Raw genomic sequence first — 71,365 nt, forward strand, 5'->3', positions numbered from 1 at the left:
GGCTGGTCTAGGTTTAACAGTAGTGCTAAAGTTGGAGTTTTTAATCAGAAAAATCTCATGAACAAAGTAAAAGGGAATAGAGGGGAATGGAGGTTTTTTCTTAAAATATTATTTGTCTTGGATAAAGTATTGAAAAATTTCAATGCTCTTAGTCACAGCATGAAATAAAATATACTACATAAAATTCTACTGAATTGTTAATAATGACTGTATTACATTTCAGATCTGAGCTAATGAAAGTTTAAACATTTAAACACAGAAATGTTTATTAGTTTAATAGGCCCCAAAACAGATAAAGTGGTTTAGAACCACAGGGAAAGCTCAGGCTTCCTGTGTTAGATTGGGAAAAATTTGAAAGGTGCTTCATAATGAAGGAAGTCAGACTCCATTTGCAGGAATGACTTTAGAATTTGTTCTGTTAATTTTCACTGAGAATCTACCATGTGTGCCTCTGAAAATATCCTTTTTGAATCTGTCCCTAAATAGCTGAGGGAAGTAAAAAAATTTCATAACTGTCTTTAAGTTATTCCGTTGCTTTGGATATTTTTGCTGGTTTTATTCAGAGGCTGACCTAATCTCTTAGGCCTCTTCACTTCCATTATTCAACAGTGAAATTTATGGGTCCTCATACACACTGCTTAATTCAGGACTAGATCTCTCACCCAACTCATGCAAAATAACACTTTGGTCTGTAAATAATCTCAGTGAGCTCAGCAAGTGAACACAGTACTCACAACAAACTAGTTTCACAATTATTCTCTAAAATCTCCACAGTACATATATTGGAATATGGATTAAAACAACTGTAATATTGTTAATGTAGGAAGCCAATGTAATACATTACAAAAGGGCAATTTATTTTTGGGATATTGTTGCCTCGAAAGTGAGAGGTTGTTTTAAAAATAGAGACTGCCACAAAAGAATAGGTGAAATGAGAGAGAGGAAAAGAAGGAAGCAAAGCAAGAGGCTGAAAGCTGCAATGGAAAGGAGCATGCAGAGAGACTAAGCCAGAAGCTGTAGGTGAGAGAAGAGCTTTGCTGGCATTTAGGATGGGGCTCTTGAACGTGTGGCTGACAATTAATAATTGCAATAGAGGTGAAAGGAGGATTTGATCCCAGTGGAGTATGTGCACATTCCTCCTGCCTTAGCTATGGTTTAAATTTTCATTTCATATGATATGACCAGCACTGAAAGATAAAACATTCTAGCACTGATTTATAACTTAGAATAAGATTTGCTCAGTATCAGCAAAGTAAGAGAATGCTTTGAAGGAAAAGTAATTATCTTGAGCTGGGCTGCAATAGAAAATATGTTGCACTGTAGGTCTTAGGTTCACTTCAATCTTTAGTTTCTGTTATCATGGAAAAGCCATCAGCCAACAGAGAGCTGGAAAACCCCAGGTGACATCAAGCTAGATTGTTCCACCCAGTCCTCACCAACCCAGCCCTGCACTGACACCTGGATTCTGCTCCCACATCTCACCACTGAGCTGCTGGGGAATCTCAGTCAAAACCTTCCACTGAATCATCTGAACAAGTGCTATAATGATTTCTTTCCTGTATCTTTGAGTTTTACAGAAGAAAAGCCCTTCAGGAGAATCAAAACCTGCTATCCTCCAGCTAGGTAAGTGCATCCAATCAGTACTTTCATGGTACTATTCACCACTGTTTCTGAGGCTCACATACTGAATTAAGGCCAAGTATCACTCAAATGTCACCTTACCCAGAAAAGCAAACGAAAATCTGCATTTCTTTCAATATATTCAGGTAATCAAGTTTTTTCTTTCCCTCCTGCTTCTCCTCTTTCTAATTTGTTTTTCGTATTGTTTGTTCCTGATGCTGATGGAATGCTGCATTTCAGAAATACACTATATTTTTTTCTAAGTGTGTTTTTGGTCATAATCACTTTCTCTCCAAGGAAACGCAACCTCTTCTGCCTTCTTCTGAATAAATCCTACTGCTCTATATAACGATTTAATGCAGAGTGGAATAAAAGCAGCAGAAGCATGAGTTTACAATGCCTTTTCCTTACTAAGTTGTTGTTTTTTCCATGATCCATCACCACAAAAATAATACATCCTTTGGAAAGATCACAGTGCCACCGCCTTCTCTGTTACACTTGCAAAAATCAGAAATAATCTTTAGTTTAAAATCAGATTAACTTTTTCTGGGAAAGCAGAATCCAGCCTTTTTATATCCCACTGTTTTCTCCAGCTATTAGTTTATTATGTAGTCTGTCAATGTTAGTAACTTCTGCTAAGAGTGAAATTATTGACTAAATCCAGCTGGAGGAATATTCACAGCAAGTTCCTGAGGAGTGCAAATCACAAGAAAATAATCCATGATTTTGGAATTAAAGTTATTAAAGAGCAGAGAAGGAAGCACAGCCCTAGTCCCTCTAGTGTGCAGTGGCCAGTTATTGAGAGTAATTAGCAAGAAGGTGGCTGCAGATATTATAAAGGCAATGTCTAATCTAATTACTTCAGCAGTAACAGTTTGCAATTGTGCACCTGACATAACTCCTTTCACTGCAGCCAACTGACTGATCACATGGGGTTATTGGACAAAATTAGTTGCTTCTCCATCTGGGAGACAGTCACAGGCTGCAAGTCCTGCTGACTGCTCCAGAAGATTTATTCAGTGAATTTTCTCTCTAGTTTGACTGCAGATCTTCAAGGTGCACAGCTCAGTCTGACTGATCAAAGTAAAAGGTGGCAGCAATCTCCTGAAAAAACCCCAAAGCCAGAATGTCAGACTACCCACAGTGATGTAGACAGAAGCATAAATAAAAGGCAAAAAATATCTCAGAAAGTTGCAGGGAGTTGGAGAAGCGCCCTGTGAGCACACATATGACAACCTGTCCATCCCAGAAACAAGGGGATCTGAGGGGAGAGCAGGAGTTTCAGCTGCTGTTGTTGCACTTGCATGAGTAGCACAAGACAAAACACCTCCATCAACAAGAGGGAGATTTTCTTAAATTGGTTTCCAAGGCCAGAAACTGAAAATTCAGATGCCATTCAAACTTTTGAGGAGACATTTCAGTACAGGAGTACGGTGAATTGATTGGAGTTTTGCATAAATTTGAATCTTCCATACTTTTGTATGTGCTTCACCTTTTTTTTTTTAAATTTAAAATCATTGTATTTAAAAATCCTCAGACATTACTGCTTTAGACCTATTAACATCTAAAGACAATTCCCTATTCAACTCTAACTTCATGATGCCTTTAATAAAGTGAAATAAGCCAGATTTGATGTCAGTTGAATGCTGACTTTGGATGGGTTGTACTAGTGCCATAAAAAAAGTATGTGACAGATGAGAAGGCACTTTTTCTGTGCTGCACCTGAAAGCATTTGTGTTCCTTTCAGCAATTTATAGTACTGCTCTATGGACTGGCGTGTCTGTGAGAAAAAGAGTGGGATATGTGTTAATGTAATCATTCTAAATGTGAAGTGTTAATAAAATGTAGATATACAGAAATTGGAGCTTCTATAAACGGACAAAATAGGCATTCCAACTATTGAACTGGAAGATAAAATGCATTAGAAGGAAAATCAGAATGACCCTAGAGATTTCAGCCCATAATGACATCCTGCCTTTTCAGTGCCCAAGGGTTTGCAAAACTCTCCTTTGGCCTTGACAACAGAAGAGGAAGCACCACTGTGTGTTCATGAGAGCTTTCAGGGGGGCACTTATGCACACTGCTGTACTGATGTGAAAAAATAGCTATTGCTGCCTCATGAGGTTGGAAAGAATCAGAAAGCACAAGAAGAAAGATGAAGAAGAGCAAGATACTGCATTTATTTGAAAGTAATGCTGGCATTAATAGTGACAGCACTATGAAGAGGTTAAAAACCAGAAATGTCTGCCCTGTTTCTGGGTAAAAATGAGAGCATTTATCCCAGTTAAAGCTCTCACATCAGTTTTGAACTGGTTTGCTAATCCAATAGATAATGTAGCGAAACCAATTTAGCTCAATGAGGTTTCTGCTGTTGGGACAACAAAACACTTAATACGATTGCTCTGATTTTAAATACTCCCAGTCATTACCCTGGAAAAGCACTTCTCGTTAGGAGGAAAACAGCACCCTGTGTATTTGTCTCTGAAGCAGAACAGATAGCAAAAAGCTTATTGAAAGTTTCTGAGAATATTTTTGTTTAAGAAAAAAAACTGAAGCAACTCCCTCCTGCCCTGTTTATTGCAGCAGCTTAAACCACTTGCCGTGGTTGAAAGCCTGTTTGATATTAAAATAACATTGTGTGCAATATATGTTACAAACATAAAGAGCTGATTCTTCCTAATGAATACTGAATACAAATTTGGCAATGAATATGTGTTTTTGGATGGATTTGGTAGATAGATGAGAAAGGCAGTGTGTCTTAATTTAATTAATTTGAGGATCTAAGCCCCTCATTACATAATGCATCAGGGATCTGCTCTCTCCTTATACCAGCTTTGTGCCACAGCTATTTCTTTTACTAAGTCCTGCACAGTAAAAACAAATCTGAGAAGACAGCCAAGCCCAGACTGTCAGAAAATATAGCAGGAACAGAACTAATCAGATGTTATTGGGAGTTCACTGTTCCATGAAAAGATTGGTCCAAAAAAGTGAATCCAAATATTCTGCTTTCTGAGACACTGGAAACCTCTGAAAACTTATCCTGTCTTTAATTCTTGCAATACTTCTATTTCACTTGATCCTCAGTTCTCTTTCCATTTTTTATCCTTTTGGAAAGGGGAAGAGGATTTTCTTTCTCTTTGGCACAAGAACATATTAGGTAAAACTAATATAATCTTAGTGTCCAGGTATGAAAAACAGGGAGACTGAAAATCTCAATTGACAAACCTTTGTACCTTCCAATGATTATTACATAAAAGGCAAGAAACTCAACCCTGTGATAATTAAGCAGCACATTCCCACACAAACACACTCCCACACAAACACACTCTTTCCTCCCTGTTTCACTCTCTTGCACTGCACACTACTAACCCCATATATGCAATAAAGAGAAAAAGATAGTTTGAGTCATGCCTCAAATTCACCACACTCTTAAAGAAACTCTTCTTCCTAATTTTGGCCCAAACATCTCTAACATAGTTGCTGGGTAACATAAGTTACTATCAAATCCAGGTTGCATTAGTTGCTTATTGGGTAAGTAATCTCAAGAAGAGCAGCACAAATATCACAAAACTCAATTTTCATTCATGGGGTTACCAAGTGGAGTAGGGAGAACATTTTTCTTTGCACAGTAGTAAACAATTGGCCAGCTTTGGCCAGTTGGAACAGGCAGAGCTGGAAGTAGCAAAACAATATATAGGCCATTGAGCTATTCCAGTATTACAATTACTACAGCCTTAAGATTAAATAAAGACTGAGTGATGAAATACAGAGTAATCTGTAAAACATCTGGTATAATGTTCCATCCAGACTGTTCTTCCCTTATTGCTGTATTTCTTCCAGCTTTAAACAAATACAAAATAACTATTTCTGTACATCTTTAACTACAATTTTTACAGACATATTTAAGATTATCCTACCCTCATCTTTTTGGGTGAAACTTTTACATATACAAGCTTGTATGTGCAATATAGGAATTACAGGAGATTCTACATTTTCTTTATGTACAGTATTGTAAAATCAAACAGGTTGTTTAAATATCCTGAAAAAGTAAATACAGAAGCACAAAGGTTTGGGTTTAGTTGCTTTTAAAGATGTGTAGTTTGGGCTACTCATAGAATTCTTTCTCCTCCTGGCTAATGAGGTGTCAACAAGAGAGTCAGCTTCTGGTTGCTTCTGTCTTACATAAGACAGACAAGTAAGGGTGGTGTTGGCTTAAAATAGCCTTGAAACATTATTCATTTTGTCTATTTTAACACAGGCTAGAAAAACACTAATATTCAAGCCAGCAAGAAAATCTACAAAGAATTGCCATGGTGATTTCTGATATTATGTAGAATATTTGCTTTACTCTAGATTATGCTCAAATATATTAATGCTCTTCTTCTTATTTTTATCCAAACTTTGTGGTATCTGGCCCAAATCCATTCCCACTGCACCCAAGGATATCACTGCCAGTTATATCAATGGAAACAATATCTAGTCTCTTCCTTGGCAAAAGAAGAGAGTAAGTAGGCTGGAGAGCAGACTGCACATGCTGCTGGTTTGATCTGCTAAAGAGACATTCTATGGGGAGGCATTTTTATTCTAAAGTGATAGAGAACTGGTATTGGAACTTCAGCAGGCAGCCAGCTATCCCCAGCCACCCCGGGCCACAGGCCCCTGAACAAGAACGCCGGCCCCTTTCCCTGGGAAACAAAACTCACCAGGCCAGGTTCCTGATGTCACTTTGCACTTGGCACTGTCAAGCCAGCCCCAGCTGCCTGTGGTGGCACCTTGCGTCTGGGAGGCATCCTGCGACGTTCGGGATTTCAGCAGGCAGCCGGCCACTCCGGGCCAGTGGGCCCTGAACACCAACGCCAGCCCTTTTCTCTTGTAAACAAAACTCAGCAGCCCAGGTTCCTGATGTCACTTTGCAGGAGGCACTTGGCACTGTCAAGCCAGCCCCAGGTGCCGGTGGTGGCACCTTGGGTCTGGGAGGCATTCTGTGATCGAGAACTGGTTACTCACACTTCACATGCACTTGGAGATATGAGCTGTCTCTCTCAATTTCTTTGTTTAGTTCATCGTGTGAAAGTATCATTCTAATCTCTACTAAATCTTTAAAATCTTGGAAACTTGAAAGGTCCTAATATAGCTGAAGATCTTGAGTCATGAATTGAAGTACTAACTGGTTACCTGTCTTCTGCCGAGGTGAAATTAGTACCAATTGCCCCTTTTTTGCAATAGTTGTCTTGAAGAAGTAGCTGCCATAATGATGTTTTTCATTGGAGCGTTTGGGAAGGAGGAGTTTTCTGGTCAGCCTTGTCAGAATTGGACAAGTCCCTTGTGTCTCAAGGGTGGCTCAAGGTGTACTTTAGACTAATGCAATCATCAACCCAAAGATTTTTTTTTTCTTCCTTTTAAACTGATTTAAGAGTTTTCAACTCTCTGGTGCACTAAATAAAGATGTACGACTTGTAAGCACAGTCTGCACAACCGTGATTCCCAGCGAGTTGCCTGGGAATCTCTTGCCATCTGCTGGAAACGCGTGGATGTACAGCCTGAAAGGAATTTACATCAGTGCCAGGAAATAATGGGGAATATTCGGAGAACTCATAACTTTGAGTCAAAAAGACAATTCATATCAGACTCCCAGGCTGCAGCAGTTGGACTACCATCATTAGATTCTTGAATAAATCACATTTTCGCTGATACGGTTAATTTGTGGCATAATTGGATGCTGAGGTTGATTGTAGAATTTCAGAAATTAAATATCTGAAAAAAACCAAACCATTTTTTAGTTTTCTCTTTCTCAAACAGATTGCTTCAGATCACTGCTCTTAAAAGATCTGATATGAAAAAATTCTAATGGTGATTTTTAAAAGAACTAAAATTTTAGATATCTCATTTACACCTGGAATAAAAAAAAATAAAAATAAAAAAATCTGTAGGAACCTGCCAGCTCTTCAAATCTACATGTAGGTGACAGAAATATTGCAACTTTTAAGTTGAAGATGGCTTGGCAGAAGAAAAAAGTGCCTGCCACCTGGAAAAATACAGGGGAAAAAAGGAATACACTCGGGATTTACAGCTTGTGTTTCAAACCAGTTACAACCTTGTCAGCTAATGCACAGAGCAAAGCCAAGGTCCTCTCCAAAAACTGCCATCTGCCCAGAAGTGGAAGCATCTATTGAGAAATTCAACTGTTTAAACAGTCTTGTAATATAAGAAAATAGAAACCAACCCAAAACAAGACTTCTAAAACAACAGCATGGATAGTAAGTGAACAACTATAAAATTTCTCTGCAAGATGTTAAAATATTATACTTGAGATTTTTTTTCATCAAACACTAAAAATATACCTGAGCTTTTCTCCTTGGTAAGTTGTGCTACAAGAAAAAACAGCAATAAACCACACAAAACTTCAGATCACAGTTCTGAAGAACCTTTTATCTCCCAATCCAACAGCTCAGGGAGCTGAAGCATTTAATTGACATGGAGATCAAAGACTACCTTGACCTGAAAGAATTATGTTTGTAGACCTACCTTACATAATGTTCTCCATTTCAAGCAGAGAAATTTGGAACACATGAAGATTTAAGGACCCACTTTGAAACCAAATCGAGAGTTCCCAATAAGATAAAATTAGCAGTGGACAAACAAATAATTCAACTAAAGACTGATAAATGAAGCCATGGGGTGCAGTTCCTCAGTGTCAGAGAAAACATCTCAACGGATGGGAACATATTTTCCCATTTTACTGCTAATGAACTAGTGCCAAGTATTATTTGTTTGTATTTTGGAAGATTGTAGAACACCAAAAGAAGCCTCAGAGCTACACTGCTACCAACTATCCAACTCACAAATCCCAAAAGCTCCACAAAGGTGCTGAGGAAGTGCTAAATGTGCATGAAAAAACTTGAGGTAGGTGTACACATGAAATAGCAGAAGACTAAGGACCGATTTTTTTTTCCATTTCAAAATACAAATCATGACCACTCAACACCAGGTAGCTAAAAAAAAAAACCAAAAAACAAAAAACAAAAAAAAAAAACAAACCAAACCAAAACAAACAAACAAAAAAACCAAAAAAAACCAACAAAAAAAACCCACACAACAACCAAAAACCACCAAAAAACCTTATAGCTGTGTTCCCTGTTTTATTTTATTTTTCAGCTTTGTTGGGTCATGTTGCTCAATGGTGGATATAAATACAAAAAGAAAAGCCCCAAAGCAACCCTTTTGCTTGGATAGCTTATTTGCCTGGAAAAGTTTTAAAGTACACAAGGAAACCAGCTGTTTGGGCAGGATGAGCAGCATTTCCACTAGAGGACTCTCTGAGTTCTCCAGCTTTTTGTGAGGAAAAAGCAGGAGATCCTGATTAATTCATAGTTTGGAAGCAAAATATCAAAGCATCATTAAGGAAAAACATCCAAACCCAACTTTACAAAGCATTAAACACGTCACAGACTGCCTCTTGTGGAACTCTGGTTGCTCCACCACTAATATATTGTTTTTTTCTCTCATCTGGCCCGTCTGATATTATTCCTCTTTACTATCTCAGCTGTGATTTTCCTGCTTTAGCCAGTTTGAGTGGCCCCTCCCCAGGTTGGATGTTGGATTGACACTCACGGGACATCACTGCTGGGGCTTCCTGTTGAGATTTCCTGGGAAGCAGCTCTGGCAGCTCTGGGGAAGGCAGACAGAACCTGTCCTGGCACATCTGTCCCTTCAGCACCTTTATCCCTTCAGCACATGTCCCCTCCAATTCTGTTCCCTCACATCTGTCCCCTGTCCCCTCAGGACCTCTCCTCTGCCCCCACATCAGTTCTCCACCCATCCCCTCATGCCACTTCCCTCAGCTTGTGTCCCTGGTTCCCTCACACCAGTCCTCACACAGGATACATCAGTCTCCTGTCACACCTGTCCCCTTCACACCAGTCTCCTGTCACACCTGTCCCCTCAATACTGTCCCCTCACACATCCCATGCCCTCACACCTGTCCCCTCAACGCTGTCCCCTCAGCACTGTCCCCTTCACCTGTGCCCTAAACACAGTCCCCTCATACCTGTCTCCTGAGCAATCTCCTCAGCATTATCCCCTCACACTACTCCCCTGTCCACTCACACCAGTCCCCTCTCACCAGTCCCCTCAGCACAGTCCCCTCAACAAAGTCCCCTCACACTAATTCCCTCACACCTGTCCCCTCAGCACAGTCCTCTCACACCAATTCCCTCACACCTGTCCCCTTACACCTGTCCCCTCACACCAATTCCCTCTCACCTGTCCCCTCACACTAATTCCCTCACACCAGTCCCCTCAGCACAGTCCCCTCACACCAATTCCCTCTCACCTGTCCCCTCACACCAATTCCCTCACACCTGTCCCCTCAGCACAGTCCCCTCACACCAATTCCCTCTCACCTGTCCCCTCAGCGCTGCCCCCTCACACCTGTGCCCCCCCCCCCCCGCTCCCCCAGCCGCCTCTCCCTGCCGCGCCGCGCTCCCATTGGCTGCAGGTGTTCCCCGCCGCCCCCCCCGCCCGCTCTGGTTGGCCGGGACGCTCCGGCTCCCCAGGTAACGGTTCCCGCTCTGCTATTGGCGGGGGGGAGGCGGGACTCGGGAGGGGATTGGCTCTCCATTGGCTGCGGCTCCCGCCCTCAGACCGCCATGTTGCCGCGGGCGCGGGGCGCTGAGCCTGGACAGCGGCTGAGGGGCGCCGGGGCCACCTGGGGCGGGACTTGAGGGGGCACCTGAGGGACAGCGCGGCTCCTCCGCCCGGCCGCCGCCGCCACCGCTCCCCGCCGGGGCACCGCCGGCAGCGAGGCAAAGTCCGCTTCGAAACTTCCTTGCGGGACTTTGAGCAACTTGAGGCCGCGGAGGTGTAGCCGGGCACGGCTCAGGGAGCGGCCGCTGCGCGCCGCGGGGCCCCTCTGTGTGGGGTGGGACCGCCGCGGTCGGAGCAGGTAGGAGTCCGGATGGTCCCGGTGGATACCGCTCCGTCCGGGGAACTGCCGGCGCCAGCTTGTCCCGAGCGACGGTGTCGCGTTCCGGCCGCTCCCCGCAGGCCGGGGCTGAGGGGGGACCCGGGGGGGCCGCGTGTTCCCCTGAGCCCTCCGGGAGGGTCGGGCCGAGGGTTCGGGAGTGTCCGCTCCCCCGGTACCTGTGGCCCGGCTTGCCCGGACAGCGGGGTTCGGGAGGTGTCTGGATACACACATTCGTGGGTGATGTGGTAGTTTGGAATAAACAGGATGTTTTGTCAGCCTCCAGTCATGAAGGTATGCTAAATTGCCCCTCGGAGCTCCTCTGCTGCTTCTCTTGGGTAAATTTGTAACTGGTAGTAATTGACTACAATGTTTTATTTACAGAAAAACTATTTTTAGTAGCTTGATTCTTTGGGAGAAAAGAGTAAGATGCTGTGTTGATGAATAAGTAAAAACTTCCGTGGAGTATTTCAGCCAGGAGGGAGCTGTTAGATGATTTTTAAGAAAACATCCTCGAATACTTGGGATATTTCTGTAAAGCTAAATTGTACAGGGTATTTTTAACCAGTCTTATTTAATTTCTGTGCAGGTCAATGATCTTACACATTTTCCTTTTGATTTTTGTGCTGTTCTATGTAAAGCTATTTGTGTTTCTAAAATTTGACTCAACTCATTTGTTTAGCAGTGTGTGTATATTCATCAATATTCTGGTTTTTTTATCTGTGCAGCTGGATTGAGAATCATCTGGAGCAGAAACACATTTCACATGTGAAGCTCTTCAGAATCTGTTATCTGTCTTGAATCAACTTATTTCTGCATACTTGTAATTTTATATAGCTGCTAAATACAGACCATGCCTAGCAGAATGGGCTCAAAAATTGATCTGAACAAAGACTTCATCAGAGTTAAAACACACTACAGTGGGTAAGTCAGTGTGTCCTTTCCTCTGTGTTGTGACCTGTCTATTTTTGAAGTGTATTGAGCAGGAGTTAGTGGTCTGACCTAGTGATAAAATAACCAGGGCTTTGGTGGATTTGTAATTAATGTCAGATCAGGCAGGTAAACTTCTGAGCTATTAAAATACCAGTCAGACTCCTGCAGCATGCTGATCAAGAAGAAAAGTTAATTTATTCTTCTCTCAGAAGGGAAAATGTGCATAACTGACAAACCCACAGTTATTGTGGGTTGATGGATTATTGATTCCCATGGTCACAGCCAGGTTAGATCCATCTCCTGCACCCAGATGCAGTTATTACATTTTATCCTGTCTATAATCAGGATGTCATGGTCCCTTATGACTTCACTCAGTTGACAGTAGAAACAGGAAGGTTTTATTGCAGCAACATGAAATTTGAGTTTTCAGGTATGTTTAATCTCATTGGCTTGCTGCCACTCTGAGGACCTTGTGAAATAGTGTTGCTTTAGTTTCTCCTGTCTTCCTTCAAGGCCTGAGTTTAAGGCATTTGAGGAATTAAATATTTGGCCCAAGTAGATCCTTAAAGTTGATTGGAAGAATTTAGACTGAGCTTGTTGGTATTTAATAAGTGACTTGAGTGATCTTTTCTGATGTTTTACTGCTAAATAAGTAAATGTAGCTACCAGTGTGCATGTGCTTACATTATGGTGTAGAAAAATGCTGTTTTAAATTAAATGTGATGTAGTTATGAAAGTCATGTCACAAATTTTATTTAAAACAAAATGCTTTCGTTTTAAACTTACCTACTTATCAATGCCATGTGGTTTGAGGTCCTGAGTTTAGAGTTCTAGAGCAGTTGAATTACTGTGGTAATGCAAGGGGAGAGCTGCCTCAGCTCTGTGGAGGAAGGCACTACAAGCACCAGTAGAACTGGGTGTAAGTAATTGGGGTGGCTTGCTGGCAGGTAGTGTTGATATAAAGTGAAAGGAGTGTGTGGAACTTGTCTGTGCACAGCTGGGAGAGTGATAATAATTGTGTCAATGTTAGAAGTCAAGTAATTATTATTACCATGTTTTACAATAAACTGCTGTAGTTTTTCCTGCAGCACTACATTCAGTCTTTTGCATGAGCTGTGAAGTCTGTAGAAATCAGTTTATGAACAGGAGTTCCAAGCTCTATGAGTTTTGTTTTGTTCTGCTGATCAAATTGTGTGAGGTAAAACTGACTCTTTTTGGCATTGTAGCTTCTATAACTGATCATCTCAGTATCTCCACTCAGCTTTTGAGCAAGTTTGACAGACTTCAGGAAATCATTGATGCTGGGCAACTTCAGAATTAGGGACTAACTGCTGAAATTAAAATAATAGTACAGATGCCATGTTGAAATGCCTGTTAGAAATCTGATCATGAGGAAGTTTAAAACATGTGAGTGTTGAGTGTATCTCTGGAGGCTGAGTATCTCAGGTATTCCTGTTTCTGGGTGTGACAGAGTTCCTAACATAGCACACTAGAAATCACTGCCAGGGTAGATTACAAAAGAAAAACTAAGTAACTGCAATAATGAACCAAGAATTACACAACTTGTCTCTCTAGTTTATACCTGGTTACTTGAAATCACTGGCACAGAGCAGTGGTGCAGTCTGCTTTGCTGTGTGCTACCTTGGCTCTGAGAGATGACATGTTTGATCTGTCACTGGAATTATTTCTCTTGCTGCAACTGCTCGTACAGAACTTACTGATCATTAGCTTTTCTTATTACTGGGTAGTGTCCAGTTTCAAATATATTTTTTAAAAGTGTCCCATGGGATTGTTTAGTGGCAAACAAGGAACGGTTTTTACTTCCCTGTGCCCTGACTACCTGATGTGGCTGTAGAGATGTTAAGATTAAATACAGTCAATCTCAAAGGCATGTGGACATCATGGATATGAAATTCATTAGTGTACTTATAGAATTACATCTGTTATAATAATTTTAATAATTCAAGGCTGATTAGTAGTTGCCAGTTTCATTTGGAGTTTACAGTGTGTGTAGTAGTGTTGTCTTACAGTGTATTTTCAGTTTTAGAATATTATTTAGATACTTGTGCAAGTGTGATTGTCCAAGGTTACCACAGCTCTACAGCTGCCTGATTCCACGAGTGGCTCGTGGTGGCAGTGCATTAAATAATGAGCTGCATTTGTTGGTGCCCTTGTCTTGGGGCAAGGCATTGCACCAGCCCTCAAACATGGCTGTGAGAACCAGTTTGGTCTCTTACTTTCATAAATGCATAAAACATGACTTCTTTGACAGGGAAATGTTCTTAAACTCAACCTCACCTGACAGCTCTCAGTGTAGTGGATGATATGGATGTACAGGTTGGCAGGCAGCATATGTATTTCTTTTGCTGTTGCTGTTATGAAGAATTATTAAGTTGCTGTTCTTTGAGAGTGCTACAAAGTATAGATTAAAGATACACTTGAAAAGGTAGCAGGGCTTTAATCTGAATTTGAAACAGTCCAGTTCTTTAAGGTGATTGTTTTAGAGCTTTGCTTATAGTAATTTTTCTCAGCAAAGGCAAAATGGCAAGTTATTAATGCATATCATTTAAACTGTAAGTTGTGGCATTTAAGTTTCTTATTTCAGTGTAGTACTGTTCAGCTGCTGACTGAAAGACATAAGTAGGCAGAATATATTGTATAACATTTTTTCTAAAATGACTTGTCACATAGTATGGAAATAGGAAAATCATCTCAGTCATGTTGGACAGCTTCTGATATATTTGCTGTATTGCACTAAGAGGGGAAAGAATTACACGTGCCAGTAGCCATTAGCTATCAAACAGTTTCCTAATTGTCCTCTGGAAGGTTTTGACAGCAGTGGAATTCTTTAAATTCATCTCCTGTTTCTTTTTGCACTTGTTTATTAATTGATTTCCCAGAGTCAGTTATTTGGAAAATATTTTAAAAGTAGTAGAAAGTCTTGTTTGTTGAATCAGATTTTGTTTTGTGTAATCTTTTTTCATTTTTCAGTATTTGACCTGCTTTGACAGGACTTGTGGACTTCCATTATATCAAAAGTTATTGTCACAAATTCCTGAGATAATGTATAGTTTACATAGAGAGTTCAGTATTGGGTTCATGTTCTCTAAACACTACAAAGGTAGAGTGCAAGATGCAGAATTTGAGTAAGATTTTACCTGAATTTTCCTGTAATTACATGTTTTGAAAATTCACCTAATCAAAGCTTCATCTCAAACAATATAGGGGATGTGAGATAAAGCCTCTGTTTTAAAGGATTTTACAATAATTGAGGGTTTTTTTATCTCCTGATGGAAGAAGCACTTGGATTTAAAAAAAAAAAATTATTATGAAAGCTTCTGGTTTGTTTTTTAACAACACTTCAAGCACTGATAATTATAATAAGGGAGCTTGGCTCACCCGAGTAAACATGCATTAAAGACAGGTAATTAACACATTTATTTCCTTCATACTGAAGTATTTTTAAGTTAAGCACTGTGAGGTGTAATCCTGCTGGCACAGTGGGAATGTTTTATATGAGGAATGCTCATGCTGTATGATTCTGCAGCTTGCTGTCCATAGGTGGAACTGTTGGAATATGCAGATATTTTCTGATAAAAGCTGATGTTTTCATCTTCTGCAGGGACATCCTGATAACAAACTTGGATGCATCAATGAGCTATGCTGAACTCTGTGATGAAGTGCATGAGATGTGTAACTTGGAACAGGAGCAGCCAATTACCCTCAAGTGGATTGATGATGAAGGTATTGGACTGAAATACTTCTCAGGGTTTGTTGTTCACTGTGGTACAGAGAAGGGGCATTGAGGAACTTGGATAAACAAATACACTGTGGAGTTTTTTTGTTTCTAAATACCTAACTACAGAACCCTGTCACAGAGCAAGGAGCTTGGAGAAATGAGAATTAAGACCTCAGGGTTGATTGTAGTAGCACCTGAATTCACTTCTACTGAAGCACCTTGCCAATGTCAGGGCCTGCAGAACTAGAACTGAATACAGAAAGGTGGAAAAATACCAGACTGGTTTAGCTAATAGTTTTAATGGTGTGTTTTGGTTTTTTAAATAGCTCTCTTAGCTGATAGAGTTGTTTGAGTAAATGGAATTTCAAAGTACTGACCTTGGAAGGAGGTAGCTGGTAGTCAAAGACTACTCAGCCCTTTTTAAGACACCAAGGACAAGTATTAATACTTCCAAATTTTACTCTATGTTTTAAATATAAGAAGGACAGAGACAACTGTACCAACCTCAGTTTAATGATAGTGTAATAAGAAGTAACCTGATCAGAAGGACATGGAAGATAATTACATTGCCTGTGCTTAGCTGGTTGAACTGCTAATAAAGGAAGATTATTGCAGGGAAGAAGAAAACCCCCTGAGTTTTGAGTTGGAGGATTCTAAGACATGAGTTCTGTTAAGTGTTTCTTGGTTGGGCTCTCTGTTGCATTGGCTTTTTGAAGCTTACTTAAATTAAAAAGAATTTATTTAGTCTCTGTTCTAGTAAGTATTTTCCTCTAGTCTTGGTTAAATACCTGTACAACCTTTTTCTGATTCCTGGGTCTGAGTGGTTGAGTTTCAGCCAATCTGCTGTGTTGGCTGTTACTGATCCTCCTGGGTTTTGTGAGTTATCCTATTTCTGCATGTGAGTGTTTCCACTTATTGCCACATGGAATTTAAGTTCATTTGACTGATTGCACAAACAGATGTTCTCTTTGAACTAACTAAAAGCAAACAATTGCCGATGGCTTAATGAATAAACAAAACCTACCAAGAGATGAAGAAAATAGATTTTCTGTTGGGCTTTTATAGTGTTTCTTTGTTTTTGACAAGATCCAAAAGGTTTGAACTATGAATAGCTCACTCATGAGAAAATCCTGTAAACATATAAGGAATATGGATTGTTGATTTGCAGTACAAATAATTCTTTTGTCTTTCATGTTGCATTATTACTGCATTTACAGATCATCAACAGCAGTAGCCTTCAAAGAGAGGTAGCTGGGCCCTGGATTCATAATTTTACAAAATAAGAACATTTTTTAAAAATAAGAAATTAAAGTTTAAATGTGGCTTGACACTGGTGTCATCACTTGGCCTGGATATCATCAGGTCACCTGTCACCCAAGGTGTGCTGCAGGAAGGTGGCTGTTCCACAAAGGGACAGGGGTTCAGAGTGACACCCTTGCTTCTTTGCTTGCTCTCAGTGCATTGTGACGTACTGTACTTCACGTGTGACTGGTTAAGTGGATTTATGGATTAATTATCCAGTTTTAACAAAAATAACTCTCCCAAGGTAATGCTGCTAATGTGACCACAAGCAGACATCAAGAAAATGGGGGGGATCTTTAGGCATATTGACTGTTGACTTTTATTTTCTTGTTATCCTATAGGATAGTTCTGTCTACTCAATTTTGTTGAAATTGGAAGGAATAATTGTGTTGTTCCATTTTGGCTTTGATCAAAATGCCAACTTAATATCAAGTGATTGAAAGAAAGGCAATACCTGAAGCTGGTACATTTTTTACTAATTGAAATTCTTCAGTGGTAAATTTGCCTGTCTGTTGCTTTTTTTGTTAGGTGACCCCTGTACCATCTCATCTCAGATGGAGCTGGAGGAAGCATTCCGTTTGTATTGCCAGAACAGAGATGAAGGACTGATCATTCATGGCAAGTATTGCACAGTTCAGGAACCCCTGTGTGCCTGATAATCCCAGCAGCTGCTTAAGTGGGAGCTTGGAGTGACTCCTTGCCTGTCCAATATCCTTTGTGTAGCTGCTGCCCTGGAGTTTGATGCTGAGGAAGGAACTGGAGCTCAAAGCTGAAACTGTGCAGGAGGCTTTGAGTTCAGCACTGCACAGATTTGTTCATGCCTTACTCCAGTATAAGCTCCTGAAAGCCTAGAACCAAATTTTGATTGCATAATTTCTCATGTAGAATTATTTAAAAGCTTCCAAAAACTGTTTGTGTGTAAGTACATTCAAGAATCAAGGAAAAAGTACTACTGAGAATCTTTTACCTTAAAAATCTAATGTTTTTGTTTTAGTTTTCCCAAGTACTCCAGAGAAACCCGGCATGCCTTGTCCAGGAGAAGATCGTGAGTACTAAAATGTTCTCCAATTCTAGCTAAATTTTTTTTTTGGTCACATGGAAAAGAAATATATTAAAGGATTTTCATGATCTAGTGCTACATACGTGTGTTTCTATTTTGTTTTCTTTAAAAAATGCAAAATGTTTTACATTTTGTCAACAGACACATTGCATAAATCAGTGTTGTAGCAGTGTTTTACTGTTTGTGAGTATTAATGCTGGTTTTTGTTGTTGATACTTTTGAAGGAAGAGACAACAGGATTTTAGATGTCTATTTGAATGTAGACCTTGGCTTTTTTTGTGGTTCTTTTGGTTTTTTAACTTTCAGGGAAAAGAAATGATGTGCTCAAGAGGGAGATAGAGCCATTTTTATAAAAAGGTTATTAATCTCTTTAAAAATAATCCTGTGAGAGGTAGATAAACCTCCAGAGGAAGGACACATAATTGATATGGTTTACCTGTATTTATAATAACCTGAACTGCACAGGGATAAAAGGATTAAATAGCTGTATAGTCAGCTCTCATTACAGAGGGGTGGCATCAGGACTTTAGTTCATATCTTGGTAAATGTTATGGAAAGGAATGGGAATAATTGGGTGCCAAAGGTACCAGATGATGCTTGGCTGCTCACAGGAGTATAAAGAAGAGCTAACTGAGGAATTTGAAGGACCTTTGCTCTTCTCTTTGAGAAATATGAGAGGAGATAAAACTAATTGCTGATAAGAGCAAGTAATACATACTAGGAGAAAAGTACTTGGTTGATCAGGATTTACACTGCCAGACTGGCTAAAGATGAGTAGTGCAGTGGTAATAGTTGTGAATGCTATTTTTAATCAGAGGAATTATGCTAACAAGTTATCTATTGAGAACTTCTATGAGGGTGGAGAGAGGTGAAATAAATACCAAAAAGTTAGAGTTCAAATATGATTTTCTACATTTTACTACATCTAACTACAGTAGATGAAAGGTTAACTGTAAACACCAGGTAAGTTTTCATGTTGACTAGGTTATCAAAATTGTCTTTTAGAAAGGAAAAAAATAAAGTAATTGTACAACATTAATTCCTCTAATTTTCTGAACAAGGACAGCAGATAAAGGCTCTTCTACTATGATTAGAAGAGTTAAAGAAATTATCCCTGAGACACCTAATTTAATGAACTCATTAAAGGTGTAGATATTCTAATAGGAAAGTTTTTTGTGTTAATTTGTTCGAAGTTTTAGTTCTCTCAAGCCACGAGATGAGCTGCAGAAAGCACAGCTGAGTGTGGCTCAGCTGACCTGGTTATTGTGTCTGTAGGGTATTTCTCCCTCTTTGGTTTTACAGGTCACGTTGAATCACACTCAGATTGTTTAAAAATCCTGTTTAGTTAGATGTGCTTGATAAGGGATCTCTGGTCAGGTTTCTCATGGTTTCATGAATTAATTTCATGCACATTACCTCTTTGCATCTGTGGGGCCTGCATGGAAATTGGGCCTTGTGGCCAAGGTATAACTAATTTTTGCAACAGACCTATTAAGATGTATTTAAATTGTAATTTAGCATAGACTAATACATTGAGTGTTGTTGCTTGTTAGCCACAGGCCCACAGCAAACATCTGCATTGCACTTGGGACTGTAAGGAAATGTTACTGGTGTTGGTGATACAATTTATTTAAGGGACTATTGATTTTGTCAGGACTGAAATACTTGCTTTGCTTTAGAAAATATTAATCCTGTTTCAATTTCTTACGTTGTTACAGTCTTTATCACTGTAGTTATGTTCATAGGAAAGCCCTTTAAAAGTGAGAATATTATGTAATATATGGATATGTTTTCTGGAGTATCATGTTTGCACTATAAAGGAGCTTATGAGTTTGCCTCAGGTTTTTTCCAGAGACAAATAAACAGTGAAGTAGTTGGTCTATCCAAAATGAGCTTCTACTTAAATTAGCAGTTCTAAGTGTGGATTGCTGGTTTGTTACAGAACTACAGACAGTTTGAAATGGAGTTTTTAAATAAAACTATTCAATTGTGAAATAATTGCATTTGCAATCTGTTGCTCAGATGTCTCCATGTTAGGTCATGGAGTGGCTCTTTCCAATAGTTTGTGGTCTTCTGAAGTGCAAATCTCTATTTCTGTAGGATTGTAGGGCTTTTCTTTCCAGCTCCTTCAGAACAATAATACTTCGGAAGAAGAGTGCAGGAATACAGACTGGAGGGTTTGCATTTATTATGTTTAATGATAGAGTTGCTACCTATCCTCACCTTTGTTAAACTGATACAGTTTTGAGATTGTACCAGCCAGCAAAGCTTGAAATAAAAGCCTGTAATCCATTAATGAAATAAACCACATGCCTTATATTTCAATTCCATTTGCATGACTTAAGGGAAGTTATTTCTGTGCTTGAAGAACCTTTGTTCTTATATTGATGTGGTGCTGTCTGTGAGACAGAATTTGCACAGTCTCCAGCATCTGCATTTGTATTGTCTCTGTATTCCTTTGCTCCTGAATTTCTGTGCTTGTTGTTGGAGCCAGCCCCAGCTCCCAGTGTAAGTGCCCAGCTGTGGTTACAAGCAGCCCCTGTCCCTGAGCTGGCTGTGCTGGCAGTGCTGCTGTGAGGTGACAGCGTTGCTGAAACGTCTCCCATCCCTTCCCAGACACTGAATGTGACCCCTCCCGGGCGTTCCCAGCATCTGCTGGACTGGAGCCTTGGGTGCTCGATCTGTGTTTCCTGATAAAGATGGCAGACTTTTAGACCAGTCTTGCATTTCACTTTTACTTTTTCAGTAGATGAGCAGTTCTTTCAGAATGGAATAAACAAGGTTGTTTCAGAGGCATTTGGTGTGTTCTCTCCTGTGCCTCAAGGTGCCAGCGCTCCTGACAGCGTGTGTGGATCCCAGCAGCTGATTGGCAGCTTTATAACTTAGTTATTGGAGTCTGAGCTTATTTACCCTGACAGATCTTGATCTGATTTATCACTCTTGGTGCTGCAGTGCATTGTGTAACACAGCACGTCCAGCTGAACAATTCCCATCGATTTGTAGGACTTCCCTAACGGAATTGCCGGCTTTATCAGAGAAATACTTGTTTTGGTGACTTCAGCTCCTTGACATCCATGCCATGTTTTAGTTGTGCCTCAGCTGCTAGCTACAGCCTCTCAAGGGAGCCAGTACCACCCGTGCCTGGATACATGAGGCAGAGATGTGAAAGGGAGAGACGGGGGTAACCAGTCTTCCATTAAATATTTGCTCTTAATGTTCGAGCTGATCCTGCCTATTGTCCTTGGTGTCTAATGGTATTCACACAGCGGCATCCGTGGAATAAAGGGAAAATGTTTCATTTCATACCTACTACATTGTAAAGAATTCCATGCTGAAGAGGCTAAAGAATAAAACCCAGTGAGTAATGCATGCTTTTTCTGTAGATTTTGTGTCATCATTGTGGTTGCTGTTGTGAGCGGCGGGCACTGACGCGGGCTGTGTGTACGTGTGCTGCAGGAGAGAAGAGAACTCAGCATTTTGGTTATGGTACAGTCGCTGTGCCTGCCACCCTCCTTTGCAGCCATGGATTGTTACAAATGCAGAGATTCCTGCTGCCTCTGTGCGTAGGGATGTGGCTGAGAGACCTCCTGGAAATACTGATAAAATTGCATTGAAAGGACTCCTGGGGAATGTATTTTAGGAGGAGAGGAACGGAAGAGTGAGTGATGCTGCTGCTGCTAATATTGGAGATTAATGAAGGAAATGTATCCCAAAAACCCTGACGGTATGTGCTCGGGGCCTGTTTATTGTAGGATTGCTGATGTAAAGGCTAACCATTTAGGGGCATCATTTTCTGAGGCCTTTTTGTTGAATTCTGCTTAGTGGCTTGTCATAGATGGCTGTTTTTAATTGTGAAATACTTGTTTTGAATTAAGGGTCACTTAGTTTCTAATATTGTCGGAATGAACTGTGCTAGTTCACTTCTGCTTTACAAATAGATCTGTCTATTTAATATTAAAATTCATCTTGGGTTTGGATAGCTAGTGCCAGCAAATTTTAGGGTTGTTTTGCTCTTTGCTTCGTTCAATAGGAGAATGCAGACTAGGAAACCTTTAAATTAATTAACAGAAGAGAATGAATATGTTTTAAATGTTTTAGCACGTACTACGTTAGTGTGATAGTTTTTATTATCTAATATTTCTGGCTCATTTTGCTGCCTTATTTTTCTGGTAATGATTACAGTGTGTTGTGCATGTCTCCTGTGCTCTTTGTTTATCTGCTCAGTATTTTAGCATTAGGTGTTTGGACTTCATTTTCCCCCCAAGCCATCTTTCTTGAAAATTTCATCACAGGCTTGAGTAAAGGTATTGTAGTAACCTAATTGTTGTTGTGGGCTCTTTATTTTAGGTATAGATATTTGATTTTGCTTTACGTCCTGCCTGGTACTGTGAAATAGCTTTAGAAGGCTTCTTGCTGGAGTAGTGTGGCCTGTAAATATTTTTCTAGCTCATAAGGCAGGTTTTTCCCTTCATTTGTTACTGTATTGGCAGCAGTGATTAGGTTATTCAGAGCACGTGAACCAATTTAATCCCCCAATGAAGAAAAGAACTATTGCCACCATAGAGACTGTTCTGAAGACATAGATTGGATTGCACTGGATAATTAGGCAATTTTGAAACTGCTAGTAACCCTCTCCTGGATTTTAGTAATTGAACTGGGGGGGAGGGAGGGACTGTACTATTTTAATTTAAGATATTTTTGCTTAGGATTTAAAAATAGCTGTGTCATAGTTTCTCAGGAATACCTGAAATCTCTTCCTCTGTCTTAACTGCACCACATTTGTATCAGATGTGACATATTTGAAAAAGAGACAGATTGTGAGGCAGCATAAGTTACTGAGAACAGAATTGTAGTTAAAGGTCTGGTTTGCTTATAATAATTTCATGATTAATAATTCTAAATAATCTTAACAGTTTTCTTAGCTATGAAATGTCCATTGAAGAATAAAGGGCTGGACCTTGCTTTTATAATTCAGGCATAAAATTATAAAGCAGAAGTCTGATTGTGGGATTTGAGATCTGCTCTTAATTAAAGGTGCTGGGTGTCATAGCAGATGTTTGTGTTACAATTTATAAACCATAGACTAAAACTACAATGGACTAGGGACTGCATGTGCTGATTTTTAAGGTGTCATAGCAAATAATCTGTGTTCTTTTTTCTTTATTCCACTTCCCCTCTCCTAGCTGTTACTCAGAATGTAGTATATTAAATGCAGAAAGGGTGTCACCTGGTTTCAGAAAGCTTCTCTTTGATGTAATGTCTAGTTCCTCTCCCTGTGTTATATCTCATATCTTCTTATAATTTGATAAATCCACTCTTGATATTCAGGCACTTGGGTAACTAAATGGGCAAGGAGGTGGTGAAGCTTTTTGATTTTGCTGGAATTAGTGAATATTTGTGAGCTTGCTAAACCCCAGTTAGGCCTGTGTGTTTCAGTTTTGGAAGAGCTGTTTAATTTGTAACCTCCTCATTTATACAGCCGAGGTTAATGATATATTATTATACTTGGGTTCTGTGTAATACTTTTGGAAATTAGTTTCTCTATGCAAGTTCTGTTTTTTTATGTTGAACTGAGCCACAGAATTCACAGCAGAGGCCTGCAGGGCAGGTACATGGGCTCTTCAGCATTGATTCCTGGATTTTGGAGTTGCTGTGAGAAACCAGATTGTGTGTGAGATTCCATTTGGAGTGGGGGGCACCAGGAGCAAACCTTGGGAGGCTCTGATAGCAGTTGTAGCCTCTGAGGGCTTGCAGTAGTACAAGTCTGGGGGATAAATAAAGCAAAAAGCAGCACATTTGAGGCTTGCTGACAGGGTGGCTCCCAGGAGAGGCACAGGAGAGCCCTGAGCACTGGCAGGCAGAGAAGGGTGAGCAGACTGTGCAGTTCATCCTGAAACCACATGGGGAAGGAGCTGCCATGGCAGTGGCAAAAGGAAAAACTGATCTCAGTATTGACCAGAAAATGCCTCATTTGTAACTCGAGTTCCATTGCTATTTCTTCTGCATCTGTTAGGGCTTGTCCTTGAATTGTTAGCTGGGGGCAGGTTTAAAAGGAAACCAGAAGCTATTTCAAGGCAGTACTCCAGGATTTTCATATGGCCTTTATTTTTACAATAAATTACTACTGCTGCTAATGCTGTTCTATACTTGTTCCAATAATTTAGGTTCTCATCTAGTGCTCTTCAGTAAAGCAGTGCAGGTGCCCTGTGACTGGCACAAGACTCCCTGTTCTTTACTTTGTTAACTCTGATACAAAGTTACCTAAGTTTAATTTCAATTTCATTCCAAGCACATGTTCTGGAAACTTTTGGTAGTTCTGTGATGATCAGCTTTGTGTGCAGTAGAGCACAAAGTAGAATTGTAATTGTAATTGTAGTAATACAAGTAGAATTGTCTTGGTAACTCTGAAATGAGGGGGAAATGGATGGGTGGGACAGGTCACAGCCAGTGGGATGTTTCAGTGCAAGAAGACAAGACTAGGACTTCAACTTAGAGAAAGACAATTGATCAAATATGCTAAAATTAATTTAAAAATCACATTTGGCATAGGATAAGATAAATTAGTTAACTGTTTTCTAAAGGACAAGAGGCCAGGGAAATCGGACTCTTCAAGCAAAATCTTCTACAATGTTTTCTCAGGGATTTGTCACTAGCTAGCTTTTTGGTTTTCCTTTGACCTTTTCAATAGACATGTCATAATTTGCTTTTTAAGATAAAAAAGACTAGGTGAAAACTAGATCTGACCAAGTTTTAACTGATGACACTTGAACCATGTGGATTCAGTTCCTTCTGATTGCTGTCTCACTCAGTTACAAGAACTGGATTTCCCTTTCAGTTACCCACAAGTATGAACTGCATGTGCTCAAAAGATGAAAATTTTCTTGAAAATGTGAGCTGTCAGCTCTAGGGTAAGACTCCCAGCAAGTCTTAAATCATGCAGGCTGCTGATGAGGTACAGCAGAACCAAATTCCTGCAGCAAACTTCATAGGTTGCTCCTCACTTTTTTGGTTGCTTTCTTCAGTGATTCCAGGGTGTACAAAAGACAGAGACTTTCTGTTATTAGGCTTTTATTTCTAGTAGAAAATATTGCTTCATGGATGTACTAAGACATAGAAGTTTGTTTAAGAACAAAACAGTGGCCTGAAAGTGGATGCAGATGCTACAGATTGCTTAAATGTTCAGAACTTCATTTTGCTGTACTTCAGTCCTAAGTTAGCTAAATTAAAGAATTAAATAATTTAAATAAGTACTGGCTCAGTACTCTTTCAGCTTGATCAAACATTTTATTGCAGGTCCTGAATGATGCTAATAGAACGTTAAATTCACTTTTCATTTTTGTAAATCTTCTAATGAAAGTGATTTTTATTTTGGGAAAATTAATGATGCAATCATCAAAAGAAGCCTTTGGACTTACTATTAACCATGCAAGGGAAGTTTGGTTTTGGGGTTTGTGTGACCAATGACTTTGTAACCAGAAGAGCCAACTGCACATCATGAAAGGCTGTGAATTGAAAATTGCTTAGAGGGTCCAGTTAGAGAAGGGAAAATATGAACCTTTTTTTCTTGCCTAAACAAAAATGTTCATCACCTTCAGAAGCATGGACTCACCACCAGTTGTCTTCTGACCCTTCTCATAATATTCTTTCAAATTAGAGCAGCATTTTATCCTGTGTCTGGGACAGCCTTGCAGACAGCAGAAGTGTCAGCACAAGAGGCTGAGGAGGGAAGGACATCAGCAGGTTGTGGTCACTGATGTGCTCAGAACCAGGACATGGTCACTGCTGGGGCAGCAGCCACTGACTGGATTTAGTGACCATTTCTTGAGTAACACTTGGTATATTTTGTTATTTTCAAGTACATCTGATAAATTGCACATAAAATCAGACTTGTGAGTCAGAGACTCGCTCCAAATGAGCTGTTAGCACTGCTGTGTTTGTGGCATTGTCTTTGGAGGTGTGACTTTGTCACCTTGCAGTGCCACGGAGCCATTTTAGCAGCAGGATTTGAAGGTGAGCACCCAAGAGCTCAGGCATGAGGGAGCACTGGGGGTGTGCAGTGCAGGTGGGACCCAGCTGCCCCTTCTGGGGCAATGGGGAAGGATGTTCACCCAGCTGTGCTGCAATAAATGCTGCTGCTCTGTGGGACATTTGTTTCCTTGTTGGTTCTCCACTGATCCTGTACTTCCTTGGTCATTGCTGCTGTCTTAACTGTGTTTTTTCTTCACAGACTTCATAGTTAATTTTAGTGTCTGTTGGAAAAGAAAAGGATGGGGAGATGGTTTCCCAAGTGCTAATCAGCTTTAAATTAAAATTTAAAAAGCTATCTTCTGGCCATTTAATATTTTGCAATAACTGCAAGGGGTCAAAGCACTTAATACCTCCATATTGTTAAGGATACTCTTTTCATTTTCCAACTTCAATTGTATGCAGCAGCTTATTCATAATAAAAAGAAGGGCCACTTAACATCCAGTGCATGTCTTAAAAATGCTTTCTGAAGCACGTAAATTGTTTCAATGTTAGGAAATTAAATAACAGATGTCGAGCAATGTACTATCAAAGTGTGCTTTGGAATTTAGTGTTCCAAAAAATGTGTTCTACCTTTATATGTAATTTCTTTACCAAGTCCAGTCTATCTGAAATGCCAGTATCAATTTCCCCCTTGTAATTCATGAGTTGGTTTTGAAAGAATGCTCACTTGTGTGCTCAGCACAACATTAAAAGAACAAAACAAAAACTGGGCATTCTGGTAGTGTCCAGCTGGCAGGCTGGGTAATTGGCCTGTAAACAAGTTGTATTAATCTCTGAGAAGTGATTTGCAGCAATAGCAAATTACCTCTGTGCTCAGGATAGGAGCAGATTTTATTAGGGCTGGATCACATAAAAGCCAGCTTTGGAATTGCATTTGGAAATCCAAATGAAGAGGGAATAATTTTTGTGGCCATCTTCACTGCCCTTCATTGGTGGAAACCAACTGTGTTGTCATTTGGAAAGGAATTGTGCCTCCTTGTGTTTTCCCCTGCTTTTCTAAGTTACATTTTTCAGCACAAAGTTCTCATCCTTTCTGTGGAGTTCTACAGATCTTGTTATGGTATTGGGGGGTATCCTGTGTAGATAAATTAATTTGGAATTAATGCTGAACACTAGACATTGCTTGTCAATTTATGTCCACAGTTAAATTTTGTGTGTTCACATTTTTCCTTAGAACTTTTTTCTACGATATTTTTTAAAAGATGAGGAAAGAAGCCCAAACCCAGTCCTGGAAAATGTCATTGGAAAGCCAATATCAGATCTCTGTGCAGGGTTTCCTGTGCATCACTGTTGGTGATGTAGTTGCACAGTTTGACAACAGAGGGAAGAATTGCACAGCAGCAACTGGCAGTTGTTCCCCACTGCTTTTTAGGTAGAGGCAGCTGGTTTATTTTATTTTGAGTACTTTTATTTCCCTGGTACTCTTACTTTGAAAAAGGCTGGGTTTTTTTTCTTTCTATTTTCCAATCTTGGAAGTACATAAAGTTCTGCACCTTCATTCTACTTAAAATATATATTTGTGTTCCCCAATGAAAAATTGTTATCCCTGCTAAGAGCTTAAAATATACTTGATTTTTTTAATCTAAACGTTTTCAGATACAAAATGAGGGTTTGAAAGAATTTTTTTTTGGTTAGGTAATGTCTTTTGTTTAATATTAATCATCAGAAAAGATTACTTTGTTTAATTAGGAGTATATCATCTCCATCAGACTGCAAGCAGCCAACTCGAACTCCTTAATGAGTTAACTGAAGTGTGCTGTGAAATAAATTACAAAATAGCCCTTTTCAATAAGCTCAGTAATTAAATAGTCAGACTTCTGTGGTGGCATTCCTCCTTCTAGGTAGCTGGGATCAATCCTGTAAAAACTTGGTTTAGTTCTTGGATACCAGGAATCACAGAATCCATTCCTTGTTTTATTCTGAAGTGTTCTAGAAACATGTCCCTGAAAATGTTGTTTGGGTTCATTTTGCCATGTGAAGGGATGAGATGCAAAGTCAGATGAGAGCTTTGTTCACACAGCACTGACAATAAATTGTTCCTTAACTCAAGGTATGCACTTATTGCCATTTTATGAATCTGATTATTGTTCAAGGTGGTTTCTTTGATCTGGTAGAGCTCTGGCTGGGACTTGTAGCTGATAATGCTTCAAAATAACAATGATCTTGAAAACCCAAACTGCTTTTTATAGCCTGGCACTATCCTTGGGGGAGTTTCTGGGAAGGATGTCCCCTTTCATAAGGTTCCTGGCTGCTCAGTTTTCCAGGGGTCGAGGTCTCTGGCAGCACAACCATGTGGTGCATCAGCCACTTGTCCCAGTTTTGGATCCTCAGTGAACAAGAGTGTTTCATTCTGTCATAGAAATTTAATCCTAATGTCTAGTAATAATAGAATGTGTGCTATAAAGGTGTGTCTTGCAGGGATGGCTGTTTTCTCATTTTTTACCTTGGCCCCTTTTGGAGCCAGGGAATAGGAAATATGGATTGATTTGCCTCAGCCCCTGCACTGAACCATGGCAGTCCTGGGGATCAGTTGTAGGGGTTCCCACTTTTTAAAGCTGGTCTATATGAAGCTCAGTTTTTGTTAGTCTGTTTCCTCATAAGTACATGATATAAAACCCTGCCTTTGATTTAATATTTATCATTAATTAGGGAGGTGACTTGCTCCTCTATTTACAGACTTCATCAGCACAAGCTGCTCGTTAACTTATCATTCACTTAATATTCCTCATGTCAGTGATAAGCTAATGTTCAGATCACAGATGTATTACGTTGCCTCCATATGGTGCTTTGTCTGATGAATTAATTAACTATTTTGGAAAAAAAATTCCTTGTGGAGATTTTTTCCTCTTGGTGAAAAGTCACCCTAGAAATGATGGAAGGGTTTTCCATTGGTGTTTGTGGCTGAACATATTTTAGTTAAAAACCTTGCAGTCATTTGCTAGGTTCTCATTTTAATGTTCTTTGCACTTGAGAAAAGTTTGCTTTAAGGTTGACGTTTGGCAGGTTTGGAAAAGTTGTTTGAGTCAAATGGCCATATCCAGTCTGCATGTCTGTTCCAGTAGTTCTGTCTTTGCCACTTTGGGTGTGCAGTCCTTTAGCTGCTTTGAGAAGCTGGTTGGTTTTCTTTTTCCAAATTGTTAACAATTAGTTTAATAGTGCAGTATCTGTTTCAAATGCTTGCACAGTAAACATTTGCACATGCAAATAGAGTAGGTATGAATGTTTGGGGATTTGGCACTGTGGATGTGGAATCACAGAAACTTCAATGCTTCCTTTGGAAGGACAAAAATAGAGGATCTAAAATCAGACCAGTATTGCAGCCAGTGTTCACACATTGCGTGTCAGTAGCCTGTGAGTTTTGGCTTGCTCAATATAATGCTAAAATAATTTCTTGACAAAGAAACTTTTTACTACTTGCATTATCATTTGACACAGAAAATATCTGTGTTTTTCTATTAAAAAAAGTCTTCATCTTTGATGAAGTGTGAATGTTTGAAACTTGAAAGTAACATTAAAGATGAAAATTAAGATGCTTTTGCTTTAGTTCCTGGGGATTATAAATGTACAGTCTGCTTTATTCTGACAAAGTATCAATTAGAAATCAGGTCTGTCAGAGTCTTTATACATCCATGTTCCTCACAGAACCCACCTGTACCAGCTGTGGGAAGCTGTGACCCTGGTGGTGTGCAGGGCTTGGCTGTGTCACCCTTACGGCTGTGAGCAGCTCTAAAAGGGACCCCTGTGGCACAACACTTAATATGAAATATCAAACTCTCTAATTAGCCATTCACACAGAAGCTGCTCATCTGCATGTAAACAGCCACAAGAAAAGTAACTTGGATTAGACACTGGGTTTGGCTTAAGCAGATTAAATGATTTCTTGTTATGTTTAGAATATATTAAAAATAATCGTGGACTTGCACTTGACCTGCCTGAACAAAAGAAATATTTACTGTCAAGGTAAAAATGAAGTCAAATGATGTAACTCTGCAGACTTATAACATGTTGAATGTGGCATGGGTGAGGTGTTATCAGTACCAAACACGTCTCACGCTATCAGTATCGTACCAGCCATCCTTTGTGCGTGTCCGTGGAAGGTGCCAGGGCAGAGCAGCAGCGCCATTTCCCCGAGGAGCTGCTCCTTTAACAGCTCTGTCCCTCTCACCTGAGCCAGAGCAGGCACGGAGCTGTAACGGGATTATGATCATGTGAGGGAAAAGAGACAGGGCTGGAGGGAAGGGAGAGGCAGCGGTGAAAGCACATCCTGCCCCAGCCGTCACTCACGGCTGCCTTAAAAAAATCCAAATCCCCAGGGATTGTGGCTGTGCGTTGATATTTAGGAAAGCAAGATTGTTCTGAGTCACAACTTGCTTACCCTGCCGTGTGTGGTGCTGCTGGGCTGCCATGCTGCTGCCTTACACCTTTCTGGTTTCTTCCCTAGAATCCATCTACCGCCGGGGAGCCCGAAGATGGAGGAAGCTGTACCGAGTGAATGGGCATTTGTTTCAAGCCAAACGTTTTAACAGAGTGAGTACTGTTGCATGAAACGTTGGGGTTTGCTCATGTTCTGTGCTCATTGTTTGCCTCAGTCTGTGCTTTTTCTGTGTTGGAGTGTTGGAAAGAAAGGAAAAGCAGGATGCTTGTTGGTGTGACATTTTGGGCTCTGCGGTGTTATTCGAGTCATAACGAGCAGGCGAAACTTGGCGGTGTTTGAATTTGAGTTAATACAGGATTGGTGGAAATTATTTATTTTTGAAGTCTAAAATACTGTTTTTGTGACTGTTTAAGCTGATACATCCTTGGAGCAGCTTCTCCTCTCTCCATTCCTGTGATTTTGGTTGCTTGTTAGCAAAATCTTTTACCTTCAGAACACTTTGCCATCCATAAAAGTTACAGCTGCTGATGTGGGCTTTAACTGTTTAGTATCTGAGGTACTACACAATCTAAGAATTTAAAAAAAAATATTTTTTTTGAGCTAAAATACAGCTGCATTTGGAGAGCTTGATTTAATCCACATAAGCAAGTGAATGTGGCTTTAAGGCTGAGACACCTCCTTCACTTATCCCATTATGCCTAAGTATTGCAGCATATATACAAATGTACTTGGGAGAATTCCACACAAAACTGAGTGCACTCGGAAGAGTTAACTCTTTCATTCAGCAGGGATGTTTTTTCTAAAATTTCCCACCCCAAAAGTGCACTGAAAGAAGGAAAAACCCCTTAAAACTCAGCATTTTATCACTAAATGTATTATGGTAATGTCTGTATTACTGAATTCAATACCAAATTTCAGTGTTGATGGAATTTTTAAGGCTGGAGTGTTGCCTTAAAGATTTTTTTCCTTAAGGAAACCTTTTGTAACTTTTTCAGATCATTCAGATAAATGAACAGATGCAAAAATTTAAACTTTAATCTTGTTGAACATAACATAAAGGTCAACTCTGATATGGCTTTGACTGCATGTGAGAGCTGTGAAAGGGTTACCTGAATTTCTGATGGAACTGGGGACCTGCCCCTACTTCCAGGGCCTGACAGGTTTTATTTAGTCTTAATACTACTGCTGCAAAACCTATAAAAGGATACTGAAGGAAGTCTGGTGGGCCAGGAATTTTGGAAGAGGTGGCAATAGATGTCCCAGGCTTCCTCTCATCAGGCAGTTTTTGGGTTGTTTTTCTTTCCTCTGGGCAGTGCAGTTTGGGTTTCTCCTGACGAAGAGGACTGGCTGCACAGATGAAGGAGAATGAATTCAGTCTTGTTTTCTAAAACTACCAAAATACAGCAAGAACAATATAAAATGCTTGTTTGAAGAAATGCTCCATTCTTTGATCATTAGTTTTTGACTATTCCAGCACTGCTAGCAGGGATTTTCAGGAGCTGAGGAGTTTTGGGCAGGGGTGTGTGTGACTCACTGCTGGTGACCGCAGTGTAACGGGCAGTGCCTGGGAGGAGCAGGCTGGCACTGGGGCTTTGGGAGGTCTGGCTGAGCTGGGCTGGAAGCAGCAGGGCTCCTGTGCAGCTGCAGGGTGATGGGCAATGCCTCAGCCTGCTGCAGGAATGACTGGAGAGCTTTGGCAGCCAGGGGTTCGGGAGTGGGTTTTGTGTTGTCAATCCCCAGGCCTGGGTGACTCCTTGGTGTATAAGGATCTCAGATTGTAGTTTGACCATAGCAACATACACTGGAACAATGATTTAAAAACCTCTCCTGTTAAAGTCAGCAGCAGGATGTCTGGATTCTTCATTTACCCTCATTTTGATTTAACTCACATGCTCTTTTCTTACATATATAAAAACACCGTAGATTTTTGATGCTCAGTGCAACACAGAAGCTTGATATCAGACATGATTAATGGGTTTTAATTATGCAAAGTTTCTCCCACTGTTAAAGTGTATAGGTGTAGATGTAGAACACTTTTTATACATTGTCTGCTTAACATTTGGTGCCAGTGTTCTCCAGCACAGTCAGTTTGGGTGTTTCTTATACATAATTATGTACTACAAACTTCTGGCAGTTTTGTTTGGGTGACCTCTGTCAAAACCTGAGATTCTAAATAGACTTATTCTCTAACAATAATTTGCTAATGTCACACTGTAATGTGTTCCATATGCTTGAGGTATTTGTTTTCCTAACATTCATTAAAAAAAAACCCCTCTATTTAGCTGAATTCTGGGTGTGAAGTGTAACCTTCAGCTATTATTGTAATTCTGGACATTCTAAAATTATTACTGAACATCTGTTAGGTGACTGGGATGGGCTCTTGCTGCTAGAGAACTGCTGACTTCCAGCAGGGATTGCTCCTGGAACTGATGATGTGCATTGTGGCTTGCAGAGAGCTTACTGTGGCCAGTGCAGTGAAAGGATATGGGGGCTCGCAAGGCAAGGCTACAAGTGTATCAACTGCAAGCTGTTGGTCCATAAACGTTGTCACATCCTTGTCCCACTGACCTGCAAAAGGCATATGGTGAGTGTGTGCTCTGGGCAGGGCTGAGGGGTGCCACTCTGGCCTGTGCTGCTGTTGGTAGATGTGTCCTGAGTAAGGAAATGTGGCCATGGCTGTGGATCTGTAACACCTGGGAGTGTTTGGGTTTCAGTTTCTGTGGAGGGCAAGCCTTTGGATTGTGAGCAGAGAGAAAGTGAGAAAGAAGGCTTGTGATATGACTTCACTGTGCTCAGGCTTGAATTTGGCTTCTCCAATAGACACTGACGACCTCAGAAGTTATTCCTTTTAGCCTGTGGGAATGTTTTAAGAGCTAAGGCACTGATATAATTTCTGCACTGCTCTTTTCAGAAAGACTTATTGCTTTCCTGTTCCTGCCACCTCAGTTTCTCCAGTACTGTTCTCTTCCTCTCCATGGCCCTCAGCCCATTGCCAATGCTGGTGTCTTTCCTAGGCTTTAAACATCAAAACACTTAAACATCTGTGTATCTCAATTTTACCCCTTTCCTGTATTCATCCCCAGTATTTCACTGGTGGTTGTATCATTTTTTGTGACTTAAAACTTAAACCAGTATTTTTCTTTGCTGGTGTTGTATGTGATTTGCCTTCACGTTACCAATTCTTTGCCAATTACTTTCTTCATGCCTGTTGTACTTCCTGGAATAGTCCTGCTTGTCTGGGGGTTGAGCCCAGGGTCCAAATGCAATATAAAATACCTGTTATTGTGGCCTTCACTAATTTATGCATAATGAGAAAAAAATTCATGTTTTTATTAAGCAGGAAAGGAATATGCCAGTGCTCTAAATGGAGTGTGTAACATCATGCTGAAGTGTTTACTTGGTTGTAGTTCCATGTGAAACACTCAAGAGGTCTTTAAGTAGAATAAAATTTTGAACTTTGCTGTAAAATACCCCACTCTTATTTTTAGAAGACAGCCAAGCATCTGTTGTAGCTGCAGAGAATGGCTAATTGAGGTTTTGCTAGGCTGCTTTTACAACGCATTACAAAATGTTAATATTTGGACATGTAGTCTCCAAAATCCAGTTTTCCTTGTGGAAGAGGGGAGGATCTCATGGAGTTTCAGGCAGGGCACCCCCAGGGCTGCATGCCCAGTGGGGTTTGTTTGTGTGGCTGTGTTTGGCAGGATTCGGTCATGCCTTCCCAGGAACCTCGCTTAGATGACAAAAACGATGAGGCTGATCTCCCTTCAGAAGACACTGATGGAAGTGAGTGCTTTGCTGCTTTAGAATCCCTCTTGCCCTCATTTTTTCCTCTTCCTGTTTACAAAAGTGGAAAAATATGGTCAACTGGTCAATGTGGACCAGTAATGCTTAAAGCAACCTGGTCAAAATATGGTCAGTATGGACCAGTAATGTTTAAAGCAACCTGGTCAAAATATGGTCAGTATGGACGAGTAATGTTTAAAGCAACCTGGCCATAAGCTACTAAATATCTTTCTGTTTATTGATTTTTAAAACTATTTCAATGAGGGCCTTTGTAACCACACTACTTTGATTTCTTTTCCAGTTCCCTACATTCCTTCAAACCGGAAACATGACACCATTAAAGATGACTCTGAGGTATGTTCTTAAAATATTTTTGCAATTTGTATTTATGTATTCCAAATCACAGAATGAACTAGGTTGGAAAAGACCTTTGAGATCATCAAGTCCAACCTAATAATTCAACTTTTTATAAAATAGCTGATTATTTGTTTTGGCCTTTCTGCTGCCCTTTTCAAGAGTCTGAGGTTTTTTTCTGAACATGTATAATTTTTTTAAAGCATTTTTATTGGATATTTTTCAGATTTCTTCTGTGTTAAGCTGTTGCCATTCCACTCATGATCCAAGATACCTTTTAACATTTTTGTTTTCTCACTTCCATTTGTTGGAATAACAGTGATTTAGCAGAGGGTTTGACTTTTATGGTCCTTACAACAAATGGTGGCTTTGCCATTGCCTTGTCTGCTGTCCCTAATGGATGCTCACCCTTTGTCACCTCAGGCTATTGTTGTGGAACTTGGTTCAGTCTGGTGACCCATTAACTACCCAGCTCTCTGAGAGGGTTCATATAAATAATACCTAAGCATTTCTACACAGCTCCTGTGGAAACACAAGTAGAATAATGTACACTTAAACTCTTTTTTCAGGTCTTTTGTAGAGGATCTGACTCAATCTCTGCACATCAACAATGTTATTCCTTTAGAGCAGTCTGAAAAATCTGAATATGCTTCAATTATAAAGGGCTTAGACATTTCTTTTAAGAATGCTTCTGGCATGTTTAAAATAAATAGGATGCACTCTGCACAGCACTGGTAGTTGTTCTGATGTTCCCCTCTAGCAAGGCTGCACCTTTGTCCTTTGCCTCCACTACAATGCTTGTCACTACCATTCCTTTCACACTTGAGCAGCTCCTGCTCCTGGGTGACTGACTGCCTTATTTTCAGTCATGTAGCTACAGATTTTTATCTCAAATTCAGAAATGGAAGGGTAAAAATTAGAAGCACATCGAAGAATTTTAATTGCTCACTTTGGCTGTGGTCAGTGCTCAGGTTTGTGTTGAAATTTGGGAGATGCTGTTTGCTCAGCTGTCCTGAATGACACTGCTCTGATTGTGCCACCTTGCCTTTGAGCTGTACTGAAATGATTTAAGGTATCCCCCAGAAAGGAGTTGGTGTTCTGGGGGCTTTGTCTAGAATCTTTAAGCTTAGAGCAATCTCTTCTAATAGCAGTCAATCCTAGATCAAGATTCTTTATATAAACACTTTCCACAGTTCTGCAGAATGCTGATCTGTCTGCAAGTACAGTAGTGTGAGGTCAGATAAAAATAGGCCACAGAAGTGTGTCAAAGCCTTGGGTATATTGGTAAAACCTGAAAGTCCAAGTACCTGCTGCATTCATGTGGTTCAGCTGCTCCATCTTCAGTCCCATGTTTTCACATCTAATTCCAGCAAATAGCCAAGATAAAATTTCTCTTTCTTAAATAATGAATTTAAAAATAACATTCTTCATAGTGGAATATTTCCTGCAAATGTCCAGACTTAAGAAATTGAGATCTGCTTCTCTGTATTCCCAGGAACCTGTTAGAAATCTTAATTTTCATTAAAATGATAGTGAGCTGAACACAGACAGTTGTTGCCTAAACAGAAACCAAGACAGGTATATTCATTAGCAAATTAGTGTGTCCTTATTAATCTTATTTTTAGATAGCCTTTATTAATTTGTGCTGTATCTGTCAGAATATGAGCAATGCTCCTCACTTTGTACAAAGGATACAATGTGCATGCCTTGAGGTTCAGGAATTTGGATAAACCTCATTTCTCAAGGCACTGCCTTCTGCTTTCTAGCAGGGAATATGAAAATGATTAGTTGGATGAACTGCTGCCTAGAAAAAAACCAGTAACTTTTAGTTAGAGCAAATGCAATGGAAACCAAACATTTCTAAACAAATGTGTTCCAATCAGCATCCAGCCCTGGGTGCCAGTGCCAAGCAAAGTCAGCAAATTCTGTCCAGTGCTTAAAGATCTCTCTGCTTTAATAGTTACTTGCTATGGAAATGTCTTCAGTTTCTAGCATCTGTTTCTTTTTATACAGGATCTCAAACCAGTCATTGATGGAATGGATGGAATTAAGATTTCTCAGGGGCTTGGACTCCAGGACTTTGATTTAATCCGAGTCATTGGCCGTGGAAGTTATGCCAAAGTTCTTCTGGTTCGGTTAAAAAAGAATGATCAGATCTATGCTATGAAAGTAGTGAAAAAAGAACTGGTTCATGATGATGAGGTAAAAGTCTGTGTTAATTGCATTCTTTTACATACTATAAAAACTTATTATGCTTTAACAAAAACCATTCAACTAAGCAAGAAGCTCATGTTTCAGACAGCTTCTCTGGCAGAGAAGTTTTTCTGACTTTTGAGCTCATTTGTCATCAACTCTGCATGAAGCTCCAGGATGAAATCTGACAGAAATGTCCCTTATTTTAATAACAACTAACAATTACTAATAGTCTTGGTAGAAATCATGTATTAAACATTCCAACCTGGATGTACTAATCTGTAAGTGATGAGATAAATGGGGTGGAATTTGTCACTTAATTTTGAAAGGAAGCAAATGTGTTTTCCAAGGCAAAAGCATTGTCTGTGTGTCAGAAAAGGAGCTGAAACTTTGTTCTTATACTCATGCTGGCAGAGCCTATGTGCAAGTGACTCAGTATTCTGAAATATTTCTTCCATGAGTTCAAAAATTATGCTACTGCCATTTGAGATCCCTGTGTTTTTGTCTGCCACAGAAATCTGCTGCATTTCTCCATTATTTTCAAAATCCTGTAGATTTTTTTTAATACAAGGTCTCAAATGCACTAGTTGGGGGGAAAATTGAAAATTAAAAAGGGAAATGTTTTTTTCATCTTTTTCCTATAATGCACTTTATTGAAAGTAGGGTGTTTGTGCAAAAACCATCAAAACACTATTTTAAGTGCTCTTTGTCTTGGTAGTTTCAATCAGTTGCTCTGTCATCTGACATTATTCCAGAGGCTGGGCTTAGTTCTAAAATCCTTTGGCTCTCTCATTTATTTGATGTTTCCTTTTTATGAAGCAAGATGAGGCTGTTGTGTGGTTTATTTACTGTTTTCCTTTTTTAACATGTGTTTTTCCAAGAAGGTGGGAGCCAAAGCCAAGTCCTGTTTAATGAGTTGTGCAGCTGTTTGAGAAGCAGAGGTAGATGAGGAAAGGCTTTCTGGAATTGTGGCTCTCATAATTACATAGAAGACAGAGCTAATTGGTTTTTCTTTTCTCTAAGATAAGCCATATAATGAAATTCTGGGAATTGATAGGAAATTCACTGAATTCTGTGAGTGCATGTGATATTACAAGTAATGGAAATTTCACCTTAGAAGTGTTCCACAAAGAAAAAAATCAATTACATAGCAAGTATCAGCATGTTTAAATCACCTGGTGCTTACCAGGGTATGGCTGCTAGTGGAGAGGAATCAAATACCTGGGCTTCTGTTCAGTTTTGCTAAGCTTAGTTTTGTTAAGTGGAGCACTGGTATAATCCTAATGCCAAGAGCACTAATGAAGAGTTAATTTAAAGACTCTCTTTAAGAGAAGCTCATTTAGTTAAACCAAGAAGAAGTGGACATATTTAGTGCTTTATCCAAAATTGGGTTTTTGGCTCTGGATTTTGGTCTGGACTCAGGTTTACCCCTCCAAGGTGATGTATCTTCACAAGGGTCCACACACAAAACCTAACAGGTTTATTTAATTGGATGGTGACAGTTCTTGGTTTCCTCTGAGACTTCAGTGTCAGCATCCATCCCTGACAGGAAGGTCTCATTTCAGTCTCCATTTGTTGTCTCCAGATTGGTTGGGAAGCTGGGAGTATCTGTGGTAAATGGAGAATTTTTAGAACAATTACAGTTCTGCTATATTGGCAGGGTCCTGAGTGTTTGCAGGGTGGCACATGATCAGTGCATTGTATGAAGGGTGAATATCTGCTGCTAAACCAGCTGTCTGTGATGTTTAAATTGTGTGTGGTTCTATGAAATAAAGCTTAAATGCTTTGTTATCCCAGCTTTGAATCTTGCAGCACTGTGCCAGTATCATGCAAACTGTTTTTATGATGTGGTTTTGCACTGGGGATTCAGGACTTCTTCCTGTTGAAGGATTAAAGGTACCTGTGATGCTTTTAATGATTTTGGCTGGACCAACTAAGCAGGTTTTGGTAGTATCATTGAATTAAACTTGAATTTCAGATGAGGAGATGAAGTTCAGTTCACTTAAACCTTTTAAAAGCTGGAGATTCACATTGTTTGTGTTACTGGCATGAGCTGCTTCAGCAGCTTTGGGATCATTTATCTAAGAACTGAATTTATTTCCATGCAGCAGTGTGAGCAGTTTATCAAATATTGCAGATGTATGTTATTAACAATGGCTTAGATTTTGTGCAGGCCTTCCTTAATTGCTTAAATAACTTCTGAATTTATAACTGAATGACAATGTTTTATAATTTCCTCCAGATTTTAAGGGGTCCTTGCCTTTCTGAAGAGCAATGTAACAATGCCAGTGTGTGCAAGGCAGCACTGTGATGGTCACAGGTGTTTTTGTGGGAATACCCACAGTGGTTATCCAGCAGGAGTTCTGATTGTTCAATTACTCTATTTCAGGATATTGATTGGGTACAGACAGAGAAACATGTGTTTGAACAGGCATCCAGTAACCCATTCCTAGTTGGTTTACATTCATGCTTTCAAACAACAAGTCGGTAAGAAAGATCTGAAATTCTTTGTTTTCTTTTTTCCTTGATCATTGTGCTAAACTGCTTCCCCTAAAGCAAATGTAACCACTGCCATCACACAGCCAGGAGTTTTTGGAAGGAAGTATTAGCATTGTCAGGGGTTCAGTGCTGCAACAAAGTCAGTTCTGGGGAGTAGAGGTGTGGAGAAAAGTGTGGTGTTCTGGGTCAGACCTGAAGGGAGAGGAGGAGCTGTCCTGCCTTCCTGAGCACAGCCCTGTGAAATGGGGAGCACAGAGCTTCCCAACAGCTTACAGCAGCTTCTGCTGAGGAGGCCAGATCAGCTCTCAGCACTTCACTGTTCCTAAAGAGCCTGAGAGCTGGGCTGCCCATAATAACCTTTTAATAATAATATAAACCCCTACCTGCACAGTGCTGTTGTTACCTGGGAGGCTTAAAGCCTTTAGCACATATCAAAGCACTGTGTGATTTTTGAGAAAGTGCTTATTTAACTCAGAAATACTAATTCTTTGTCCCTGTGTGCACAATCCAAACTGGATTATTTGCTGCTTATTTTGCAATTGTATTATGAAGAAAACAAGAACTTTCATGTCCCTGCCTGTGTTCCTGGGGAATTGGGATGTGGTTTGGGATATTTTTTGTGTTTTCACAGGCACCTGTTTGCTGTTACACTTTTATAATGCCTCATGCCATATATCTCATAATCAGAAAATTGTCATTTATCCAACTCACTTGCAGTGTAGAGTGCAAAGTTTTAAAGTCTTCATGGATTATCCAGTCATTTATCCTTAAGAATAATAATCTGTTTATTGCAATGTGTATTGTCAAGTTTTAAAATACAAAGCCATGCATTGGATCTTTTCTTCAGTCCCCAAAATTTCACCTCCCCAATGGTTAGAGCCAGAGGAAATCTTCCTAGCAGAGAAAACAGAGATGAAGGAGGTAAAGGAGCTGTGTCTGTTCTGAAGGTACATGGACCAAAGAGTGTTTGGAAGCAAGGAGAAAGAAATGAAGAATGATCTCTGGAGGTCACTGAGTGAGGATGTGACCAAAACAAACTCATCAGAAAAAATAAATAAGCATTTACACAACTGACAAACTGTTGGGAAAGGCTCTTAAGTTAAGCCAACATTCCCAAACACTTTCTCACCAAACACAAAGTAGAACTGTACACCTGATACAAAAATTCAAGTGGTCAGGCAGGGTGAGGGGTTGAGAAGGAGGGTTCTTGTAACTACTGAAACCCAGGAAAAGGCTGAGTCAGCAGCAGGATCCTGTGCATTCCTCTTTGGCAGCTACACTGACAGAGCTGAGGAGCAGAAATAGGAAAAAAACCCCATGCTGCACATAATCCAAGCTTTCTGTGTTCCTGGTGTATCTTTGAGTCCTGCTTTTGCAGCCCAGCTGCTTCTTCCAGTGACACTCTAGTTTTTTGTTGGTAACTTCAGCCATTTGCCATGGATATAACCATAATGTCATGAATTCACAATTTGATTATGGCTGTAATGTTATAAAATCATAATTATGACCTCATTTACATCAAGCAGGAAAAGCACAAAACTGATTCCAAGTGAATAAATTCATCAACATCAGATTGTGTTAAGTGGTCCAAAGAAAATGAGTTGTAATAGAACAAGTTGTGACAAGGGTACTAATGGGGGGAAAGTTGCAAGAAATGTTCTTTCTCTTGAATACAGCTTTAAATAAGTATTTAACACAAATGTGTACCTAAATGTGAGGCTAATTGATGTAGCTGTTCATAGTTCAGATACTGATGATGCTTGTTTCATTATTGTAATAAAATATGGCCCTGGACTTGCCCAGAATTGCCAGATAAGTGTCTTCCAACAGTCTGAAACCTCCATCCTGCAAACCTGGTGGTGTTTCAGTAAATCCTTCTAAACCCAGCAAGGCCTGCCACTTCTGACACTCCTGAATATGACTTGGCAAGGAACTTGCAATTTCAAGTTCTGAATGGTGATAAAACACTGGGGACTTCTAAAGAGGATAGGAAAGCTGGAAACAAAAAACACCAGGAGTGCTGTAATAAAATACTCATGGCATTGTTATGTATTTTGTTTGCTGCTTATTTAATTTCAGTTTAGCATTTATCTTCTTGTGAGGAGGCCACTCAGAGTCCTGCCAGCTGGATTTTGTCCAATAGATTTTCCTGGTTTAAGTTTTAACACTTTTTAAGTGTTTCAAATGAAGAATCCTTTTCCAAAGAACAATCAAATCACCAGCTAGAGTGATCTGAGAGGCTGGAGCATGTGTTCTCCAAAAGGAATGTTTTCCAGTGTGTGGATGTGTGGAAAGGAGCTTTCAGCTCATGGAAAATGAGGTGTACAAGGAAATGCTGCTCCCTGGGCCAGCCCAACCTGCCCCAGCAGCTCTGTTCCTGTCCTGAGCTCTCTCTGACCTTGGCAGCATTGCCTGGATCATATTTTCCCAAGGATGAAAGCTTTCCTGCAGACTGCAACAGAATCCTTCTGTCTGCCCAGTTCCACCTGGATCTCTGTCCCCTGCTGACCTTTCCCTGGTTTGGAGCAGCCTGGTTCAAACATTGATTCTCCAGAGGAACAAATGAGCCCAGAGCTTCCATCTGGTGCCTGTGTTGTGTACAGTGTCACACTTGTTTAATTCATATCATTATATATTAATATAATTAATAATTGTAATTAATTTATACATACAGATAAAGGTGGCAGCATTTAAATAATGGGAGTGTTCCTGCATAATATACATAAAATAAGTGCTTTTTTCCCCCTCTTAAATAGTTTTGTATCTATAAGAAATCTAGAACTCTGAATCAAGAGTGGAACTGAAAATGGCTCAGACGGGAAGAATAAAACCAGCTTTCCTAGAGAGTTTCCTTGGAGTGCATTAACTGTGTTCTGTAATTTCAGATTGTTCCTTGTCATAGAGTATGTGAATGGGGGAGACCTCATGTTCCACATGCAACGGCAGAGGAAACTTCCTGAGGAACATGCAAGGTATCCCTGGCACAGGGCACGTGTTTGCTTCTGTTCTGGTGCTTTTTGCACTTGGATTCTTAAGTTTGGGATGTCCTGACTGGGAAGAAATGTAAAATTTATTTTTTTTTTTTGAAGAACATGAATATTTTTAGAGAGCAAAACTATATTGGAATATAGTTCCAATAGTAGCAGTTATTCCAATTCACTCCTCTTTATTGCTTCATATTTAGGTGATGCCTCTTTGATCTGTTGATGGAACATGTAAAATTCTGCCTAATTTGCTCTGATGTTGAAATAATACAGTGTTGGTGGGAGAAGATTAAAAATCCAGTTTGCATGTACCTGTACTACACAAAGGCTCACTGTCACTCTGAATAAGAGGAAAATAAACATCTTCCATCTTGCTATGTGGAGTTTTCAGAAAAAAAAAATCTGTGGAATAAAGAATAAATATTTTCTTAACTAGTAGAATAAAAAACCCCTCATTTTTATATAGGGAATGGTCTTATAAGAGGTCAGTGTCCTTATCAGTAAATGTAGCTTGGGTTTTTTATGCTATTGATGCATAAAATGATGTTTTAAGAAGAGATATTTAAGTTACTCCAGCTTTTGTACCATCTTAATGCTAATATGAACTTTCTCCTTAATTTCAGGTTTTATGCTGCTGAAATTTGTATTGCTCTAAACTTCCTACATGAAAGAGGCATCATCTACAGAGATTTAAAACTGGACAATGTTCTCTTAGATGCAGAGGGTCATATCAAATTGACAGATTATGGCATGTGCAAGGTAGGATTGTGCTGACCTTTCTTCTGTCACTCTTAGAGAACACTAAGAAAATTAATTTTTATATTAACATTGGTGTTACTGAGCCCAGAATTTGGTTGTGGAATTGGAAGTTAATTCTAAAAAATCTTAACTGAATAGAACCACATTTGGAACTGAATTGTTATAGAAGTTTGGTTTTTTTTTTCCCCAATATCTATTTGAAAAGGACTTCCAAATTGTTTAATTGATTTTTTTAATGTATCTGTAATTAGTAAACAAAATATTATTACATACATGTTGTAACTCAGTTTTAATCAACTTTGCTGAAGAAGAGCTGTGGAGTCCTAGGCCATTTTGAGCACTATGAGTATTTATTTTGTGAAAGGAAGCTCTTTAAACTCCCTGAGTAACTTGGGGGTTTGAGTCTAATTAAAGGAAATATCCAGAAAAGGAGGTCAGCTTTTAATTTATGAAATGATTTCTGCATGTAGGAAGGTTTGGGCCCAGGTGACACTACAAGCACTTTCTGTGGGACACCAAATTACATTGCACCAGAGATCCTCAGAGGAGAAGAATATGGTAAGTCATGCCTAAACAAGCTATAGTCAAAATAAATATAGCTGTAGTTTGGTTCAAATACCATTAATTTTTTGACTTGCACATTTCTGTGTTGATATATAATAAAACTTGAGTGCTTGTTGTACAGTTTGGTTTTTTTTTTTCCTTAAATAAAGGGGTTTTTCCCCTTCCTATCACTCATTTCAGCTTCTTTTAAATCATACTTGGCCTGAAAAATATTTATGAAATAATCCTATAGGAAAATATTTAAACTGCAGCTTTGCTGCCTGCAGACAGTTCCCCTACATTTGTCATCCCAGCTGAGAAAACTCAGGCTCACCCAGTGATGGTGTAAATCATGTCAGGGCTTTCAGTAAGTCCTGGGGTGACTTGATGATGCTGGTATCCCCATTTGCCTGTTTAGCCCAGAAATCAGTTTAATGGGCATTTTGTGATGCCCATTTGCCTGTTTAGCCCAGAAATCAGTTTAATGGGCATTTTGTGATGCCCATTTGCTTGTTTAGCCCTGAAATCAGTTTAATGGGCATTTTGTGATGCCCATTTGCCTCTTTAGCCCAGAAATCAGTTTAGTGGGCATTTTGTGATGCCCATTTGCCTGTTTATCCCAGAAATCAGTTTAATGGGCATTTTGTGATGCCCATTTGCTTGTTTAGCCCAGAAATCAATTTTCTACTTTTCTCCAAGGAAATATTTTCCTGGACTGGTTGAGGGAAGAACCACTTGAATCTGCTTTCTAGAGGAACCCCTTTGGAGGTTCTCTCCCAGATTTGCCCTAAACCAGGACACAGGGCTAAGACCAGGCCATCAGTGTTGCTTTGTGTGAGAGAGAAGATGAAATTGCAAGGAGTGCTGGCTGAGCAAGCTGCGTGTCCCCTTGCAGGGTTCAGTGTGGACTGGTGGGCACTGGGGGTGCTGATGTTCGAGATGATGGCCGGGAGGTCCCCGTTCGACATCATCACTGACAATCCAGACATGAACACTGAAGATTACCTCTTCCAAGGTACAGCCTTTGGGGTGCTTTTTGGGGGGATATAATCCAAATGGGCAGGTTGTATGGCAGAGCTGGGGTTTTCTTTCCCAGTGTTACCCTGCAATGCTGCCAACTCCACAGCAGGCAAAGCTTCTCTAAAGCAGCTCCTGCAGTTCTGTAACAGAGCCTGTCATGTTCTTCTTGAAGGGCCTGATATAAAATAAATTTCTGTTTAAAATCACACTTTTCCATATACTGAGAACTGGAAGTTTTATTTTCTGTTTACACAACAAATAATAGCAAAAGGTAATGAAGGTAACATGTCCCTTAGGAAATCTTGCAATGTCAGTAGAACAATGCTTTGAGTTCCTGCAGCTCTTTTTGTTTGCATCATTTAAAAAAAAATACTTTATCTTCCATTTTCTAACTGGTACCATACTGAAATAATAAATGTTTGTATTGAATTCATGGCCAATGTCACAAAACCCAATATTGCTGTTTTTAAACCTGTCACAGTTATTCTGGAGAAGCCAATCCGGATTCCAAGGTTTCTTTCTGTCAAGGCTTCCCATGTGTTAAAAGGATTTTTAAACAAGGTAAGTAACATTCTCTTATTTTTAGCATCTGAAAGCTGGAAGTCAGAGCTTCCTGTTGAAAGTGATACAGTTAAGAAGTTAATCTGCTTACTGTTAAGAAAATCTATAAAACCTTGGTATCCTCTGTGTTAAAAACCCCACTGAGTTTCAAAATTACTGAGGGAATTCCTCAGCATAGGCTTCATGTTCAACTAGGTGCAGGCTTTTAAAAAATAACTGTAGCTTTGTTCATCAACTCTTTTCTGTAATACTTATTACTCATTTAATTAAGCTGATTGAAATCTGAAGAACCATTATCACGCATGGAAAAAAGAAGGATATGAATTATTTTAAGAAGCTGTAAAAGATAATTTAAAAATGAAGTTTCAAGCAAATTTTGTTTAAAAAAAAAAAGGGAAAAAGGTTAAGCATCCCTTGCTAGCCATAGTGTGTTTATCCCAGCAGAGTTTGCACAGTCATGGGAATGCTGGAGTCATCTCTGTGGGCTTTTGGCAAACGTGGGCTGTAAGTGGCTTGCAGTGTGTAATTCCAGTGTCTGTGTTTTCCACAGGATCCCAAAGAAAGGCTTGGCTGTCAGCCCCAGACAGGATTTGCTGATATCAAGTCTCACACGTTTTTCCGCAGCATAGACTGGGATCTGGTAAAAATCACTCCTTGTGTTTCTGGGGGTTCCAAAGGAACCGTTCATTCATTTATTAGTTGTGTGCACATCAACAACCCTGTTGCAAACAGGCAAAATGAATTCTAGAAATGTCAAAGCAGTGGTCCTAGTACATCAAATCCAGCTGAATTTAGCAATTCTGGGACTCCTAAAAGCAGTAGGATTGTTCAGGTGGGTGTCAGGGTTCAGTGACCTGAGGAGGGTGAGCAGGATCAGTCCCTTTTGTTGGGGATGTGGCAGGAGAGCAGTGGGGTTGTTTGTAAAGGGGCTCTGATTACAGTTTGCAGGTTTTCTTTAGTACTGCTGAGGTGAGGGAGGTTTTCTGTTCATGGTGAAGAAGATGACTTGCATCTCAGTGTGTTTGCAAGCAAATATTGTATCAAAATTGGGGTTTTAAATCTTCTGCTACTTGGTAATTGTGTTACAGTCTGTCTCCAGTGCAGAACCATCCCAGAAATGCCATTATAACAGTTACTGACACTGGTTTTTAATTCTTCTGCTACTTGGTAATTGTATTACCTTCTGTCTCCAGTGCAGAACCATCCCAGAAATGCCATAATAACATTTATTGACACTTGAGCAATAAAGCTGTAAAGTCTGGAGCACCTCCCTGCCAGCATTACATTTTTAATAGGTAGTTAACAATTGAAAAGTGTGTCTGTAGTATTTCCATAGTCTGGGAAGGCTGCAGGAAGTGTAGGAAGAGGCAGCACTAACATGAAAGAGTTCAGATGAGAGAAAGCTGCACAGTTTCATTTTCCCTTTGAAGCTGCTGCTCTGAATTTCATTGTGACATTCTTCAGAGAACACAGTGCAGAAGGAATTGGTGCTTTAAAAGTCCTGGTGTTTATAAAATTATCCCAGTAATGAGGGCTGTCCTTAATTTTGTCAGACATTCCTTGTTTGGAGTTCTCCCTTCAACCTTAGTGGTGGTTTTTTTTGGGTTTGGTTTGGGGTTTTTTTCTATCTTGTGGTGCCCCAGTGCAGCTCACCAGGGGTGTGGAGCAGAACATCATGTCCTGCAGTTTGTTCTGCTTTGCAGGTTTTTTTTTTTTGAGAGAAAGAAAAAGACAAACTGGGAAAAAGACAACTGTTGGATTTGTATTTTGTTTATTTGTAGGAAAAAAATCTTCATCGAAACTGGTACTTTATGGTCAACATTTATGCTGATTGAATTTTTACATTTTCTAACATATTTTTATGGCTGAAAGCTTTAATATTAAATCCCTATTTAAAAAAAAATTGGGAAGATTGAGGTGATCTGTTTTGTGATATGATTAGGACAGTACTGCTCAGGAGGATCAACGTCAGAGAAATTTGAAGTGAAATTTCTAATAAGTTTTGGCAAACGTACTCAGGAAAAAATGAGAAAATACTTGGAAAGCTTTTTTAGTTATTAGAGTCTCCTACTCACCACCTGCCTTTCAAAGAAAACATTTGGACTTAAAAGCTTTTCCAAATCTTTTCAAGTTGTAACATAAGGAAACGAGTCTAACACCAACTTTAAAACTTGTTCTGTGTGCAGCTTGAGCTAAATGGAAAAATAAATACAGGGAAAGAGAGCACACAGCCCAGGAACATTTTTCCTGGTGTTAGTCATCCCAAGTGTGTGGCACAGCCCAGAACACTTGAGATTGCTCACTCTGGTGTAGGATGGCTCAGCAGCACCCAGGGCAGTTCTTTTTTGGATTGTTTTGGGATATTCACTCTGTTCTTATCTCAGTGCCTGTTTCATGGTGTTTAACCATTACATGCTGGGGTGAGAACTACAAAGCCACAGCTCCTGTTTGCAGTGAGGGATTTTCTAGAGCTGCACCACCTGGTTTTTCACTCATTTTCTCAAGTTAAAGGCTGCAAGTTCTCTCTATGGCTGGTTGAAGAGGGATTTTATACTGTGCTGAGTATAGCAAAGGAGGAAGTCTGATGTTTAACCCCTTGTGCAATAATGCCTGGCTGTTGGATGTGAGTGTGTGGCAACAGCTCACAGGGACAGTCCTGCCACCCTGCTTCAGTTTTGAAATATTCATTTTGCTGATTCCTTCATGTTGCCATTCTTGTTTGGGAGGAGCTGATTATTCCTTCCCTATGACTTTGATTTCATGGTGCTTTCCCAGACCTGACCATTGATGGGATGTTGATGTATTAATGCACCACCCTGTGACAGTTTCACAATTTCCTCATATCTCCATCTGTACTTCCTGTGCTCTTGTCTGACACCTGAAATCCAAGATTTTTCTGGGATTTATTCCCTGTTTTGTTTGCTCTGTACCAAGCATCATGAGAGATTCTGGCCTTAAAATCAGGTTTTTATCTGAGGTTGGTAATACAAGTGATCATTTTGATCAGTGGTCACTACTGCTCACTCTCATCACAGTTACCTTTCCTAAGTTAGATTATGGAGATTTGTAGCCCAGACAGTTTTTTACTTGAATATAAGTGTCAGAATGAGAATGTTGGTGTCTGTGCTACTATGAATTGGACTATGTGACAGATTGCACACAAGTACAGGAAGAAAAGTAGGTCAATTTCTCAGGAACAAAAGTAAATATATTGTGCTAACTGCTGTATTGCAGCACTGTGGGAATCCTGAATCTAATCTACCAATTTGGAGAAAACCTAAAAGGCTGAATTATTTGTGTATTTTTATTTTCAAATGCAGAGCAGTAATGGTATTGCTGCCTGGTTTGTAGGGTGTACTACTTGGTATTTTGATGTTCCTTTCCAATAGCATTTTCAGCAGTTGGATTGGAGTTTCCTGAGGGATGCTGTAACTCCTGCACACAGTAATTTTTTCCTTTCCCCACATGTTGGGTAGCTGGAGAAGAAGCAGACGACGCCCCCGTTCCAGCCGCAGATCACGGACGATTACGGCTTGGACAACTTCGACACGCAGTTCACCAGCGAGCCCGTGCAGCTCACCCCAGATGATGAGTATGTGCTGCTCTGCCCCAGTCCAGCTGCATTTCTAGGGATTAATTCATACTTTATCTGAAAATCACTAAGACTCTGTGTGTTGGTGTGGTTAGTTTTTTCTTTTCACAAAGGGGATGGGACTGCTGGGGTATGTTCCTTGAGCTTTTAGTGCAGCATCAGCCTCATTACGTGGCTGAGGCAGTAGGAAGATGGCAAAAGCTCATGTACAGGCAGCTGCAGCCAAAGATTTCTTTCACTGAATGACCAGGTTGGAAGAGACCTTAAAGATCATCAAGTCCAACCCAGCCCCAACACCTCAGCTAAACCCTGGCACCCAGTGCCACATCCAGGCTTTGTTAAACACACCCAGGGATGGTGACTGCACCACCTCCCTGGGCAGCCATTCCAGAACTTTATCACCTTTCTGTAAAAAACTTTTTCCTAATATCCAACCAGTATTTCCCTTGGTGCAGCTTTAAAGCATTTTAAAGACTTTTTAGCCAATAGCATATTGCTAAAGCTTACAGCCAGTTGTTTTAGCCAATTACATGTACACCTGCTTCACACAGTGTTTGCTTGTCTTCTATTTACAATACACAATACACCATCATTAAGCTTAAAACCTTTTACTATCTTGCTTCTAGAAATCTTCTTACCTTTACTATTTCCCACAACTATGTTCTTGCCATTAGAACTTAGTCATGTTACAGTAAATTTGAAATTCTTTGTGTCTTGCATAACTTATGTGATGGAAGACTGCCCAGTGTTCTGATAAACTAAACACTGCTCTCATTTATTTTTCAGAGATATAATAAAGCGAATAGATCAGTCAGAATTTGAAGGATTTGAATATATTAATCCATTGTTGCTGTCAACAGAAGAAACAGTATGAAGGAATGACCTCGTTGGGGACAGTATGAATGACATTAATTTATCCTTAACTACAGTATATGCATGCGAGGCTGGGGACTGGTCACTCTGGATGGAGACCAATGATCTAAAAACAAATTTGCTGCTGAAAATCAAAGAAGAGAATTATGATTTTGGTGGGTGTCCTCTGCCACTTAGTGATTCTTAAGTTCTGGGCACTGACACAACTGGCTTCATTAATGAAGGAATTTGCATTTTGTGCCTGTTTCATGAAGGATTGAAACGTTCATTGCATCCCTGCAAAAGGAGATCATGAGAAACTTTGAGATCCACACACTTTCTACAAACATTTGATGCAGTGAGCTCCCAGTTGAAGAGTATTACAGTGTAACATCCTGAAGAATAAAATATATTACAGTGGTGTTGAAGCTTATTTTTGATGCCTTTTTTCACAAGTGGTACCTGTCTAAACATCTCAGATATATTTAAAAGGAGTTGTGTTTTATTAGCAATCAAAACATAAATTTGGGTACAAGATTTAAGTGCCTAAATGGATAAACTGCATTGAAGGATTATTGCATATTTGGGACGTTCTTACACCTGGTAAGTTCTGCTTGTTAATATTAAGTAAAATTCCATCTGAAACATACAGTTCACAGCTGCAGCCTGATGTTTAGTTGCATTTTTACAGAATTTGGAATGCAGAGTGACTCAGTGAGATCAATTCCAAATTAGAATTTACGGTATCAATTACAGAATCTGTTGTCTTAAACTCCAAATTTACCAAAATGTAGAGATTGAAGAAAACTAAATTTGCACACAAAGGATTTCTGAACATACTTAAGCAGTGCCTACACCTACAATGATATTGTGTTGTATATTAGATTTTTGAAAAGTATTTTTATCAACAATACAAATATTCAGATGTAGAGCAAGAGCATAGTAAAGCATAGCCTTAAAGTAGTAAATCTAGAATAACCATAAGATAAAATCCACTTTCCTGATAAAGCACACCTCCTGCTTATGATAAACTGTCTGCTTACAGTTGCTCAGTGTGCATTAATAACTAATCATTCTGCAGCAGAGAATGGGATCTTTCAGCGAGACGATTTGCATCAAAGCAGTACAATTCTTTTAAAAGCAGAAAAACAAATACCTAAGAAATTGGAAGAAGCAAAAGACAACTGTGGAATCCCTTCTGGTGGGAGCTGGGGGTGCCAGGGGCAGGGGAGGACTCTGGCAAAGGCAGGCTGGAGGGGCCCTGGGCCCCCTGGGCCAGCAGAGGCTCTGCTGCCTCGGGCTGGGCTCCAGGGCTGCTGTGGGAAGGGAAAGCAAACCCTGTGCTGGCATCTCACCTGAGCGGGTGGAAAACACAGGAGAAATTGTGACACTTTCACTTTCTTTACATTAACCTATGGTTTTCTCAGGGTACAGCATTGCATTAGGTGCTGAACATGACATCTTTGGGATTCACATCCAAGTCATGAGGTGCTAGGACCAGACTGCCAAAACATTGTTTGAAATAGTCAATTAATCATTGATTAACAATCTAGGTTTTGTATCCCCTCCTTAGCCACAATTATGCAGACCTGTGGTTGTTTAGTTCTATGAATCCCATTCAGGTTTCAGTTGTGGGTTTCTCTGTTGGACTGTAGCTTTTCATATTCAGCAAAATGTGTTTTAATCAACACTAAATAATTTAACTAGTCGAAAGTACTTGCCTCAAATGCCTGGACTTTAGATACTTTATTATCTACTAAAGGCAACATTACCTTTTAAATGTAATCTGACATTTTTTTAATTGCTCCTTTTTCCCCTTTTCCCTCTTATTTTATTTCCCCTAAATAATTTGCTTTTCAGTGTTTTGAACTCCCCTGGTACTAAAGCTAATCAGTAGTGATCAGAGTGACTGCAGGCAGCTCATGAATGGAACTGTGACAGGTTAAGCTGTCCTTTGACATGCCAGGGCATGGAACTTTAAACTGGAAATATTAGAAATGTGGGTTGGGTTTTTTTTTAACCTTTTTTCCAGGTTTCAGAACATTTTGGGAGGGAGGGAAGGAAGAATAGAAAGACACATTTTGCTAATCAAACATTGTAAAGACTATTTGATTTTTATTTAAGAATTTACAGGCATTTACAATGTTGCTGTGTTGCCAAATAGTTTGCTGGGTACAAGTTTGGTTGCTCATGTGCAAGTGTTTGAATAATGTTCTGTTCATGATGAAGGGGAAATTTTTTATATAAAGTACTTGTTTTATAAATAAAAGAAAATGAAGGATGTAATTAAATGTGTGGTTTGGAAAAAAAAAATCCTAATATATTACAAATGGATCTGGTAATGATATATAGTTGTCTTATTTGAAATAGTAAACGAAAATTCTAGCTAATTTAATGATTGTAAAACAGTAAATATGTTCTTGTAGTTTTGTATAATTAATTAGTTGGGATCTTTGCTGACCAGTTTTAATTGTGCAGAAGATGGTATACTAATCCATAACAGCTGAGATCATTTATATTCTTGCACATCTATTAAAGACTTTAATGAAAAAGTTAATAGACTGTTATTATTTATCAGTGAAATGGGCTGTGTCCAACCTCTGCAACAGACCCCACTGTAAATTAAACCTCTAGGAGCCTCCCTGTATTTCTGTACTGTACTCTGTTAATTCTGGATCTGGATCCCAGCTCAGCTGCAGGTTTTGAGGTCCAGGGCCCAGGGATATAAACCAGAGCAGGTTGGTGATCTCATCCCTTGGTTTGTAGTTACTGAGCTGTCACTAAATGTCATTTATTGTCATTGCCAGGCTTAGCAAGTGTTCCCCTGCTCCCCTTGAGAATGACCAGAGAGCAGCTGAGCTCCTGAGCCCTCCCAGCCCCAGCAGGCTCTGGCTGTCCCTGCTCTGAGCCCTTGGTGGTGGCTGGGGGGGATGTGTGCAGCTGGTACCAAAATCAGCTCTTTTGGCTGTGTTAACTCTCACTTTGCACTCTGCATTGTGACACTGCAGCCTAATTAGCCCAGTCATATTAATCACCTGCTCAACACTGATACTGACTGAGAAACCTGCGCTGTAATGTTTTGAATTTAGCTAAGGGTTCCTTCAGAAACATAAAACCCCCACACCCTTTACTTGGCCTGGGATGTGTTTTCTCTTAAATAGCTACACTCCCAGGATCAATTGTACAATTATATTTTCTTACTTAGGTATTAAAACAACAAAAAAAGCCAAATCAAAGTACTTTTTAACTGAGTTTATTTTCATAGATTATCTGTTTAGAAAAAAAATAATAGAGTAAGTAACAGTTGTCTTTTGCTCAGCTGCTTTCTTCTGTTCTGAGAGATTCAGAACTCTGGTGCATCAGACAAAGCTTGAGGGATTTCCAGTAGTGCATTTCTTCAGGAGTACCAAGCCTGATTTCCCTGGGGGTCTCTGGGACATCCCAGAGCACCATTTTCAGAACTAGAATTACTTTACATGCATTTGAGAGGCTTTAAAATAAAACAAAAACAAATAGGCAGGTGGCACTTATCCTTCTGTTGAGTTACTGGTTTAAGTCAGAGACAAGGATGTGCTTCCTTGACACATTTTTCCTTTTCCTTTGAGAAAGCTTCATCCTTGGCCTGGTTCCTGTGCTCTCCTCTGGATTTACCACATGACATCATCTGCACTTTCAGACAAGCACCTTGCCAGGTGCCCATCGATGTCCAGCTGGGAGAGTCTGCAAACACAGAAACAGTCACATCCCTCTACTGACTGCTCTTTACTTCCTCCCAGAGGTGTTCTGGTACCTTAGTGGGACAATCAGTCCTGTGCCCAAATCCTCTAGCAAACCTCCCACCCTTGCTGTTACTGTTGCTCACACTGCAGCTCAGTAGCACAGACCTGATGCATTTTAAGCCTTTCTGTCTAAGTCTCTTGACAGAAGGACCAAAATTATTGTAAATATTAATGTAGCCACTCCTTTGTCTCCCTGCTCAGCCTCCCAACAACAGGGAAAGTGGCTCCCAACAGAGCTTGCAGGGTTAGAGGACCTGTGGAAAAGCACATTTTCAGCCACTCTGACAGCCTAAGTACTATGAAATTGTGTTAACATTTCTTACTGTAGAGCAGATATTCAACTTGTAAATGGGATTAAAGTATGTAAATCTGACAGCTAAAAAGGACCTTACAGTACAAGTTTTGTCTGCTTTTGTTATTCTGTACATAAAAGATGCATCCAGAACCTGCTGTGGTTCCTTTATGGGAAAGTGATGAAAAAATACCAAAACACAAACTTACCTTCCACTAAACTGTGTCAGACACATGGGACAACTGTCAAGAGCCGAAGCTGCTTCACTCTGGTTTTCCACCTTCTCCTCGTGGCTCTCAGCCCCAGGAGCGCTCCCGAGCCGAGGCTTCTCTGCAGACATCCCCGTGGCCTCTCCCACTGGAAGCTCCCCCTGATGTGTTTGGATTTGAGGCTTTTCCTCACCCTTTTCTCTCCTGTCTGCCCTGCTGTTCTGTACAGTCCCTGTGTGGTGCTGCTGAGGGCCCAGAGCCTCTGCAGGGCTTTGTGCCAACGCTGAGGGCTGTGCTGAGCTGCTGTGCCCAGGGAGTTCCCGTGGCTTGGGACTCACATCCAGCTCTGAAACACCTTTTGTGTCTGCTCCAGATGCAGTTTTGGCTTGATCTGTACTGGTTCCCCTGCAGGTTTTCTCAGCTGTGGATGATAAACTCTTCAGTTTATCTGCCTGGCCCTGTCCTTTATGTAATTCATTGCTCTGGCTCTGTGTTGGCTGCTGGGAGCTCAGATCCTTGGGGTTCAGACATTTTTCTTTGTGAAAAGATGGGAATGATACCCACTGAAAGTCTTTTGTTCCAACTGTAAAGACTTCCTGGTGTTCTGGACTCTTTTCCTGTTGTTTCTACAACATACACACAGAGAATGTCTTAAGCAAATGTAGCTCAATCAATACCTAAACCCAGGCTTAGAGAACACACTGCAAATACTGAGAAAGCTGAACTACAGGAAAGAAAAGAACATTTTATTCATGTCCCTCCTCCAGGAGCTTCCTGGAGCTGATGGAAAATGGGTCTTCCCTCAGCATTTCTAAATGGATGCAATGGGTACTCATGTTCCAGAGAGACTAAGGATGAAAACAACAACCTGCTGCTGTTCAGGGGGAAAAAAGTACTTTATAAAGACTGATTTTTATGTCGTGATCTTGCCTAATGCCACTGGAGTGATGTCAGGGTGGGTTCTGTGCAATTAACCCCTCCATTACAGCTTGCCTTGTCCAGTTTTATTCCTCAGGGAGATGCTGGTGTTTATGGCAATCAGCATCCAACACAGGCTCCCTCTTCCTAGCAAAATGTTGGAAAGAATTTGCTGTACTGCAAAAAAAGCCTCTTGCAGCTGTCCTTATATTCCCTGCCACACCATGCCCAGCCACACCGCTGCACACAGAGATTAAAGAGCTGAAACCCCACATCTCCAAAAGCTATTTCAGGTTGTTTCCCATTAAGCAGGCTGTCGCTATTGGAAGCAGCTCACAAAGTGCAAAAACAAGGATACAGCACGCTACCTTTTCCAAGAACTCTGGAAAGCTGGGCACTGTGTCCCAGTTTGTGCACTGTGAATCTTGACTGATGTCTTTCAGTAGCAAAAGCCAGGTTTTTTCACACTCATTTAATTCTTCCTTTTCAAACCAGGAACATCTGTCAGTCGATGCCCTGTAAAGACACAGTCCAATAGTTTGAAGGTGCGGGAGAAGAAAGAAAATACTCCTAACACTGATACCAGTTTGCCTCTTTTTTCTGGAACACAAAGACATTATTGAGCCTGCAAACTATTTTTTGCAGCTTTATATGACTTATGCAATTTGTACAGCTAGCAATAAATGAATGTCTAAATGCTTTCCTTTCTGCTCATAACAAATGAGCAATAGGTATCTATCACTATCTCCACTTCCAAGTGAAACAGTTAAGTACAGACACTGTTTTATCTCCTCAAATACCAAACTTAACACCTGCTGAGCACAGAAATCATGGAAGTGTTCGCACTGAGGGTGGCAATTGCATCGGTTCCCATGTATGTTGGACATTCCCACAATGCCATTTGAAATTACTGATTAACTTCCCAAACTTGATTTAATTGATCCTAGGAACTATAAGCACTATAAGGTAATGTTGTATAAAGACAATTCCAAGGGAAGGATGGATTGTTAATATCACAATGGTACTTCCAGCGTTCTTCCTGATGTGTTTTCTTAGGTCACTGTCCAAGAATGAAGCTGCACAGGGAAGAAACTGGAAACAAAACGCCCTCAAAGAGCGGAGTGATCAACCTCTCACAGCCCATGGTGGAAGGGACACGGCTGAGCCCCTGGGCTCGAGCACAAACCGAGCCACTCACTGCCTTCCGAACTCCAGGAATATGGAGAAAAACAGGAATATTTCTGCGCTCCTGTGAGGGGTATTCTGGGAGAAAGAAAATTGAGTTTTCATACATTGACTTTTCTCAGAACCTGTCCCTGTCAGTGCTGTTCTGTGCCAAGGAAAGGCGGAAGGCGTGGGGCACGCTGTGCTCCATCCTGCAGTTTTATCTCTATTTTTTAAAGGCGCTACGGGCGGTGTTTTATGAAATAACCTTTAACAGACACAGATCTGACCGCGAAACGCCGCGAGTCGCCGGGGCAGTGCACCCTGGCCTCCGGGGCGGCTCCGATCCTCCGGAGCCGATTCGGTCCCCCCGGTGCCGACTGGGTCCCCCAGGACCGATCCGATCCCCCCGGTCCCGACTCACTGGGGCCGCGGCGGGGGCTGTGGGCCGGGGCTGCGCTCCCGGCCGCGGGCGGACGGCGCCGTCCGGGGCTTCAGGCGCAGCTTGGCGGCTCCTTCCTCACACATGGCCGAGGCTCCCCGCGCCTCGCCGGGGGACGGCGCTGGCGGCAGCGGGAGGGCGGGGAGAGAGGGCGGCCGGGGCTTCCTCCTCCTCCTTCTCTTCCTCGTCCTCCTCCTGCCCCGGGCGCGCTGCCGGGGCTGTGACTCTCCGCCCTCAGAGCCGCCCTCACGGCGCGGGGCCTGTGGGAGAGGGTGGCCGGTCGTGAGGGCACCCTGAGGGGAGCCCGGCGTTCCGCAGCCCCTGCCCCCTTCAGCCGCCGGGGGCTGGTCTGTCTGGAAAACAGACCGTTTTTGTGTTGTTTTTACCCCTCAAACTTTATGTTTTTATAGGGTTTTGGTGTGTTGGGAAGGGCACGGTCAGGGCCTGTGCTGGGTGGTCCCCGTGGCTGAGGGGGACAAGATGGCGGCGGGTCGGGCCTGGCCGGTCCCGCCCTGGGTCTGGCGCTGCGGCGCGGGGCCAAACCCAAAGGCTGTTCTTCCAAAAATTAAAATGGATTGGGAGCACAACTCTGGCCTAATTTCGCTTTTACAGAAGAATCTGAAGTGATGCGATTTGACGTTTTTGGCCAGAATGTCGCCCTGCTAGAGAGGGTTTAAACACTCCCCCAGCCTGCAGCCGTCTCAAAAACAGACCCCAGAGGAATGGTGACAGACACTTCATCCTCCAACAGCACATGAACGGATCAGAAAGTAACTCTGCTGTTTAAACTCTTAACAATTGATGCAAAAAATAACTGTGCAAGGAAATAAATCCAGTTTGGTAACAGGTGTTCATGAGGGAGCACCATCACAGAGGACTCTTTGGATGAAACCAATTTATTATTGGTAAAACATGAGTCCAAATCCACATTCTTCTGTAACTGCGTTTATGTATTCCTGGATGTCTGTGGACTGTGCCATCCTTGGATTTTTCAGAGTAGAAAGGAGGCATCACTATTAACTGATTGTTAGAGGTTACATCAGTGAATTATTGTGTTGGTCACACAGCCCAGCAAAAATGTATTAAGTTGACTAAATATATGCTTTGAGTGGATCTGAAACTTGAAAATGGGTATCAGAGTTCAGAGATTCATTTCACATAAATTTAAAGCTGAGCAGGTCCATTCAGCCCCATCCAGAGGTGTTTCAGCTGAGGATGATTCTGTCTGTGCAGAGATCTGGGAGGCTCTGCCCAGCCTTCACCTTCCCTTCAGGTACTTGGTGTTTCTGTGAGTCCATAATGCCTTTAACTCGGTGTAATAGCCAATTTCTTAACTTTAAAGCAGCATTAATAGGTTTCATTTTGTGGATAAAAATCTTGGAAGTGCAGTGTTTGCTTGCTCCTGGGATCTATGTGGGTTTATACAATAGATAGCCCAGCTGAAAAACAAAAATAATAAAAAAATTGTCACACTAGAGGGCCAGCATTTCAGCTGTGTGATGGGCAGAGTAAAATGAGAATAAAATCCAGGAAGAAAGAAACTACTGGAAAAGTCAACCCCTGTCACAAAGACTAACCTTTTCCCACATTAATATCTGTTACAGCTACTGCAGTGCCCAGGGAACACCCAAGGTACAGCCACAGGCTTCTGTCATTTTTATTGCCATTTAGAAGCTGCTTCCCAGTGTGGTGAAAGGAGATCCCAGGAAATTTGCCCTCCTTTCCTTTGTTGGGAAAGGCGTTCCCCCAAAAGCTGCAGGTGGAGCAAGGTAAGTGGAACAGAGGCAAAGGGTGAATCTGGATCTGAAGGGTTTAGGCTGCTGTGGACAGGTGGTAGTGGTGGCAGCAGAGACAGAGCAAAGAACAGCAGGAGAAAGGGGGTGTAAATAAAGAAAAAGTGTGAATTGAAGAGGGGTTTGGCCGTGGAAGTGGTGGGAAATGAGGTGACAGAGGAGGGGTAGAAATCTGATTTCTACCAGCTGAAGAAGTGTTCCTTGGGGGATTTTACTCAGCATCACTGGGAATTGTGGCCCAGCGCTGACTGTCACCACATGGAGGCAGCAGACTATGCAAAACCAGGGGTTTAACAAAATCCGGGGGGCTGTGAAAGCGCTCTGAACATACTCCTGGGTGTATCTGTGCTAACGATCAGTGATGCCACAGGGTTTCTTTTATTCCTGTGATGTTTGGGTTAGTGTTTTATGTTTTATGAGCCCTTGGATACTCTTTGGACAATCCTCTGCTGCTAAACCGTGTGTTGTACCCATGGATTTATGTTGTTGGATATGACTTCTCCCAGAGCAGCCATCAGGAGTGCAGCCTGTTCTTCATGCTGGAGGTGTTGCTGTGTGGTGCTGTGAGCACTTACAGCATTTGCAAAAGCTTTATTATGGGGGAACATAAAAATTGGTTATTGTGCAGTAAGGGCCACAAATGAAAGAATATAATAAAAAGAATAGGGAAATTATTATTGCAGCTTCTGCTTGTAAAAAGCAAAAGGAGAAAACCTTGCTTCTGTAGCGACTGTAGATTGTAGGTGGGTTTGGATTTTGTAGATTTAACTGAAAATTCTAAGGTTTTTCGGATTGTTACCTATTTAATGATACCCACTCTAACCATGTCATGAGTGTTTTCATCCTTGCTATGTCTGCTTCTCTAACTACCTCCAGATCTCAAACTAGAAATCTTTGTCCATTAAGGGCATTTGCTATTTCTCATCTGCATCTTGCCAGAATGAATAATGTACCAAGAACAGGAAGGCAAAGTGTAGAACAGGACCTGTTCTTGGGCTTGCCCCTTTGCACAAGACCTTCTCTTCTGTTTCCTCCACTGCATGGAAATCCTATTACTTCTTGCTTGATTTTGGGTCTTGCTAATTTAATAATTAGGATGTTTAGTGGTCTTAGGGAAAAAGTTATCCTAGAAATAGGAGAGTAGTCTTTATCATAATCAGCCTTGACTGGATTTGAGCCAGTGGTCAAGGGATTTGAGCTTGTGGAAGCCAGAATGCTCCTACAGATTATCTGCAGGGATTTCCTTGTAAATGGAGTGCCAGCATGTGTAGTTATCTCTTCCCTGTTGAGTCTCATCAAGCTGCACACGCTTAATCTTTACTTACATGGTCCCTGATTCTTGCTGTAAAGTGGGCCTCAGTTTTAACTTTTGCTCTCAGGAAGAAGGGGCTATTATAACAAATTCTAATCCTTTTGCAGTTCCACAATCACTGAAGCCTATGAATTGCCTGCCAAACAAACCAAGTGATCTTTTCCTGGGCTGAGGGAAAGAGGAGAGTGTAAAACGCAGGTGCCAGCATTTGCTGGGGAAGAACTGGTACATTATCAACTAATCCGCCTTCTGCTATTTCTGATTTCCTCCCCAACAGCTGCAGCATTGAATGAGAGCTTCTGCATTTGGGAAGAATTAGAAAGCTTGGTAATGCAGGGTCTCTATTACAGATACAACAGCTCACAGACAGGGAGGAGATTTTTGCTGCCGGTGTAGAATTTGGAGTGCTAGGCATTTTATAGCCTGGAAAAATTGTAATTTTCAGCTGTTGTTATGGAGTAATCAATGAAGAAGAGATGTCACAGTTTCTGCTGGGTTTCTCTCAGAGCCTGATGTCATTGCATGCAGCAGCTATTATTTTTTTTAATGTGCCACTTTGAGGCTGAAGCACATACAGTTTTTATTAAAACTTCTTTTTTTATGACGACTGATGCTCGCTGATAGTTTTAGACCTTCTGAAATATCATTTCTTCTGTAGTGATAGCTCCAGTATCAGATTAAAATGTTCAGAAGAAATTGTTCCTTGCTAGACCATTGAAATATTATTATATTTTAATTATTATATCTAATCAGTGCTTAGCTTGGGAGTACATGTTGATAATTTTTTGTCCTTGTCAAACAGTCTGGGACTTCACTCAAGGATGAGCGTGGCCATTCTGCTAAATGTAATAAAGGACAATGTCCCCAAAGAGACCACAGTGTGCAGAGCAGCACAGAAGGCTGCTGCAGCAAATGTCCCACAGCTGAAATGCTCCGCTCTAATGTCACCATGTGTCCCCTAAATAGCCAGTGGCAGCAAATGCAGCCCTGGAAAGAGTAACTCAGCAAACTGACCCACTCAGTCCAGTGCTAATCACTGGCTGTGGTGAAATGGGAAAGTCTGACTCTTTTCATTAATGTGATGTGTTACAATGAAACCACAAAATGAGGAGAGCTGGGTGAGACTGGCTTAGTCAGGAGGATAAAGATGACGTGCATTTCAGTTTGAGAAGTGCAGGCTCATTGCTGCTTCCAGAGAAAGTCAGTTGAGTGGAGACAGTTTTGTGCGTTCTCCTTAATTTTAGTTGCAGGAGACATTCTCTTCCCCACAAAAAGTCACTGCCTTTGAAACCTGCTCCCTCTGGTAGCACACCAAAGCTGAATTTGCCAATGTGCAACACCCAGTGCACGACTCATCTCTTCAATTCAGCCTTTCCAAATGCAAGGACAGATCAGCACCTGTGTGGCTGGAGATGGAAAACCCAGCCTTGTGACATTTATATGCCAAGATGGGAAGACCTAAAAAGAGGACTAGGGAGACTAGCATGGCATTTGCGGGTACCAGGTTGCCAAGGAGGCATATTGTATTGAAACAGTTGCCTGGGAAACATTTAAAAATACATTGAATGGAAAAGCATATGTGATGTGCCCACAAGTGTTCTGTGTGAATGAAATGCCATGGCTGATGATGGCACCAAGAGACTGTTACTATTACATGTAAAAATGCTGCAAGTGATGTGTGGTTTTTTTTCCCTTTTGTGGTGTTTTCCTACCCTGTTTGCAGGAGGTGCACTGAGGGAAGGTTGTTTTGCTCTTGGCTGATGGATTAATGTGAACGTGGGGAAGGTGGAACACACAGGCAGCAGCAGCAGCTGGGGATGGCAAGAGCAATTTGGCTTCATTTAGGCAACCTAAACCAACTGACAAGGAGACTGTACAATTCCCCCTCAAAAGTAATAACAGCACTGCTCAGACTCCTACAGTATAAAGATAAATGGTTCTCTGAGCATTGCCACTTTAATTGGTGCTAAAATGGGTATTGGGAAGCTCTGATGTCATTGCATTAGGACTTTCATGGAAAATGCAGGGGTTTTGATCAAAGGTTGGACAACATACATGAAATAGTCTCTCACTGACCTTGTTTTTTGTTTAGGGCACTGAAATAGGGGGAGATAAATAGATAGGATAAATAGATAAATAAGATAGGATAAAGTTTCAAAAGACAGTTACCTGCTCTAGTCCTTCCTCAGATCAGAGTCAATTACTGAGAGATGGTGCTGACAAAAAAGAATGATATCACCAGAACCAAAACAAACAATCATATTCACTCTTTGTCTCACAGAAAAAAAAAACTTATTTTCCTTTGCAGCCAAGAAACCAGGGAGCTAGCAACTGTAGTCTTTGATATCTTACCTTGGACAAAGAGGTTCATCTGCTAGCAACTTCCAGATACTAAAATGCATCTCTCCTTGACTAGGAGTGAGTGGCAGGTGTGAGGCTGGTTAGGATTATGGTCACCCTGCCTAATCCTCCTCTGGAGATTTAGAAACAAATATCCTACTCTTGATTTGCTAGAGGCTTAAGAAGCCTGTTTGGGAGCCAGCAGATTTAACTTGGTCCAGGCTTTATGTGGTACAGTAAATTTTTTGGAGGAGAGATGCAGTTGAGTAAGAAGGAAGGTCTGGAGGCCTTTTTGTGGTGGTAACTCTGCAAAGAGGGCACCAGGGCCTTGGCTCCTGGAAGATGTTGCCTGTTTGGGGCTGGGAGGTTGCTGCCTGTCTGGTGAGTGCAGTTCCCCAGGGAGGAGGAGACTCTGCTGACTTTGCTCTCAGTTTGGCCAGTGAGGAGATGCTTTTTGGCATTCTGGTTATCTCCTCATTTCAGCACAATCTGCTCAGGGGTCTGAGGTGATGCAATGATCATGTTGGAAAGCCATGAATCAGATGAAGTCTCCCTGGTGTCAGTCAAGTCCCAGTATCACTCATCATTTTTCTGGCCCAGTGTGTGTTTGGTTAAATCAAGTCCTGCTGTTTCTAGGCCCTGGGGTTAGTGTAAGAGAGGAGGAGAGTCTGCCTTTCATCCTCTCAGAATTTTGCAATGTGACTGAAAACTTGGAGAGAATGTGTCAGATCTCAAACAAGGATTAGGTTTGATGGCAGAGAGCCGTGGGTTCTGTGGCCCAGCCCAGAATTCTGCTGAGGGAGTTGTATCATCTCCCCATACTTTAAAGGATTTAGACTCTGAGTTTAGTATGAAATATGGCTTGAGGTTTTCATAGTTATTTCTTGCTTGCTTTCTTGTTTTTTGGGTTGGTTTTTGTTTGATTTTTATTTAATTCTAAATGTATCTCACAAATTATAGCCAATAGAAGTCTAAGTTCCTCTCCTTTGCTGTGTATCATTCCTTCATTTGAAATCAACATACTAAGGAGCTCCACAAAAAAAAAAAAAAAATTCCATAAATCACTTGTTTATGGGCATGAAACCACAAAACAGTGGGACAAAATTACCCTACTAGTTAATGTGGTGTGATTTTATCCATAACTACAATGGTGTATAAAAACAACATAAAATAGAATGTAATTCAACAGATGAGTATGTCTTTATTGCTTCAATAAATGTGGGTAGTAGGTTTAGTTAGTTTTGCAATTTTTTAAGGCCTGACTAGTGTTTTAGAAAGAAAATAGGGTAAGTCTGAAGGAATAATCAAAGCTGTGGAGGCAAATATAAATCTTTTCACTGAGGAGGGTGTATTTTCATATTCATCCTCCCTTTGTCATTAATGCTTTGATAAAAGGAATGTAAAATGGGATTAATTTAGAATACTGACAATAAAATACAGGAGAGCTCTAGTTTCTTTTTTGCCAGGTGTCATTTATGTAATTGTATCAGACATGGGCTGACTTTGGTTTATTTACATTGTCTTAATACCCAGAGCACTGAAACTCCATTGAGACGTTGTTGGTGTGAGAGGTCGCTGTGCCTGGCTCGTCCCTTGCTGTGACAACACCCACCCAGGGCTGTGCCTGCCTCTGCTGTCACTCTGCAGCTCCCAGCAGCTGTCACTCAGATCCATTCAGTCAACTTCAGCACAAGAAAGCTGATGCCTTCCTGCCACGTCCCAAAACTGCTGTTAACAAAGGGTAACTTCATGCTGCTGTTTCTTTCATGAGTGAGTTTGGAATTGGGCTCATTTTGGAGGATTTTCCCCAACAGAACCTCTCCTGCTCCCCAAATCCGTTCTGCTGTTTCTTCAGTCGAACTGTCCTGCTCTCATAGAAATTTTTGGTTGTTTCCTTTTGATCAGTGGGAAGTGCTCTGAGGGAGACGTGTGGTAGCTAAACCAAGATGTTGTGGTGCTGGCTGAGGACAGGAAACATGTTCAGTTAGCTGAAGTGCTTGCTCTGGTTTGTACCACAGCCTGGTTCCATCATTAGCCTGTTTTTATGAGTCTGTCCTCCCATACTGGAATCAGATGTTTTATCAGAGCACTCTGAGGAAAAGCAGCAGCCTCACAGCTCTCCGTGACTGTGCTGTACCCTGCAGAAGATGAGTTGTTTAACTTAAAGCCATATCCCACCAGGGAAGAAGCAACATCACAAAGAGCTGCAAAAATATTGGCACCATCAAACCTCAGTGTCAAAGGAAGAGATGATCTGGGTCTTCCAAGAAACTGTTTGGGTCTAATTGGGTTGGCTGGGCATGATGAAATGCAATCTATGACCAGTGCAGCTTTGTAGGCAGAAATGTCAAATATAGATGCATTTGAGTGAGAGATGCCTCCTATTCCCTGTCCTGCCAAATGAGATTTGGAGGAGCCTGCTAGCTGCAGAGTTCAAAGGACAGCAGGGATCAGCAGGAATTCTGGGAGTGGGGTTTGGATTTTGCAATTACAGAGAAGCTAGAATTGACATCCTCATTTGCTGGTCCCATTATTTAGTAAGGGATGGTTGTTTTTCTGAAATGTTTACCTGTTCAGTGATGATTTAATTTAGGAATTAATTTGGGGAATTTCTACTGCCTGTAGTGTGGTGCAGTAAGTCAGAATACTTAATTATGACATGCCCTCTGCCTTAAAGTAGCTCTTTCTTACCTAATTTCATACTGGTACGTGTTTATGAGATGGAACACAGGTACAAAAAAGTTAGGGATATTGCCTGTGATAACACAAGACCTGGGAACTGAGCTCTGGCCTGTTCACTGGGTCTTTGCATAGGCCTAAGACTGATGTTCCTTTCAAGGCCTGTTTTACTCCCAAGGGCTTCCAACACAGTGTCTTTCATCAGCTTTGAGTTCACTGGAAAGAAGTAAAAAGCTGGGACATCTTTCTGAAAGTCTCTGCCTAATGGCTTGTGTTTTCCAGAGTATTGATAAACCCCAGTGCAAATCCTGAGCCTCCCCTGCCCCAGAGACGTGCTCTGGCTTCAGTACCACACTTAATGACAAACAGTCACCTAGTTTACCATATGCATTCTTTTATCTTAGCTTCTCTCCGTGCATGCTAGGAGATTTATTTCTCCTCATAATGCATTTCATGTGTGTTAGTTGTAAATATTGTGCTCATAAATCAGCCTGGAGCATCCAGCCCCAAGGATGGAGACAGCTCACAATAGGTCTGTCTGCTTCACATTGTGAGGCTGAGCTCAATCTCTGCTTTTTCCATTGCTGGGCTCTGCAAGTGGCGTGTTGCCAGTCTCCTGCCTCACATTAACAGGAATACTATATATTACTGAATTCAAAGTGTTTTTCCTTCAGGACTAGAAGAATGTAATGGAGCATGCATCTGGCAGCAGGACACCGTGGCTGTGGTGTGCAGGGAATCACCCCCAGGGCTCCCTGCTCCAGTCACCAGAGCTGGGGGCACCTTATGGCAGGGACTGCACACAGATAGACACAATGTGTCATGAAAAATTGATTCTTCTCCCTTCCCTGAGACAGATTCTCTAAACAAAATTAGCAAATCTGGTGCGTAATCCCTAGAACTCCATTTTTTTTCATGCCACTTCTAGAGCCAACCCCATCTGTATTCACACCTACTGACCTCACTTTTTTCATCTGGGAGATGGAAACTTTTTTTTACTTGTCTCATAAGAAGTTGTTTTGAGAATGAATAAGTTTGTTATGCATATGCATGAGGACATGTCAGTGCTGCAGATGTGCATTCCAAACTGCCCCAAAACTGGGGTTGTTACTCCCTATTTTTGGGTAGTATCATTTGGCTTCCTCTCCATCTGTCCTTTTGTTGGGAAGTTTGTCTGCCTGGTGGAGCTGCAAGTACTTTGTGCAGTGCTCCTGATAAATTACTGGCCTTTTACTGATTTTAAGGATGTTGTGCTCTCAAAATTTCTGTGTTTACATGAATCAAAGCTGCATTAAATTGCATGGTCTAAAGCAATCAATATTCTATAAGCTTTTGGTGTTTTAATTGGCTTGTATCTGGAAGTCTGAAATGGGCTGAGCTGCAGGACTAAAACTAAACAGAGTCTGTCACACCAAAAATACTCTGAAGGAGTGTATTTCTTCATGGTAGTGCAGCTGTAATTAGTTCATCTCACTCTTGTGACTAGGCTTCCCACCTAATTTATACATATTCAAATATGTTTCTAGGTATCTGATTCTTGGAGACCATGTTAAACCAGTGCCTTCTGTTGGTTATTCTGGTCTAGGGAGATTTTGATTTGCCTCACGCAGTACATCCCAAAACTATAAGCCTTGATTTGCCTCACACAGTACATCCCACAACTCTGACCCTACATGAAGAAACTGTTCCCCAGAGCAGTCTGTAACCATGATGCTCATGATGCATTTCAGGAGATCTGGAGAGGAGAATGGTGTCATCACCTGAGGGGAAACACAAAGCAGAAAGAAACGAGGAGGGGAAATTTCGGTGCTTATTTTTAGACTCCGTGGGTGAGTATTATTTTCAGCCTTATCTCTATTAATTTCTGCAGAACATGGTGTTAACGTGTGATTAGGCTACCTACGAAGAAAGTATTGTAGTTTCTAGCTCAGGCTAAAGTAATCCCTCCCTGGCAATCCCTGGAGAGTCAATACCAGGGTAAGGCAGCAAAGACATGGCTACAGACATGGATGTGTCTTGAGACAGCCCTGAGCTGTTGAGAAATAAACCTTACACATGCATTTATGCTTATTGAGTTCACAAAAATTGTCCCTGACACTGGGTCAGTCCTCCCTGTAGCTGCAAACATTCTGTTAGGGAGTTGGTTTAAAGCTAAATTTCAGTATGTTGATGGGGAGCTGTTCTCACACTCATCATCACATACCTTCAGCATCTTCTGTATTTAGCACAAGACTACACACTCATACGTTTCATTGAAGAACATGCTGCCTGTTAATCAGCACTTTATTGTCTCAGTATGCTTAAAATAAGCATTTTGTCACTTTCAAGAAGAAGGAACTTTATTGGTTTGCATTCTGGCACTGTGCTCCATGTTGTCAAGTGCTGTCAGTTGGCTTCTTTCTGTAACTTATGAGATTGAAACATTCTGGTAACAATTTTCATCAGCTACATATTGGATGTGTTACAGAAGTATCTCTAATGTTCCAGAGAAAAGAGATTTAGTGGGTAACAGTTTGATCTGGACTGCCAGAGGTCCTCTTCAGAGCCTCTGATTGCTGTATGGGACAGGGAACGCAAAACTGAAATTCCCCTGTTGATCAGAGAATTCAGTGAGAGGAAGGAAAGAAGATAACATCTTATCAAGGGATCTTCTTGTTTCCTTTATGAACAGCTAAGAAGCATCATTAGCCCTTCCCTCACTCAGTATTAAGCAGAGGACCTTTGAGGGAACAGTGGCTGCCAGGCTACCAAAATTCAGCTTGACTGTCTGAGGCTGTGTCTGGAGTCTGAGGAGCACTAAAAGCTCATACTGCCTTCAAGCCAGATGTTTTGAGTTAGGCTGCAGTGCTGTCTTTTCATTTGGTGTGGAGGCAGAAAAGTACAATGGAGTCTGATCTTTGCTTTGAGAGACCTGTCAGTAACCCTGAGCCTTTCAGCCAGCTCTGAGCCATTTCAGCTCTGCAGCCCTCCCAGTTCAGCAGCAGCAAGAGGAGCAGAGTTGTTCTTGACACAAGGAATCTTGTTTGACAAGATTAGATATCACTGTCATTAAATTTAATAATTTGCAGAATTGTCCACTGCTAGTTTATATTTTAAGTGGAGCATCAGAAAAGGCAGCAGGGGAGACTGAATGGAGACAGGGAGGGCCAAACCCTGAAGTGATAAACTCATAATGCCCAAACCAGCCTGTGGAACCATAAAGCATATTAATTCTTAAATTCCAATAATCTGTGAAAACTTTTGAGGCTTGACTGTGGCAAAATAGCCCAGAAGTTTGGGAAGAATTGAGTTGAGCAATGTCCTCTACAGAAGGCCACAAGTAGCTTTAGAAAAAGACTTGTGTAAGCCTATTAAATCTGCTTAGGTTCTTGGATATTTCCTGTTGTAAATAGATATGCTTGGGGCCCTTATTCAAGGCTATATGTAAGAGAGTTTAATTATGGTTATATCTTTTAGCCTGTTACAAAACTTTGCAGCTCTTTTTGAGAAAAAATACTCCAAAAACCAAAGCAAAGTTTCTTAGGGCATGTGAACACAAAAGAAATGCATGAGATTTTTGTCTTGGAAAATGCAGCAGATTGCAGCTAACCTTGAACTCTCTTATTAGGAAGAAAAGCTGTGAGAACTTAACAAAATGCTATAATTATCCATGTTTCTAATGGGTTTTTTTTTTTGGTTATTAATTGAGTTTTATTGTGCAGCAGCTTTTCCAGAAATCATGGGGGCCAGGAGCATACCATTAAAGTCTTGTTTTGAATCACCCAACTAAGAAAAAAAATCTAGAAAAAATAAGTTCTTTGGATTACAAAATGTAAGAAGCATATTGATATAATTATCCTTAAAAGGAGATACTGCAGGAAATAGGATGGATTGAGTTATTACAAACATTCATGGAGTAAAAACACTATTAAAGCATTACAAGATTCAAACAACCAGTGAACCAAAAGTGTAAAAACAATGCTTTGGAAATTAATATTTTCCCAAGAAATGTTTCCAGTAAGAACCTGGGAAACTTTCTCTTGTGGGTGAAAAAAAGTCACATTCTGACTTTAAAGGAACAGTGCTTCTGGAGAGTTTAGACATTCAGGATGTTCTCTATCTCCATAAAACTGTGAAAAAAGAAGTTTAAGGGCATCATCTGGGGTTTTTTCCCAGTGTGTGCCCTTCAGTCTTTTTGTGTGTTTTTCCATGTGGATGGTAAAAGTAGACGGGACAATTTCACAACTGCTTCCATTTCTTTTTCTGACTCCTGGGTACTTGTGGCATTGCTGCTAGTGGAAAATACTAATAAAATCCCTCTGGGGAGCAGAGGGCAAAATATGCCCAGCATATTTTGGTGACATTTATGGTGCCCTGGGTAACCCTTTCCCTCCCCCAGCTCTGTGAGCCTGCTCTCAGGGAGAGCTGCTGTGCTTTGCTCACAGGCTCTCTGCTAAGGAAACCAGAAACTTTGATTGCATTTCAAATCCAGTCTGTGCCAGTAGCAATTCCCTGGTTGTTTTCCATAGGGTTATTTTCAAGTGGCCCATAAATAAACAGGGACATGATCCCTGATGTGTTCTGGCCTAAATGATGAACATGATTGATCTTAATTGGTTTCCTTGGTAGTTCTCAGAAAGGGCTCTCAGAAAGAGAGAACCTTGACTGCTTATTTAGCCTCAATGTTGCTCATTCCTGACTTTTGCTGGTGGTTCCTGGAAATTTCTCAAGGCATTGTTGATTGAAATATACTGCTGAAACAGTGTCCAAGTGAAGTCCCAGCCTCCTGCTGTCAGAACTGGACCTTTTGTGGAGACAAAGGACTGCAGACTCCAGGGCTGTCATGTCTGATATCCTTCACTGGGAACAAATGCACAGAGAAAGGGAGAGAGCAGAGGCAGACCCTGCTTCAGCTCCCTTCTGTGTGGAGGCACAGACTTGAGCTTGTAACATGTACTGTGGAGCATAAATACATATATTTATATCTGTATTTTTAACTGTGTACTGCTGGCTGTGCAGCTGAGGGTGTGGAAGGATTCAGGAATGATGGGATATTTGTATGGTGCAAAACCTCCTGGATTTGTTACAGTAATGATCTTTAAAACAAAATACAGCAGAGAGGGGACAAAAGAACCCTTTTAACTCTTGCTGGTGAAGGACAGACTTCTTTTTTATTGGATTGGTACCTCTTGAAGTGTCTTAAAGTTTTGTGTGAAGCAGCTTTTTGTGGCCAGTGTCAGGGAAAGGACAGTGGGCACTGCATGGGATCCATTGCAGCAATTCCAGTGCTGAAAATAACATCAACAGCATTTTAGTGTCAAGAAACAAAGGCTTGGTCCCAAAATTATTATAGATCAGAGGAGTAAGCTTTTGAGAAGGGAATGAAAAAGGAAAAAAAAAAAAAAAAAGAAAAGGCCTGATTAAAGACTTTTAAAATGCTTATTCCTGTGGGATTTTTGATAGTGTGATTCTATCAGCATAAATTAATTCTAATCCAGCAGTGGCCATCCTCCTCACCACCTCTTTTCTTTCTTTTTTTTTTTTTGTTTTTTTTTTTTTTTTTTTTTTTTTTTTTTTTTTTTGTTATTTTGGCTTAGCTAACTGTACTAATTACTCAGTTTTCCTGTGTAGAAATTCAAACACAGAAAAAATAATCCAATCCCTGAATTTCTAAATTCAAGCAGCTTTCAAATCAGAAATAGTTTTGAGGCAAGAACAATAATCTTTCTGGTAGTGGGTGGCATAAAAAGACTGGTTTTTTCCATTCAAGGCTTTTTCTTTTAAATGTATTTGATTTTGATTGATTTAGCCTGGTGTGGGAATTGAAAGTCTGACTGAAACTTCCTGTTCTGAGTTGTGGCTTGAGTGAGTTGCTGGGTGAAGGTGTCGGAGCAGCCCTGTATCCTCTCTCTTGCATAATAATCCTTGGTTCTGATGAGTTTCCATCACCTGCGTGGGCTTGATGAGGCAGAGCCCTCTTGACTAGTTAAAAGCACAGGAAATCTGTGCTTCTCTCCAGACCTGCTCTGTTTGTTGAGAGAATTGCTTCATTCCTTTCTCTTGCCTCAGTTTGTCAGTACAGTGTAACTTTTCTGAGTGCTCTGAAGCCCTGTGGAGGACTTGTTGAAGTCCTTGGGTGGAGGTTCCACATGATATTCCACAGGTGCTTCTTTACTGAGGTGCTAAATAACCTCAGCCCCGTCAGTGAAAATAGTCCAATTTGCCTTTCCTCCTTAGAACCCACTTCCCTGTACTTTCAGTGAATTGCTACTTTTCCTGTTTCCAATACTTCTTTTGTGGAATGTTGTAGGATGTTTTGCGGCAGCTCAGACCTTGTCCTCCACTGAGAGCTGAGCAGGTTGGCACCAGAAGTTTCCGCTGAGTTAAGGTACATGGGAAGCAGTTCTGCCTTTCCAGGCTGTGCAGGGAAAGCCTTTAAGTTACAGCAACACCTACAGATGTTTCCCCTCTTCTGACTACTCCTGTCAACAGGAAATGGCCAATAAGCACAGTGGCTTCCAAACTGCAAACTCCTGCAAGACGTACAGACAGAGGTGGGAGTGCTGGTTCTCTCCAGCTCAGAGAGAGGTTCCTGGGCTCTGGAGCTTCGTGGTGCATGGACACACCACTGACCTCGTGCAGGGTTTTGGTGTTGTGAGCCACAGCCCATTCCCAGAGGGCATTTTGTGCTCAGCCATCCTGATCTAGACGTGGGTCACTTGATGTACTGGGGCCATGTGGCATGAAACACTCCCCCAGAACAGCTCAGACCTTTTGGGATGGCAGCACAGACCTGTGCTCAGGATCTGGAATACAGAGGAAAATAGGTAGTTTGTGTTGTTTGTATGATCCCATTCACAAAAGGTTTTATATTGAAGCCCATGCCCGAAACACTTCTAGGTTTTTTAAATGCTCAGCTGATTCCTTACTTACACTGAACAGTTACTACTTTCTTATGTTTTTTTTGGAAATTTTCCCCTTCTTTCCCTGCATCAATTAATATAAACTAGAGGTCAGAGCAGCTCTTCATTACGAAAATGTGCTAGTTTTTATCTGTTCTGTGACTCATTTTTCGTGAAGAAAATCAAGAAGGAAAGAGCCTTTGAATCTTTTAGCGTGATGAAAAGTACATAAAAATGATTCCTTTATGTGCTTGAGTGTATGATGTTTTCAAGGTTCTGTTTTTGAAGAAAATTTTCAGAATCTTACTGATCATATTGACCTGCTGGATTTCTTTCTGCACTTCACATTTCTAGTGAGTGATACGTGGGAGCACTAAGTTGAAATCATCTGAG

General features: G+C 40.8%; 2 protein-coding genes across 6 annotated transcripts; one reads left to right on the forward strand and one right to left on the reverse strand.

Moving 5' to 3' along the window:
- Positions 1-10,265: 10,265 nt before the first annotated feature.
- Positions 10,266-51,720, forward strand: PRKCZ (protein kinase C zeta). Of its 5 annotated transcripts, XM_041463627.1 has the most exons (19): positions 10,266-10,564; positions 11,311-11,506; positions 15,138-15,259; positions 17,085-17,174; positions 17,551-17,601; positions 30,087-30,172; positions 32,473-32,604; positions 33,725-33,806; positions 34,108-34,160; positions 36,174-36,362; positions 38,743-38,840; positions 41,738-41,824; positions 42,460-42,595; positions 43,066-43,153; positions 44,034-44,153; positions 44,640-44,719; positions 45,270-45,359; positions 48,196-48,311; positions 49,098-51,720. In XM_041463627.1, exons 2-19 carry the CDS (start codon positions 11,436-11,438, stop codon positions 49,183-49,185), a joined length of 1,779 nt encoding a protein of 592 aa, XP_041319561.1. In that variant the 5' UTR covers positions 10,266-10,564; positions 11,311-11,435; the 3' UTR covers positions 49,186-51,720. The 5 variants fall into 5 exon arrangements, with proteins under 5 accessions (XP_041319561.1, XP_041319562.1, XP_041319564.1 ...); XM_041463628.1 differs by lacking the exon at positions 32,473-32,604; XM_041463630.1 differs by lacking the exons at positions 10,266-10,564; positions 11,311-11,506; positions 15,138-15,259; positions 17,085-17,174; positions 17,551-17,601 and adding an exon at positions 29,738-29,853.
- A 757-nt stretch (positions 51,721-52,477) lies between these two features.
- FAAP20 (FA core complex associated protein 20) lies at positions 52,478-56,085 on the reverse strand. The gene is made up of 4 exons (XM_041463633.1): positions 55,950-56,085; positions 54,730-54,877; positions 53,444-54,069; positions 52,478-52,883 (listed from the first exon to the last, which is right to left on the reverse strand). The coding sequence occupies exons 1-4, from the start codon at positions 56,051-56,053 to the stop codon at positions 52,811-52,813; spliced, it is 951 nt and encodes a 316-aa protein (XP_041319567.1). The 5' UTR covers positions 56,054-56,085; the 3' UTR covers positions 52,478-52,810.
- Between the last annotated feature and the right edge of the window lie 15,280 nt (positions 56,086-71,365).

This window comes from Pyrgilauda ruficollis, unplaced genomic scaffold, assembly GCF_017590135.1.
Source record: "Pyrgilauda ruficollis isolate IOZ18807 unplaced genomic scaffold, ASM1759013v1 scaffold169, whole genome shotgun sequence".
Lineage (NCBI taxonomy): Eukaryota > Metazoa > Chordata > Aves > Passeriformes > Passeridae > Pyrgilauda > Pyrgilauda ruficollis.

Coding starts and splice junctions, on each gene's coding strand:
- PRKCZ (XM_041463627.1), top strand. CDS start 11,436: ATGCCTAGCAGAATGGGCTCAAAAATTGATCTGAACAAAGACTTCATC. Junction 11,507..15,137: donor GTTAAAACACACTACAGTGG/GTAAGTCAGTGT, acceptor CATCTTCTGCAG/GGACATCCTGATAACAAACT. Junction 43,154..44,033: donor CCTCAGAGGAGAAGAATATG/GTAAGTCATGCC, acceptor GTCCCCTTGCAG/GGTTCAGTGTGGACTGGTGG.
- FAAP20 (XM_041463633.1), bottom strand. CDS start 56,053: ATGTGTGAGGAAGGAGCCGCCAAGCTGCGCCTGAAGCCCCGGACGGCG. Junction 54,878..55,949: donor CAGCCCCCGCCGCGGCCCCA/GTGAGTCGGGAC, acceptor GTGTCTTTACAG/GGCATCGACTGACAGATGTT. Junction 52,884..53,443: donor CTGACACAGTTTAGTGGAAG/GTAAGTTTGTGT, acceptor CTGTGTTTGCAG/ACTCTCCCAGCTGGACATCG.